The sequence below is a fragment of the Pristis pectinata genome, chromosome 2 (assembly GCF_009764475.1).
Source record: "Pristis pectinata isolate sPriPec2 chromosome 2, sPriPec2.1.pri, whole genome shotgun sequence".
NCBI classification, from domain to species: Eukaryota; Metazoa; Chordata; class Chondrichthyes; order Rhinopristiformes; family Pristidae; genus Pristis; species Pristis pectinata.
The window spans coordinates 143,233,278-143,294,225 of record NC_067406.1 but is presented as its reverse complement, the minus strand read 5'-3'; the positions used below and the strand labels follow the sequence as shown (position 1 = coordinate 143,294,225).

Here is a 60,948-nt window from a genome sequence, read left to right as displayed (position 1 = left end):
CTGTCCATTTCCCCCCACAGATGCTGCCCGACCCGCTGAGTCTCCAGCACCTCGGCTGTTACCCCCTGCCTTGCTTTGCTGGTGTGCTGTGGCAGAGCCAGGCTGGCAGCCCTGTCCTGCAGGGCTCGGTCAGTGGCACCTTTCCAAGCCATTCCTGGTGATGGCCATGGGCTCCATTCCATGCCCTTGCTGCCCTCACCATGACGACAATCAGCTGACGGGGCCCAGCTCTCAGGGATTGGCTGCCCCAGGGAGGCGACCATGGTCTTGGGCGCAGGGCCGAGCAGCGAGGCCAGGGGACTGGATACAGGGTGACACCGGCCATCGGGGACCGCTTACACCGTGACACCCGGTGCTGGGAACGGATAGGAGGGGACCCCACGCAGCCCGGACCGTTTTCGCGGGGACTCCGGCCGGACCCTTTTGGTGACGCACACGGCAACGGCGGCCTCCCGGAGCGGCTCTCGGTCGGTCGGTCAGTCGGTCGGATCGCGCAGGTACCCGAGGCCGGGGATGGGAGGTCGGCGGCGGGCCGGGCCGGGCCTGGCCGCGCCCACCGGGAGGGCGCGCTCCGCGCCCGCCGCCCCGCCGAGGCCCGGGCCCCGCGGCGTGTGGGTGCGGAGGGCCGGGGAGACGGGCCGGGGCCGGGGGCTGGGGGCCGGGCTCGGACGGCGCCGCGGTGCCCAGCTGGCGGGAGGCCGGCTCGGGCTGGGCGGCGCCGGGGGCGGGCGGTGGTCGCTGGCGGCCTCCAGTCTCGATGCCGGGCGGCCATGAGGCGGGAGCGTGGCCGGGCCCGGGCTCCACGCAGCCTGCTCCCTCGGTGCGCCCCACCCGGCGCCCCGGCTGCCGAGCCCGGGCTCCTCGCAGCCTGCTCCCTCGGTGCGCCCCACCCGGCGCCCCGGCTGCCGAGCCCGGGCTCCTCGCAGCCTGCTCCCTCGGTGCGGTGCACCCCGCCCGGCCTGGCCCAGCCCAGCGCCCCGGCTCCCCCCGCTGCCGGGCCCGGGCTCCACGCAGCCTGCTCCCTCGGTGCGGTGCGCCCCACCCGGTCCGGCCTAGCGCCCTGGCTCCCCCCCCGCTACCGAGCCCCGGCCAGCGGTGGGTTGGGCGGGAACTCCCCGGATCGGAGGCCGGTCCAGCTCCGGCTCTCTCCCCCGACAGGGCGGCCCCCGAAGCCCCCTCCCCGGCAGGGAGCCTTGCAGAGACCGAACACGCGGATACTCCCCCTCCTCCGATTGTGGGACCGGCTCCCGGACCGGGAGACTGGGGCGAACGGCTGAAAGGATGGTGGACAAACACACGAGGGAGATGGTGCTGGGGGTTGGTGGCGTGGGGAGGAGGCAGAGAGAAGACTCGCATGGAGCAGGGTCGGCTCTTTCTGTGCTACAAATACTTGAATCCATTACTTGCACTTGCCTATGTAGGACTTGAGTTGAACGGACTAGAAAATTTTAAAAAAACAGGTATCCTTAGGTCATTGAAGGTTAAGGAGAGATTTAACAAATCTTTACCAAATATAGGGCTTTGATCTTTTGTTGGGTGGAAGTATTTCTTATACTATACAGGCACGGTTGAAAGTAACAGAGACTTACAAATTGTTTTAAGGTAGTGCATTAAGATCTGGAATGTGGTGTCTGAAAGAATGATGGAAGCAGATTTGATGATGTTTGAAAAGGCATTGAATAATTTTGTGAAAACATAATTTTGCCCAATTGTGGGAAACCATGTGGAACGGAATGTAGCTGGACCCAGCATGATGGGCTGAATAGCTGATTCTTTGCAGATTTGTTTTGTTAAAGGCTGGTGTCAAATACACAGGTCATGTACGTGCCTTATATTAAATTTTAGTTCTTCACCACCCCCACAAACGTGTTGATGTAAATTGAATTAAAATTTCACATTGTTTGGAGGCAGCTATTTTTTTTAAATGCAAAGAGTAAACTACATTTTTGTGGACCCTGATTGGTTCCTGTGTCCAGTTTTGTAAACTGTAGTTTTTATATCAAGTTCAATTATCCACAAGGCTATACTTTTGCACCTCTTTCAGCGTGCTGGTTTATTTCTTTTCTTGGTCATGCAGTAAAACTTTAATGACTGTGCTTTGTTAAGGAATGTTCCTTGGGCCAGCAACAGTAGGTGTCAAGACTCGAGAGGGACTTTCAATGCTATTTTCACAAATTCCTCCAAATCCACTGGCAGGACAAGCAAATTAGCACCAAAGTCCTCAGCACTGAGACCCTAGTTATATTGTGTTGGCTCTTTTGAGTGGCCACATAATTTGCTTGCCAGGCACTAGACTCCTGAAGACACTCTGTTCTAAGCTCTGTCACAGTAAAAGATTATTAGGCAGACAGAGGAAAAGATTACCAATACCAATTCAATGATGTGCTTGAAGCCTCTTTGAAAAATGCAACATTGTACAGTCATAGGCCAGAAACAGTGACAAAGTGAAGAAGGAGCATTTGAGTTGGTTCTAAGAACCTCAAGTCCAAGCACCCAGAAGTCTAGTGTAAAAGACAGATGGAGTGCGCCATCTCCCAAGCTATCAGCCCACTCATCTCACCAAGCACCTGGCTTATCTGTAGGTTCCACATTAGGTTCCACATTAGGTTCATCTTTCACCTTGGAACCCACAGAACTGGGATCAAAACAAGTCATCCTTGATAGTAAAGCACTGCCTAACAAGAACAGACACATTCCAGCATCACATAGTTCAGTTTTATGTAATCTCCTGGCCTTGGCAATTAATTTGACAATGATTTATCTTAACTGCTGGCAAATTGCTATCTGTTTGAAGAGTGAGCTCATCAATGGTTATGGAGTTCAGTTTGAAAAGAAACGTGCACTGACTGTGATGCTCTTAACATTCCATGGCATGGAGCAACTTGTCCAGTGCACACTATATTTCAGGTAGTATAATTCAAATGGTTAAACGTGTAGCATGTACAGTATTCAAATTAGATCATCTTTGAAATGAAAAGTAAATATCAGCCATATTTACAATATGTTGCTGTTTGAGAGATTTGTTTCCTGCAGTCTCTTGTACTTGGTTCACAAGAGACCCTGACTCAGCGTAGATTTCTGTTCAGCAAGGCTGCATCATCATTAGTACTTCCTCCATTCCTCTGGCTGCAACACTGTACCCCTTCAACATGTTTGCTGAAAGATTGGATCTAATCTATGGGACAAATGGGAAACTGTTCAAACTACAACATCTCTACTCCTGGATCAAGATTACCCCAACCCAACTGAGCTGCTGTGTGCAAGTTACTGTTGTGCATGTGCAAGCTCAGAGGCCAAGCTTCAAGTCATCGTCAATGTATTCACTAAAGCATGCAAGAGATGAGCCGTGCACTTAACATTTGCAAAACAAACCCTCTTTGTTGTATAGCACCACCCTTCAACACTGTGATCCTGAACAAGATGCAATATTTCTCAGTCTCAATCAAGATTGGCTGAGGGTCGCTCCCCCTCAATTGCAGCAAATGTTGGTGATGAAAATCGCTATTACCTTCAGGGCACCAGAACAGCCTTTGACTGAGAAAGGGTCTTTGAAGATCAAGGTCAGGTACAAAACTTGTAATCTATAAGGCTGCATTGATTTCTGCCATCCAATATGCTTTTAAGAAATGGAATAACTACACCAGGTATCTTAAAAGACCAAGGAGGTACCATTAATAAAGTTTCCATTAAATCCTCTAAATCCGCTGATGGGATAAATGAAACAAAGTCCGCGCCCTCTTCCAGGCCAAATTATACTCAGATGTCCAGCCTGTCTTTCACATGCCTGACACTGAACTCTCAAAGCAGAAACAACTCTAATCTGAGCTGTTTCCCAGCAAACACTTGCCAGTGACAGAGGAAATGGGTCAAGGATGTTCCCCAAGCTTTCTTGACAATGTATAACAAACGTATCCCTGGCCATGACCATGGCAAATGGAGAAAGAGCATTTGGGCTGGCACTGAAAACCATGAGTCTATTTGTTGGGAGCGCAGAGCAGCGCAGTGTAAATGGTGGTAGTAATGTACCAACTACCCACTTGCCTGCCATCCTAAGTACTTCCAGCCCACCTATGTCTGTGGGTCCCATGCAGACCTTATCAATCACCTCAGGAACCAAGGAATTGGAGTAGAAACAATTTGTCCTCAACTCAAAGGGACTGCCTGAGCAGATTGTGCACCGTGGATTAGTATTCGTATTTTATAACTGCTTCCCATTTGTTGCATGCAGTTTTCTGAATATGCTTTTATCAGGGGCTGTTTCAGTTGTTTGTTTCCTCTACTCTTTAAACACTCTTTCGAGTAAATTGAATTTGTTTGCTTTACAATCGATTGCTTATGTTGACTCCATGCTTCCATTTTGGTTGACATATTGTTAATAAATATTCTGTTCAAAATAAAGGTGGTTTCAGATTGGAGCATTTTGCATTTGTGAGGCCATGTTTTCTTTATCGCTAATAGATGTCAGGGCACGTAGAATGGGAAAATGTGGTGATAATCATGCTCACTTGTTGCAAATTTACAGAGGAGGAAGTAAACAATTAACACCTTTCTGCCTCTCCTACAGTAAGCGTCATTGTGTACCAAAGAAATGGTGATGGAGAAGCCAAGTCCCCTGCTTGTCGGGCGGGAGTTTGTGAGGCAGTACTATACCTTGCTGAACAAGGCACCGGACTTCTTGCACAGGTATTCATTTTTGTACCCTTTAATCACTCTTCCTATCTGAATTATTGCAAAAGATATTTTGTATAATGCTGAATGCTACACAGTCCAGGCAAAGATGTTTTCAGCTTCATTATTGATGGTGAAACAATGTTTAACGTGGATGGATGAGGTACCTGAATGCTACAAATAACTTGCATTAGGTTGTGTCCAGTTTGAACTGCAGTCCAAGATGAATATATTTCTTCATATTGATGCATTGGTAATCAGGACTAGATTCTGTTTTAATTGAAATATATCCCACTATGTGATGTAAAGTGACTTTTCCAGAATCTAAATTTATTTCTGGTGATATATCACATTTGTCCTAAAATTTGATATTTTAACCTGACTGGATTTACTTTTTCCTATAGAAAAAAACTTGGATTTCTATTGCAACTTCTACCACTTTTGTGTTTTATACCAGTGAGGTATTTTCCAAGATCAAATAAAAACAGCAGATGCTAGAAATCTGAAATAAAAACTGACAATGCTAAAAACATTCAGCAGTTGGGTAACATCTGTGGAAAGAAACAGAGTTAGGATGTCGGTTCAGAAACCCTTCCTTCGAACTGGAAAAGAGAAACCAAGTGTTAAGTTGCAGAGAAGACGGGGGAGGGATGGGCAGAATAAAGAGCATGTCTGTGATCATGTGAGGCCAGGGTTGCTGTGGTAATAAGTTGTAAATCTTAAAAAGTTACAGCTCCAAGCAAAGTGGGTTAATAGAGAAGTTGGGGGGTGATTATACAAACAATGTGTTGCAAATAGTCGTGGGACATGTGCAGTGGGTCAGGGTGTGCTGATGGAGAGAGAAAGATTAAGGATGGATGGGTTGCAGCAGAAAAGGCCATTTCTGATACGGACAAAGCAAGCAGCTTACTTGAAGTTGGACACTTTTATATTGGCCTCCTTATCTTGAAAAGGATATGCCTGTCAAAGAGTGCAAGAAAGATTCACCAGACTGCTTCCTGGAGTGGTGCATCTGGAAAGATTGATTAGGATAGTCCAGTATTTTCTAGAGTTTAGAACAATGACATGCCTTCTCATTGAAACTGCAAAAAAAATCTTACAGGGCTTGGCAGAGAGGATGCAGGGAAGATGTTTCCACTGCTGAGAAGTCATAGCCTCGGGATAATGGATAGATGATTTGGGTCCGAGATGAGAAATTTGGAATCCTCTACTCTGGAAGTCTCTGGAGCTCAGCCATTGAGTTAACTCCAAACAGAGGTTGATAAATTTCTGGGTATTAAGGGAATAAAGGGATGCAAAGATAATGTGGGAAAATGGAACTGCGATAGAACATAGAACAATTACAGCACAATTCAGGCCCTTCGGCCCACAAAGCTGTGCTGAACATGTCCCTACCCTAGAAATTACTAGGCTTACCCATAGCCCTCTATTTTACTCAGCTCCATGTACCTAACAGTCTCTTGAAAGACCCTATTGTATCTGCCTCCACCACCATTTCCGGCAGCCCATTCCACACACTCACCACTCTCTGAGTTTAAAAAAAAACTTACCCCTGACATCTCCTCTATACCTACTCCCCAGCACCTTAAACCTATGTCCTCTTATGGCCACCATTTCAGCCCTGGGGAAAAGCCTCTGACTATCTACCCTATCAATACCTCTCATCACCTTATACACCTCTATCAGGTCCCTCCTCATCCTCCGTCTCTTCAAGGAGAAAAGGCTGAGTTCCCTCAACCTGCTTTCTGAAGGCATGCTCTGCATCCCAGACAGCATCCTTATAAATCTCCTCTGCACCCTCTCTATGGCTTCCACATCTTTCCTGCAGTGAGGTGACCAGAACTGAGCACAGTACTCCCAAGTGGGGTCTGACCAGGGACCTATATATCTGCAACAATACCTCACGGCTCCTAAATTCAATTCCCCGATTGATGAAGGACAATACACCATATGCCGCCTTAACCACAGAGTCAACCTGCGCAGCTGCTTTGAGCGTCCTATGGACTCTGACCCCAAGATCCCTCTGATCCTCCACACTGCCAAGAGTCCTACCGTTAAGACTACATTCCACCAACATATTTGACCTACCAAAATGAACCACTTCACACTTATCTGGGTTGAACTGCATCTGCCACTTCTCAGCCCAACTCTGCATCCTATCTATATCCCTCTGTAACCTCTGACAGCCCTCCAAACTATCCACAACACCCCCAACCTTTGTATCATCCGCAAACTTACTAACCCACCCCTCCACTTCCTCATCCAAGTCATTTATAAAAATCACAAATAGTAAGGGTCCCATTACAGATCCCTGAGGTACACCACTGGTCACCGACCTCCACTCAGAATACGTCCCCTCAACAACCACTCTTTGCCTTCTGTGGGCCAGCCAGTTCTGGATCCACACTGCAATGTCCCCTTGGATCCCATGCCTCCTCACCTTCTCCATAAGCCTCGCATGAGGTACCTTATCAAATGCCTTGCTGAAATCCATATACACTACATCTACTGCTCTCCCTTCATTGATGTGCTTAGTCACATCCTCAAAAAAATTCAATCAGGCTCGTAAGGCAGGACCTACCCTTAACAAAGCCATGCTGACTATTCCTAATCATATTATACCTCTCCAAATGTTCATAAATCCTGCCTCTCAGGATCTTCTCCATCAGCTTACCAACCACTGAGGTAAGACTCACCGGTCTATAATTTCCTGGACTATCCCTACTCCCCTTCTTGAATAAGGGAACAACATCCGCGACCCTCCAATCTTCTGGAACCTCTCCCGTCTCCATGGACGACACAAAGGTCATCGTCAGAGGTTCCGTAATCTCCTCCCTCGCCTCCCACAGCAACCTGGGGTACATCTCATCCGGTCCCGGTGACTTATCCAGCTTGATGCTTTCCAAAAGTTTCAGCACCACCTCTTTTCTAATATCTACATGCTCAAGCTTTTCAGGCCGCTGCAAGTCCCCACTACAATCCCCCAGATCTTTTTCTGTGGTGAATACTGATGTAAAGTATTCATTAAGTACCTCCGCTATTTCTTCCGGATCCATACACAGTTTCCCACTGCTGCACTTGATAGGCCCTATCCTTTTGCATCTCATCCTCTTACTCTTCACATACTTGTAGAACGCCTTGGGGTTTTCCTTGCCTGCCAAGGCCTTCTCATGTCCCCTTCTGGCTCTCCTAATCTCTTTCTTAAGTTCCTTCCTTTTAGTCTTGTACTCCTCCAGATCTCTGACATTACCTAGTTCTCTGTACCTTTTGTATGCGTTTCTTTTCCTTTTGACTAGATTTATTATAGCCTTCATACACCACGGTTCCTGTACCCCATCACGACTCCACTGTCTCATCGGAACATGTCCGTTCAGAGCTCCACACAAATATCCCCTGAATATTTGCCACATATCTTCTGTACTTTTCCCAGAGAACATCTGTTCCCAATTTAATCTTCCAATTTCCTGCCTGAGAGCCTCCTAACTCCCTTTACTCCAAAAGTAAACACCTTTCTAGCCTGTCTGTTCCTATCCCCCTCTAGTGCTAACGTAAAGGAGATAAAATTATGATCACTGTCACCAAAATGTTCACCCACTGAGAGATCTGACACCTGACCAGGTTCATTTCCCAATATCAAATCAAGCAGAACCTCTCATCTTGTAGGTCTATCTACATACTGTGTCAAGAACCCTTCCTGAACACACCTAACAAACTCCACCCCATCTTAAACCCCTCACTGTCTGGAGATGCCAATCGATGTTTGGGAAATTAAAATCCCCCATCACAACAACTGTTATTCTCACACCTTTCCAGGATCTGCTTCCCTATCTGCTCCTCAATAACCCTGTCACTATTGGGCGGCCTATAAAAAAAACACCCAGCACCGTTACCGACCCCTTCCTGTTCCTAACCTCCACCCACAGAGACTTCGTAGACAATCTCTCCACAATGTCCACCTTTTCCACAGCCATGACACTATCTCTGATCAACAGTGCCACTCCCCCACCTCTCTTGCCTCCCTCCCTGTCCTTCCTGAAACATCTAAAACCCGGCACTTGAATCAACTGTTCCAGCCCTGGAGCCATCCAAGTCTCCGTAATGGCTACCACATCATATAGCTCCAAGTATCGATCCAAGCTCTAAGCTTATCCGCCTTGTTCACAACACTCCTTGCGTTAAAATAGACACATCTCAAGCCTGTCTGAACATGTCCCTTCTCTTATCACCTGCCCACGGCACCCACTACTAGCCTCCTCCCCAGTCTCTCCGATACGGATCCCACCCTCCCCCAACAATTCTAGTTTAAATTCTCCCCAGTAGCCTTAGCAAACTTCCCTGCCAGTATGTTGGTCCCCCTGGGATTCAAGTGCAACCCGTCCTCTGAGCAGGTCATACCTGCCCCAAAAGAGGCCCCAATGATCCAGAAAACTGAATCCCTGCTCCTTACTCCAATCCCTCAATGACCTGTGGTCTGATTGAAAAGCAAAGCAGGCTTGAGGGGCCAGGTGGCCTACTAATTTTATTTTACTGTCAGCATGGTTAATGAAAAAGATCTGAAGATTTGGAATGTGCTGCTTGTTGCATTTTCTTAATATTCATCAGTTGATTGTCCCTTGGAGAGGTAACCGTGTCCAATCTCATTTACGTTCAGTTGAGTGTTTAATAGAGGCACGACTTAGGTTGACACCAGCTTGAGAAATGTCCATTTACTTCAGCCAGTTTAGCTAGTGCAGTACTCGGCTCTACCAGACTGGGATGATTTAGCAAATGTGGACTGGAAACAGTTATTTCAATAGGCACATACTTCCTGCCCTGGGTGCCCCTGGTATGAAAGTCATTTCTGACTTGATCATTTTGATCTGTGTTCTAAATTTACTGATCAAGTAACTATCAATGCTAGTATAAATGTGAAGAGCCAACTGGGCTTTGCTGTTAAGCTGCCTTGATTCTGCTAAGTGTTGTGTTGGAAGCTGTTAGTGGGAACCTCAATGAGATGGATTTTATGTGGGGGTGGGGGCGTGGGAGAGAAATCCACATTCAGAGAGGCAGCTCTCAATTCATGAAGTCTGAATAGGATATAGTTTATGTAGAAGGTGTACAGTGCACAGAATTAAGCCATACACAACTTGACTTGGGGGTTTTTGGTGGGGAGGATGGTGGGCAGCTTATGAGTGCACAGTTCTAGATTTGGTGTTTGGGAAAGAAGCTGGGCTGGTGGAAGGTGTATCAGTGGGAGAGCACTTTTGTGGGAGTGATCATAATTAAGTTAGAATTGGTACCATGAAAAAGGGCAAAGATAAAATAGGAGTAAGGGTTATAAAATTGGGACAAGGCCAATATTAGTAAAATAGAGAGCTGATTTAGCAACAATGGACTGGAAGCATCTACTTGAAGGTAAATTGATCTTTGAGCCATGGGAAACATATTTATGGAGGTTAATTCAAGGGGTTCAGGGTTAACATATTTCCACAAAGAATGTGACTGCCAAATCTAGAGCCCCTGGTGGACAAGTTAATGGGATAATTTCTAAGGGACATTACACCTCTTGCTTTCGAAAGGTACAGATACATTGAGTGAAGGAAAACAAAACTGAAGAGGCTGGAATCTGAAACTAAAGCAGAAATGGTGGAAGAATTCAGCCAGTCAAATAGTATCTACAGAAAGAATGTAGTTAATGTTTCATGTTCAGAACAGTTCTGATGAAAGGTCCCTTGCCCAAAACATTTCCACAGCTGCTATTTGACTGGCTGAGTTCTTCCAGCATTTTTGTTTTGGTTATGTTAAGGAAAGCTAGTGTCTGACTAACTCGATTAAGTTGTTTGAGGAAGTAACTAGGGTTGATGAGGGCATTCCATTCAAAGTAATCTACGTGGACTTTTGTTAAGCTTTTTGACAAGATTGTGCGTAGCAAGCTGGTCTAAAAAGTAAAAGCCAGTGGGAAATTGGGCACAAATTGGCTCAGTGGCTGGAGTGAAAGGGTAGTTGCTAGTGTGTGTTTTTGTGGCTGGAAGGCTGTTACCAATGGGGTTCCACAAGGCTCAGTACTCAGCTTTTTTTATATAATATTTATGATTCAGGCAAATTTATGGGGAATGATAAAAAGTGTGTAGATGACAGAAGAATTGACCATGTGGTTGATCGTGAGAAGGGAAGATTTAGACTGCAGAAATGTATAGGTGGTCTGATAGATGGGTGACATGGCAAATGGAAATTAATCCCAAGTGCAAGGTAATGCATTTGGGAAAATGTAACAAGACAAGCAAATAGAGAATGAATTGGAGGATATTGAGCGATTTAGAGAAACACAGGAGTTTTGGAATGCATGCCCACAGATGCTTAAAGGTTAGGAAAGCATTTGAAATGCTGCTTGTAATAGCTGAAGTGTAGACTACAAACCATCCCTGCATTACAGCAGTTCAGGTAATGGAAATTTGCCCTTATGGAGTTCACAAATCACTACCAAAATATCTGAGATACAGAATAAAAGTTTGTTCTCATGGAACTTCCAAGGGAAAAGAACCTACTACCAAAGCTGGTGCCTTTGTGTTGGTGCAACAGTTCACTGTTGTTTGTAATTATCAAATGTGTAGGTCCTAACAGAATCACAGAAAATTACAGCACAGCCAGGGCCGTTTGGTCTTTCATGTCTGTGCTAGATGTTTAGAAGTCATTCTGTTACTCTTTCTCTGCAATCACACATTTTGACTTTCTTTGAAGTACTTCTCTTATTCACCTTTTGAATGTCACATCAGAGGCTGCTCCCATCCTGCCAGGCAATGTGCATAAGAAACTGCAAAAAAAAGTCACACAATATTTTTCTAGAGATAAGATCTTTATTAGTCACACGTACATTGAAACACACAGTGAAATACATCTTTTTGTGTAGAGTGTTTTGCGGGCAGCCCGCAAGTGTCGCCATGTTTCCGGCGCCAACATAGCATGTCCACAACTTCCTAACCCGTACGTCTTTGGAATGTGGGAGGAAACCGGAGCACCCGGAGGAAACCCACACAGACATGGAGAACGTACAAACCCCTTACAGACAGTGGCCGGATTTGAACCTGGGTCACTGGCGCTGTAAAGCATTACGCTAACCGCTACACTACTGTGCCTACACACTACTGTGCCTGCCATTTAAAGAAGAAATGGCCATTGAAAGTCTTCTTTAATAATTCTTAAGCTATGAATTTTAGATTGCTAAATTCAAATGTTGTTGCAGGTCTCAAGCACAAGGAAAAATGCTATAAAATATTTGACATTATTGGCCCAATATTATCTGTTTGCTCCAATTTTCTTTAATTCATGCTGTAGTAGATACGTAAAACCAATATCTCATACTAGTTTGTTTTGCTTTTTTAACTTAATTGCCTTATGTTTCTATTGCTAAGACATCATTGATTCAAATGGGAGTATTTTATGAAAGAGATTGTATGTGGGCAGAGTTCAAATGTTTTAAATTGTTTGAGAACATTGACTGCCAAAGTCAGCTTCATTGTTACAATGCAGGATGTTTCATGGACTGTGCCTCAGTGTATGAGGCAGCGAATTGAATCTCACCTTTTTGCTATTGCCATCAGTCTGCCCCTCTGACAGTACCTGATTTGAGTAATAGTGCTTGAAAGCTGCAAGTTTTCAGAACTTTGGCTTGTGTTTGAGTGCCAAATTAATGTCCATGTAAGACAGACTCTTTCTGAAGTATAACAGGTGCCTTTGTTGATCAGGCTCTGGTTACTAATGGCCTTTGTGCTTTCTCCTCCTTTTCTATTTACACTGTGGACTTCACCTGGTCTAGAACCTCTGTCTCTCAAACATCTGGTATGTGGATAAGCTTGACTTGCAAAACTCAGGAAGTGTCTGTGAGTGTAAATGAGATCACAGATATGCAATTCATGAGAGTCCATTATTCTCTTCATCCATGAGGATTTGTTTTGGGGCTGAATTATTGTGTAGTTCCTTGGTGTAAATCAACTGGAAAATTTATTGTGACTGAATTAGGCTTTTCCTGACTGAGCAAAATTTAGATGAAAAAGCAATTTTGTTGCCAGGAGTTTGGATTGATGGTGGTGGGAGAGGGTTGTTACTTGGATAGCTCCAAGTTTGCGTGGTGTACAATTCAGTGATATAATTTAATGACAAAGTTATACCATCAGCTTACTGGAGAGAGGGCAGTTCTGAAAATTGGAATCCTATCTTCCTTCTGATTGCATTGATCCTAGCTATCCTTGCAATTAGTGTTACTGACTTTAGCTGTCTTCCTAGTGTAGGAATTCCATTTCACATCGATGGAATATTTAGAAAGAGTATACTGCTGAAGTTGCTGCATCTTTGCAATGAATCACAACTATTGTTCTGTAATATTTCTGTAACTTCAGTGAACCAGCATTAAGTTTGTCTAGGCTAGTAGTATTGTTGAGTATAAACTTTCTGGTTATTCTCCATAGCTGCTCTCATTTGAGTCTTCTGTTGAAGTTAACTGGAATGTCTCTGCATTAAAATGTGATTTGTAACAATGTTGAACTGCTCAACATCAACTCTGTCCGTTTCAGTAAAGACGCTCAGATAAAATAGACTGGAATGTGCTGTGCTTAAAACCATTGCTTCACTACCTCCAAAGGGAGGAAAAGTATTTTGTTCCACAAATGAGATTTTTGATGTTGCTCTCAATTTTTGTTTGTTTGATTTGTGAGTGGCAGTTAATATTTGCCAAGCCTGTCTCTGCTTTGTCTCCTGTGCCAACATTAATTCTGCTCTCAGTACGTGGTTGGTTGATTCTGTGCTACCCTTGTTATTTGGAATTTATTGCACATGTTGCAATCCATGTGAGACAAAATGCACATTTATAACCTTTTTTTTTTGGATACGTGGTTTCAAATATCCTGTACTGCTGGCAGGGATTATGCAAGTTTACTGCACTCCTTGAATGAATGTCCAGCAATCTTTTCAGCATGAAATGAACAGAAAATCCCTGTAGCTGCAATTTCAAATTGATTTAAGTACCTTCGGAAAATACCCCTATAATGAGCGCCATGCCTGGATTGTGATGTCCATCTTATGGACACCCCTACGTACAAATGAGCTCCCAGAATATTATTAAATTCAAAAATCTGATATACATATGTTTGTTCCTACAAAGAGTAGAGCTCGTTTCCTCTCTCCACTTTTAATAATTGTTCTTACCAGTCTTGTATGCTTTTGATGCCATTCATTACAATTCTGTGGAGGTACAGTTACCATATTGAGTGAGTTTTGTGTATTTTCTGACTTGTGGACAAAATCGACTTGTAGATGTCTGTAAAAACGGAGCCCATTTGTTACCCGGGGAAGCCTGTAATCAGACACAATTGGAGCTGATCCTTGAGTGCTGTTCATTGTAACAACTGGTTGTTGTCCTTTTATTAACTTCCAATACCGTTTGTTCATCTGCTTTGTGCAAGTTGCTGCCTGATCGAGTGGTATGAGCTGTTGTTCTTTACTTCTCTTCTGCTTGCTTCATGTTTTTCTGAAGCAAAAGAGGATTTTTCTGAGCAATCCATTTTAACTCCCCTTTGCCTTGGCTTCTCTCCAGCTGAAGTGTTAGATCATACCACATTCTAGTTTTGGAATGCACATCATCAACTTCCCTATCTTGCACTGTCCTTAAATGAGATCAGCGACAATTGTGCCATGTAGATTCCAGGAAAAAGGTCGATTTTGGATATTAAAGGAATCAGTGGCGCTGAGTGAAAAAATCAGCAATGCTGAAGTAGATCCGAAGGGCTAAATGGCCTACTCTTCCAGTGCATCTTCTCATCCCAGTTTTCAATCCCTCAAATCTTGCTCTCCTTTTCCCTACAATGTATCCCAGCCCTATAACCTCTGAGAACTCAACGTTCATTCAATTCTGACCTTGCACTGCACCATTTGCAGATGTGCTTCAGCGACTGTGATCTGCAAGCTTTGGGATTTCTCCCTGAGCTTCTACAGGCTATTCCTCATTATCTGCCTCTGATGTTGAGGGATACTAATCTTGTGTGTCTCTGTCAAATTTTATTTGCTGATGCTCCTTTAAAGCACCTTGGGTACTACACAAATCCGAGTTGCTGTTAGGAAGAGGCTGAGTTGTGCAGGAGAGGTACAAAAACACAATCCTGTAAGCACAGCAGGTCGAACAGCATCAGTGAGGAGAGAAGCAGAGTTGATGTTTTGGGCCATGAACCTTTCATCAAATGGAAAAGTGAGAAAATGCTTTTTCTCGCTACCATTTCTGATGAAGGGTCTTTGGCCTGAAATGTTGACTCTGCTTCTCACCCCGGTGATGCTGCTTGATATGTTGAATGGTTCTAACCCCTTCTGTTTTTTCAGTTTGGATTTCTAGCATTTGAAATCTTTTGCTCCTTGTTCCGAAGAGGTGATCTGTTCAAACACCAAACCAGTTGCCATCAGTTGTGATCTACACCAGTAACAACTTTGTCACTTGCATAAACAGCTGGAACCAGGCATTATGGCCAGGAGTTCAAATAATTCTAGAAGCATACTGGCATGGGCACCCAGCTCTCTATGTATCATAAACATCTCATAGAGTTATACAGCATAGAAAGTGGCTCTTTGGCCAACAATATCTATGCTGACCAGGTCCCATTTATGAGCACTTGGTATGTAGACTCTTATGCCTTGGCAACTCAAGCATTTGTCCAGATGCTTAAATCTGTGGGAGTCTTTGCCTTCTCTACCTTCTCAGGCAGTGTGTTCCAGAATGCAACCAGCATCCATGAAAATATTCTTCCTCAACCTCTTTCCTCACCTTGGATCATGGATACAAATGCCATGAGGAAAAGTTTCTTATTATCTACCTTATCTGTGCTTCTCATAATTTTGTACATCAGGTGCTCATCCAGCCTCCTCTGCTGCAAGGAAAACAAAGCCAGTCTCTCCTCATAACTGAAACATTCCATCCCAGGCAACATCCTCGTGAATCTCCTCTGCACGCCCTTCCTATAGTGTGCCAACCAGAACTGCACATAATATTACAGCTGTGGCCTAACCAGTGTTTTATAAAGTTGTACCATGACCTCCCTGTACTTGCCTTCATTAGCCAGGACATAGAATACAAATATCCAAGCTGCTTTCTTCAGCACCCTATCTACCTACGCTGCCACCTTCAAGATCATTGCACTTGTCCACCAAGGTCCCTTTGTCCTACTGCTGATCCCTGTAGTACACTAGTCACAGCCTTCCAATCACAAAAACAACTCTCCACCATCATCCTCTGTCTCTTATCACCAAACCAATCTTTGATCCAGTTTGCCAACTTGCCTTGATTTCCATGAGCTCTAACCTTTTTGGATCAGCCTTCCACATGGACCTTGTCAAAGCCCTAGCTGAAGCCTGTGCAAACTACATCAACCACACATCAATACCTTTAGTTACCTCTCCAAAGAAACTCAATTAAATTAGTCAGACAGGATCTCCCACCAACAAAGCTGTGCTGATCAATCACTGCCTTTCCAAGTGTAGATTAATCCTTTCCCTCGTAATTTTTTCAAATCTACTTTTACTGCCACTGATACTAGGTTCACGGGCTTTAATTACCGGACTGCTCTTGGAGATACCATATTTGCTGTCTTCCAGTAATCTGGCACCTTGCCTGTGGCCAGCAAATATATAAATATCTCCGTCAATGCCTCAGCAATCTCCTCCCTTGGCAGTCTGGGATACATCTCGACAGGCCCTGGAGATTTATTCGCCTTCATGCCCACAAAGACGTCCAATAGTTCCTTCTTAATCTTAACGTGTTCTAAAGTTTCACCATCCCAACTGAAGTCTCCAACTATGATTTCTTTCTCCTTGCTGAATGCAGATAAATATTATTAAGACATTGCCTGCATCCTCTGGCTTCATGCACATGTTTCTCCCTTTGTCCCTAGTGGGCCCTACTCTTTCCCTTGATACAGTTACAAAATACCATGGAATTTTCCTTAATTTTATTTGCCACTGATATTTCATGGTCCCTTTTTGCTCTCATTCTTTCTTGTTTAAACACCACCCACCCTCTCTGTACTTCTGAAAGGCCTCGCCCTTTCTTTTAGTGTTAGAAACCTATCATATGCTTCCTTTCTTTTCCTTAGCAACCCTCAATAGCTCTGTTACCATGAACTAAGTTACCAAGAAATTAAGTGTTTATGTGGTTATAAATGAAGTGTTTGATTGGACTCTTGTATGGACCAAAGCAACCAGTGCATGGTTGACTACCCTGATTGTTTTGTGAGATTAGCTGAAGAGTTGCATCTGATTTAGTGTCAGAAGGATAAATGTATATCCAAACCAGTATGTGATTGGCACTGGTTTCAATGAAGAGCTAAAAGAACAAAATATTGCTGGAAACATTCATGTTTGTTTCCACAGATGCTGCTGTGGGTTTCCAGCATTTTGTTCTGCCTCACAGACTTGCAGCATCTGCAGTATGTTGAAGAAGGTGTTGTTAGGCTAGTGAGAGTTTAAGGGAGATGAACAGTCCCTGTGGAGTTAGGGTGGCTCCAAGATGAAATCCCTGGCAGTAGAAGCCCCATAGCCTAAACTGGACAGTTTGTATAGGATGCAGGATTATCGAAGATTGATAGTGGAGGGAGAGGACTTGGATATCACTTGATTCCATATAAATTAGAGTGGACACAACGGAACAAGCAACAAAAAGATATAGGTGCTATTTGTTGATTGGATCTCAACTGCCCAAAGCCCTGAAACATGGTTCTGCCAAACTGCACTTCGGCTCTGTGCATTCAAATAAGAGCTGAAGGAATGTATGAGCCACCTCCTGTTTGAGCTCAAATTTGGTTAAATTCCAGAGTTAATGTAGTTTTCATTGAAATTGTACCTTAAATTTGTTCTCTGAAGGATTGTTACTTTTGGTTTGTTTACTTGCAATAATTCTGCCTCCAGGTTTTATGGTAGAACCTCCTCTTATGTTCATGGTGGATTGGATGGCAGTGGAAAACCCACAGAAGCAGTTTATGGCCAGGCTGTAAGTATTTGTATATATTTTTTTGAAATATTATTAAAATAATGTAATTATGCGATAGTTTGTGATTTGTTGATTTAAAACACTGGTGCACTGAGCACGTTTGCTTTCAGTCCCATTGTGGTGTGACTTAGTTTTGCATCACATAAGGAGATGTGCCTTTGTAAATATTAAAAGTGGAACATAATTCATTTTTACTTCTGTATGTGTCATTATGGATCCATTTCCCTTACAAATGTTCTTATTCTTGGTACATCTTTCCTTTAACTCAGTCAATTTTCTTTTCCTCTTTCAAAAGGAATTGCTAAAAAATGTTAATGAATCATGAAACTGGATCCCCAATTTGAACCTCCAGTGCCTCTGGCTTTTCATCACTTCTAAAGTCAGGTTCTATCAGTTTTTAGATCCAAAGTGGATGTCTCACATTGCCTAATGGAAGTCCATTTGCCTCACTTTTACTCATTTTAATTTAGATTTCTGAAACTTGCTGCTTGTGTGTATACTGACTGTGGAACTGTCCACCTTTATGTAAGCAAGCTTAGGTATGTGACTTTCTCTTCCATCTAAGTTTTTCATAAATATGGTGAACAGTGTCAACCCCAACACAGATCCTTGTGCAACCCCAGTAGTCACAGCCACTGCTTTGAGTGTTTGTCTATTATCTATAGTGTCCATTTCTTGCTGTTTAGACAATTTCTTGGACAGATCAATAATTAGCTTTCATATTTTAAGTTTATCAAATACTTTGAGGGTTAGGGTATTCTATCTGGTACGGCAACTTAAATGTGCAGGAATGCAAGAAGCTGCTGAGAGTAGTGGACTTAGCCCAATACATCCCTCCCCACTGTTGCTAGTATCTATATGAGGCGCTGCCTCAAGAAGGCAACATCCATCATCAAAGATCCCCACCATCCGGGCCGTGCCATCTTTTCGTGGCTCCCATCGGGCAGGAGGTACAGAAGCCTGAAGTCCCCTCACCACCAGGTTCGGGAACAGCTATATCCCTTCAACCATTCGGTTCTTAATCCAACCGGTACAACCCTAATCACTACTTCAGTATAGCAATACTATAACCACTTGGCGTTTTTTATGTTCTAGTTGTGTTCTTTCTTGTATAATGTTGTATAATTTATGTTTAATTTAAGTTTTTCTTGTGAATGTTGTGTCTCTGATGCTGCTGCAATTTAGCTTCTCATTGCACCTGTGCACACATGTACTGTGCACATGTCAATAAACTCGACTTTGGCTTTGGACATTCTCCTGTACACTTCAGTCAATGCTTTAAAAAAAAGTCAGCTTCTTCAGGCTCTACTGACAAATGCTGATCGTAGATATTGGGATAATTGTCCTTGCTTACCTTTTCAGTACCTTTTAAGTAGCTGAGTAGTATGTGATTTTATAGTTTAATGGAAACATTCCCAGATTGTTTAAATTGTGGATGATTGTAGTCAGGATACCTGCAGTGCTCTTGCTTGCCTTTCAAACCCAGGGATGCATCCCAACTGGTTTTGGAGAAATGTTACTGCCAGTACCATTATATGATTTCCATTACTGTAACTTTGCTTATATTGGTTTGAGTGAGTCCATGCTCTTGATTCAATATTGATTTCCTTACAATGTGCAGTGTGCTATCCTAATAGGATGAAAGATAATTCAACTTATCTGATGTTACTTTATTTCATTTATGGTGTCTCCGTTATCAGTTTTCAAGGAACCTACATTGTTCCTAACAATTCTATTTTTCCTAGTCATTGTGTGTTAATTTTGACGACCTTAGAAGTTCCTTTTCACATTTTCTTGTTTAGCTCTTGCCATCTGTTTTGTCCACATTTACTACTTTATATCTCTTTCCAGTCACCAGGATTTATGCCAGCTTTTGTATTCTTTTGCCTTGTTTTATCTTCTCCCTTCTGTGGCTTTTTTTTGGGCAGTTAATGTTATTGCGTTTTGAGGATATAAACTAGTTAGTTTTTTTAAATACCTTTCATTTTCTGTTACCTTACCCGTAAATTTACTTCGAGCAGCATCTGCCCCATTGCATTTGAGTCAAACCTAAATCTAAGATCCTAATTCTTCTCCCTTTTGGATTACTTGCATTGAACTCAATCATATTATGATCACTTTTGGGTAACTATTAAGGTGCCATTAAGCTAACTAAATCTGGTTATTGTTCTCACTAAATCTAACATAGCTGCCACTTTGCTGGTTTTAGAATGTGTTGTTGCAGAAATTTGCTGTCTTTCTAACATGAGGTAGTTGCTTGTTCCAATCTGTGATTAAAATCCTGTAAAGCCACTCCATCTTTGCTGTGTGCTTGTCCGTTTTCTTCCCTTGGACATGCTGTGACCAGAGCTACAAAACACACTTCCCATTCGACTTATGTATCCTTCTCTATTTATTAGTGCTTTGGCAAACAGGCCATTACATATATTTGTTTTGTTCCTTGGAGTCCTCGTACATTCCTCTGAAAACTTCAAAATTTGCAGTCTAAGTTTTCATTTACTAAATAAAATTATTTTAGTTTGCTAATTTGAGCAAACCAGCAACTGTATTTCTACATCCTCGAGTTTAGTGATAGATCTAAACTGTGCTTGCTCTCTTACAGGAGATCCACAAGAAAGTTATGTCCCTTCAGTTCAGTGACTGTCATACCAAGATTCGCCATGTGGATGCACATGCCACTCTAAGTGATGGAGTGGTTGTACAGGTGATGGGGGAGTTGTCAAACAATGGTCAACCAATGAGGAAATTCATGCAGACATTTGTCTTGGCACCAGAGGTATGCTGTGTTTCAAAACTTCACTTGCCTTTGACAATTCTTTTGTTACATTGCAGTCAAGATTGGTGCTGCACTCCCTCTGCTGCAGTCAATACAGATAAAGAACACTTATGAAATTCAGCCTCTCATTAACAGCAATGTCAATGACTAGATTTAAGTTTGTCTATTATTTTTAGTTTCTTAAGATAGATTTAATCTATGGTTAATATTTTGATTTTGTTTGCATTGTTGATGGCTTCATTTGAACGGATGGGTATTTGTTTTAGCTGGAAAGTCAAGTTGGCACTAGATGAAAAGTGGGTTGTATATGTGTGGTGGACTTTATTAACATTACTCAAAGTTGTTCAGAGGTTAACTTTTATTCTTTTAAAAAAACACAGGGTTCTGTTCCAAACAAATTCTATGTCCACAATGACATATTCCGCTATCAGGATGAAGTGTTTGATTCTGATGCAGAACTGGAAGAAGGTGAGAAGTTCAAATGTCGGAGGTAGCAACTTTAGTAAAGTAACTTAAGTTGCAGGTTGAAATATTTTCATTTTGACATTTTAAAAAAAACCCAGAATGATATTGATTTCTACACTGGAATGTCAGCTGCAAACAGGAACTGCAAACAAAGTGTTTGTTACTTAGAAGTTGGCAATGGGTCAATTTACAGCTCTGTTCATTTGTCATGGCTTATGTAGAATCCTGGGGTAGATTGTTTGTCTGGTTTTGGGCAGGGCCAGTTGCAATATGCAGATCAAAGTTGGTGCCACTTCCTGTAATGCTGAAGGTACAATCGGAGTGCACCTTGGGCTTGTACCATTCAAAGTAGTGGTCAACCAGCCTAACTACATTTCCTAGAACTGCTGATTCCAGGTTATGATAGCTTTCTTTTAATGAAGCACATTAGAGTTCTGTCAGGGACCACTTGAGAGATTTAGGAACCATACTGCTTCCAAGCTGCAGCCCCATTTGCTGTTCAAGAGCCAGAGCCACAGCCACTGGCAGCTGATATCTGAGGTGTAGTCACTCAGTGATTTCGGCACATCACTCCCGGCCCATGTATTGCCCAGTTTGTACAGCAGTGTACTTGGGTTCAGTGGTTAGGAAGTAAAGCTTGTCTGCTCTGCCGTCTGTCATTAGAAAATTTAGCTCTGCATACCTTCAAAATATTTTACAACCTCTGCATCAATTGTTCAGACAGTTTCCTGGATCAATCCTTGGAGCTCCTGGATTCAGTGAACTGGACACTGATGAGGTTTCATCCCTGCATGCTCAACCTGACAGTTTCTTGTGTGACTGCCATGGCTGGCTGGCTGCCTCCCACACCTCTAGCCCCAGGCCTGCTTCCTTCCTTTGCAGCCTGTCTTTTACTTTGACCCTCTCGTGCATTATCAAACCTTTGCTCTGCTTTGTGCTTGCTTCCCTCCTTGGAACCTATCCCTTTCTGTCTGCTGCCTCTGTCTTTGTCTTCACTTCCTCCCTCCCTCTCACTCCTTTGTCCTCTTGCCCTCCAATTTCTCCCACCCCCGGCTCCTAGAAGGCATCCAACCACCTACCGTGTGTGACCCACTTCCTCAGCGGCATAGTTAGTACAGCAAACTATTGTGCTTTTAACATACACTCCCATGAAGCATCATGTTTGGCTATTCAACAAGGTTTGATCCCAAGCCACAAGGAGATATGAATGCAGGTAACCCAGTGTCTTAAAAAAAGACTAGATGCGTTTGGTGGAGAGGATTCCAGATCTTCCTCTTGTGGCAGTTGAAGACACAGCTGTCAGTGAAGGAAAAACAATAGGTCTGGAAAGGAGTTGGAGCCTAATGTGTTAGACACATGGATATCAATGAGGAATTACAGAAATAGAGAAGGCAGGTCCACAGGAGGATTTGAAAATAAGAATGAGAATATTAAAATCAAGGCTTTATTTAATTGGGAACTGAAATAGGTCCGTGAAGACATGGGAGATGGGTTGACAGAACTGTGCATAAATAGGCTGTAGAGTTCTACATGACCTCAGATTTACAGAGTGTTTGAAGCTGATCAGAAGTACGGTGGAATAATTGAATGTTGAGGTAACAAGGACACTGATGAAGACTTTAGCAGTGGTTGAGCTGAGGCTGGTTGATAAGGAAGTGGAAATGGGTGACCTTAGTGATGGCTTGGAATGTAGTCTAAAGTTCACCTGTATCATAATGACATTAAGGTTGTCAATGGCCTCATTCAGTTTCAGATGGTTCACAGGGAGAGATGGAGTTGATGGCAAGAGATTGGAGGCCCCAGCAAGGGTGAAGTGTTATGATAACTACAGATATACAGTACTGCTCAGTGCTGGAAAAGGGCAGTGTTCCACAGTGAGGAATAAATACGGATGAGCATCCACAACTGCCTGGTGTAGAGAATTCTGAAGATTTATAAGCCCCCTGAATGAAGAAGTTCCTTAAGTGGCTGACCTCTTATCCTGAGACTATCCTTTGACTGTGTTCTAAAGCAAATTTTTGAAAATTAGTTGCAGTTTAGTTTTTGTTGAATTCTTAAGACTTCTGAATGTTACTTCTCAACGCAAAATATTGAGATTTTATCTCTTGACAGTGTTGACTTTGTCTAAATTAGTTCATCCCTTCAAATCTCTCTGCACTTTATAGAATCTGAAGAGGAAGTTGAGGAAGAACCGGAAGAGCCACAGCTCTCTCCCGAACCTGTGCAGGAAAACACAAGCAACACTTACTATGAGGCTCATACTGTCAGGTAAACACCTTGAACATAGGAAGTCACAACAGAAGGAAAGTTATTACATTTGAAAGCAATAATAACAATTAAATCACTTTTTAAACTTCATTCTTGACTGGCCATTGTTGGCTACATTCCCTTTTATAGCAGAACATAGAGAACAGGCGTAATGGGTTGGCAGGATTCTGCATATAAGCAGGCTGCAGGTTTTCACAGAGCAGAATGAGGTGATTATTGGTGGAGAGGAGGATGTTTAAAGTTGTCCTCTTTGAATGCCACGATGGTCAGCATCAGCCAATAATGTTGCAAATCACGGCCTACAATGAGTCATGAAAACCTACCACTTGTGCATTTCTGGCTGGTGATTCAGTGTACGGCATCCTTGCTTTGTGTTGGGCTACATTCCCTGTACTGGCATGAGGGACTGGGTTATGAATTATCTTTGTACTAAAGGACATGCTAAATGTGCAGCTGCAACATGGGTCACTTTGTTGCAGTTGCTGGAACCACTTTTTCCATAACAATTCTTTAAATGGGGATTAGTACTGTTAGTGAATTAGAAATTTACTACAGAATGTTGTCAATCTATTGTAACCAAGTTGACTAAAAAAAATGTTTAAACCAAGATAGCCTATAATAGCAAGGCTACAGTGGACGAAGTGAACATGCTTGGGTAATTTCCCTATTGGTTGAGCTTAGTGACCTATTGATTTTATGCACGTACTTTAGCTACATTCACTGTAGTATTTTGGAGGCTTTATCCTATCCTGTTTTTGTTGGGTGAAGTGCGTTTCTCTTTAAATAGAATCTGTATTTTGAGTAAATTGACTTTGTTTTTGTTTGCCATACATCGAGTAAATGGACTGTCTGCTGTGACTTGTAGCTTGCCCCACCTCAATTCATTGGCTTATTGGTCTTCTGAAATTCTGTTGGATTAATCCCACTCTCCAATTTTCAGTCCTTAGACTGGAAGATTACTGCACCTCAGGTTCTCAATCAAGTACTCTTTTCAAAAAAAAAATGCTGGGTGTTTCTGCCTCCATGCTCTTTAAGACAGTAGGTTCTAGATGTCCACCACTCTGGCTGAAATTTTCTTTCCCTCATAATTTTCTACCGTTTAATCTTAAATTCCTTCCCCAAAGTTATTGATCCCTCTGCCTGTTCACCTGTCAGGGTCTCGATCTTGTTTCTAATACTGTTTATGGAACAGAGTTGGGAGGTGGTATGCTAAGTGAAAACTAATGTCGACAGCAGAGTTACTGTGGAAAGAGTACCAATGTGATTTTGTGTTTCTGTTTTATGTACTCTGCAACTTCCAGTGCTTGCAATTGGCTTTATGCTGATTTGACACTACTACCACACACAATGAACTGATCTTTTGTGTACATTTACCTCTCCTATTTGTATGCATTATTGCTGCTGTGCGTTGAGGTCAGGGCATGCGTATACAGGATTTTGTTAAAATCTTGCCAGTCCTGATGTTTTTTTTCCTTTTTTTGCTTCTGTACAAAGTAATGGTGTAGAGGAAGCCCTGGAGGAGACGGCTGCTGAGCCCGAGCCTGAGCCCGAGTCAAAACCTGAGGAGGTAAAGCCTGAACCTGAGCTGCTGGAGAAGACTGTGGAAGAGTTGGAGGAGAAGGCTCCATCACCTACTCCAGTGGAACCCGCTTCTCAACCTCAGGAGCCACCCAAGGTTAATACCAGTGTTTTTCTTTGTATAGGTTTCTTAGTGCCAGGCATTACATTCTGGCTTTATCTTTGTAGATCATTGCCCAGTTTAAAAATAGAAGTGCACTTGTAGTAAAATGTAGACAGGGCTCCAAAAAATACATACACAACATGAATGGGTTGGTCAACTTTTATTAATGAAACATAGTTACTCAAGGTGAAAACTGGTAAGTTGTAGTTTGAATCTGACCGTTACATCTTTGAGTAGAAATGTTAAATGCAATTGCCCTACATAATTGTCACCAATATGGTGCCAGACTAAAGCTTACCCTAATCGTAGGCTCAGGATTTTTTGTATTTGAGGGAATGCTTTATTTCTTGATAGTAGCATAGGTATGTGTTGCATTCTCTGCAGGCTTTCTCCTGGGCCTCAGTGACAAGTAAAAATCTGCCTCCTAGTGGTACAGTTGCTTCCTCTGGAATTCCTGCCCATGTTGTTAAAGCGCCAGCCTCACAGGTAATCTGTGAATGGACCTGCTTATTAATATATATTTATTGCTTTTCTTCAAAAGAAAAGCTTAGAAATTCTGTCTGTTTATCAATTTGGGTTAGGTAATTATATTTAAAAAGAAAATGACAAGCATAGATGTTTGTATTAGTTATTGCTAGCTCATAGCACAAACCCTCGATAAAGTAATATTGTCAGTCAGCAAAAACAGGGCGATGGCTTCTGTTAGCTAGGTAGAGAAAACTGTTAAACGTTCTCCATCACTGAACTAAGATATAAAAGGGATGTATACTCTGAAATTGTATGTAATTATTGCATTGAGCCATTGTAGCAACTTCACTCTCTCTTTGTTCTCTCTCCACCACCCCTTCCCCCAAATAACATTCCAGCCAAGAGCTGAAGCGAAAAGTGAGACCCAGTCTCAGCCCCCTCGGCCGAGAGACCAGCGTCCTCGGGAACGGCTGGGCTTTATGCCCCGTGGGCCCAGAACTGGTGAGTGTATTTGTTTTCTGGTCAAAAATGAGTAAAGTGGAGAGGCTATCATAAAACGATTTGTAGAACTGAGAGGTTTTCTCTGGAGCTCAGCAGACCAGGTGAAATCGAAGCACAAGGAGAACTGAAGCAGTGCTAGTTTGGTGCTGGCATGGATCAGTTGGCTAAGATTTCATCGCAGTTTAATACACGATGACCACTTCCCATCTGCTGGCTCTGTGAACCCGAGTTTCTGATGTTTCTAAGGGAGAAGCACCTCTGATTTTTGTTAGTAAATTGTTGATTTTGCTTTAGGAAAGGTGTTGATATAAATGAAGCTGTTTTGATTTAGGGGCAGAGGGGTCAGCACTGGTCCTGTGGTTGTTCCATCCTAGTACTTAGGGAAACAGGAATGGTAATTGATTTATTATTGTCGCAGGTACTGAGATACAGTGAAAAGCTTTTGTGTGCATGTCATTCCATACATGAGTACATCGAGGTGGTACAACAGAATATAGAATGGTGTTACAGTTACGGAGAAAGTACAGTGCAGGCAGACAATAAGGTGCAAGGTCCTGGTGAGGTCTCAAAGAGTCACCACACTCCTGCACTGTTTTGGAATGATGGAAGTGTACTTGTATGTTCTTTGATATTGATATTCCACAAATGAAGAGGGCATAATTCAGATTAATGCTGGAAATTGGAACTGGAATTTGGGTCCCAGAGGGCATTTGGGTGATGATCAGCTGTGGAGGACGGGGATAGGCCTTTAGCATCACCTGTTATAATATTCAAAAGATTGAAGCCAGCACAACATACACAACCTTTAGATGTCATTTCATTGCTTACTCTGTCTTAATGAATATGTAGAAAAGCACCTACTGCGTCATAGTAATTGCTGCAGGAACTGGAGGCCTAGTTGGTCTCCATTCTGGTTGTCATTCTTTTGGAAACATTTGCTTTGAGGCACTGAGGTTTTGTGTGATTTGGATCTGCAATTGCAGCCGTTTTTTGCAATATTTTTAACAAATTCCCCTTTGGAATGTGGGTGCTTGGCACAAGCAGTATTCCATGAAATAACAATTAGCTTTGGTTGCTCTGAGCTTCCTTATGAAGCAGCCATTGGCTGTGCAGGCATCATTTTAATGTGGTTACCTTGCCTTTCCTTAATTCTGATCCAGGAGGGCGTTCAGATGAAAATTTGTGGCATTTAAAGCTGTGGTGAGCAGTGTCTTAGAGATAAGACACTGCATTTTGCTGCCTTCGACAGTGACTGCAAAATCTTCCATCATTCTGGCTTAGTTGCTCTTTCTTCAATACATGTGTTTCTTACAATACGATGCCATTGACATCCCCGCAAGAACATAGTAGCAGGAGTAGGCCACTCGCCCCCTCAAGCCTGCCCCACCATATGATTATGGCTATCTGCCTAACTCTTTCTCTGTGCCAGTTCCCCATCGCCCTCAACCCTCTGATCTTTCAGATGTATCTACCTCCCCTCATGAGCTAGTCTCCACCACTGTCTGGGGCAGACAATTCCAGAGATTCACATCTTATGTGTGAAGAAATTTCGAAGTACCACTGTTTTAAATGACCATCTCATTATCTTGAAACCATGCCCTCTTGTCTGAGGCACTCTCACTAGTGAAAACATCTTGAGACCCTCACTGCCATGCCCCCTTAGGATCTTGCATGTTTCAAAATGAATAGTGGGACAATGACACTTCATTTTGAATTATAGTACGCAAACACTATATTCTGCAGGGAGATCGTAAGTATACCAAGAGTTTTCATCACAATGGCTGACAGTTATCTGATGCTGCTTGCAGTGCAGAAACTCACAATGAGCTGGACATCATAAGCCCCTGCTACACATCTGCGGAAGTCACACAGTGCAGTCTTTAGTGGTGAATCTGAGAGCTGCATTTGAACATAAGATGGCAGTATTGTCATGGTTTGACCACCCCTGGTATAGAGGTGGTTGAGGTGGGTATGGGGTGCAAGGCAGAGGGTCTGAGCAGTAGCCAGGTTGGCACAGAGGAAATAGGAAAATGAAATCAAACGTAATGAGGAGATTACATTGTATGAGTCGTTGGCCAGGGATGGTAATCTCTGGAATTGTCTGCCCCAGGCAATGGTGGAGGCTAGCTCATTAGGGGAGGTAGGTACATCTGAAAAATCAGTGGCAAGGAGGTAAAGATGATATCTTCTGTTTACCTGAAGGAAGACAATGGCCTATTTAACATTGGTTGCTAGTGTGACAGGACTGAGATGGCAGGGGGGCCAAACTGTTGGAGTGCTGAAGCAGGGCACCATTGGCCTCTATGGGAACCAACCCCATTAGCTCTGGCTGGTGTAGATGGGAATAGAGCTGAGGGTGGGGACTTCCAGGTTGGAAACTGCCCAACTTTGGGTTTGTGGTGTTTGAACATCCAGAGAATCCAGAGTGCCAAGGTAATGGCTAATTAATATAGCAGCCTTCAAGCCTGTGATATCCAAATGTGCTTTGCAGCCACTGAGATGCTTTTAAAGTCTATTCATTGTTATAATGATGAAGGCATGGAAATGTGGTAGGGTACGTTGTGGGAAGACACAAGTGGATGAGAGAGTGATACTTGTTGCATTACCTTTTTAAATATTTCTTTCTCTCACTCTGCACTGTTTGTCGGTGATCCCAAAATGTGAGACTAGTTTTAAAATTGCTCTGAGAGACCATTTTTATGTTACAGGTCGAGGAGATCTGGATGCAAATGAGGTTGAGAATCGGCGAATCATTCGTTACCCAGATAGTCACCAGCTCTTTGTTGGCAACTTGCCTCATGACATTGATGAAAATGAATTGAAAGATTTCTTCATGAGTGAGTACTTCATGAATTAGCCGGGTTTCCAGCAGGAAACTTTTAGTCTTAACTGGACAGAGAACTAAGCCCAAGGCTAACTCATGCCCCAGCTCACCTGGAAATGTGAGTTTACTGACCTTTGATGTGCTGCACCTTCATTTATTTTTATCCACTTGGTCATCTGCTTCCTTTAATTTTTTCTTTTTTAATCCCAGTCCCAAAATTCTCAAAATTCTGATCCTCACAGGTCACCTAATGAGTGTGCAGTGCAGTGCAGTGCAATCCCACCAGTGATCCGTGCATTCATTTTGTAGAGGTGACAGGAAACCAGTACTGAAGATGGGTGTAAACTGTCCAGGCTGTATCATAGTTACAGCAGTCCAAAAATGACAACCATTTGCTTGTTCAGAGTGAGGCAATTAATGTACTTGCTGTTGGTGTGTAGCTGAGGGAGCCCAAACTGATTTTTGTCTCTTGCCTGTCTGGTAATCAAAATCATTGTACAGCACTTATCAACTACTAGCTATTTCTTGGGCCTACTAAAGTAGACTGGTTGCTGTGTTTGATGTTTTAAATTTGTTCATTGTTTTTCCTGGGTAGGTTTTGGCAATGTGGTTGAGCTTCGTATCAATACGAAGAGCAGTGGAGGGAAGCTGCCCAACTTTGGGTTTGTGGTGTTTGATGACCCAGATCCTGTCCAGAGAATCCTGAGTGCCAAGGTAATGACTAACTTATCTAGTGGCCTCCAAGCTTGTGATATATACAAATGTGCTTTGCAGCCGCTGAGATGTTTTTGAAGTCTGGTCTCTGATGTAGTGGTGAAGGAATGGAGAGGTGGTAGAGTGGTTAAATTACTCGTCCAGCTAGCAGTGACCCAGGCAGTTCATCTGGAACCATGAATTACAATCCCATCACAGATGCTAGGGAATTTAAATTTGAGTGTTTAAGTAAATTATAATAAAGAAATCTAATACTGGTAATGGTGACCATGAAACTAATGGATCATTGTGAAAACCCATCTACTTTACTGATCTGTTGGCCTCCCTGCAATTCTTAACTGCCAGTTAGGGATGGACAACAAATTGTCACCTTGGCAACAGGGCCTGAATCCAGCAAATGAATAACTTCTTTAAAAAAAAGCCAATATGCAAGCAATAGGCCTCCACGAGCCTGTGTGACATGATTCGAACATGTTGTGATGTTAGTGAGGGGGAGTGGAACTGTTAGCGTTGGAGCAATTGGGATTATTTTCTCGGTCTTGTGTCCACCCAGGAGGGAAGGTTGGTGCCTTTGTTCGATTATCTCATTGGCAAGATGGCACATGTGGCGCTGCAGCTGCCCCTCGATACCATCCCAGTGAATATTAGCTTGGATAACAGGCTTGTCTATGGGGTGGGAGTGGGGAGAAAGGATCTGGTTAAGAAGGTGTCTGGCGTGCTGGCCTTCATTAGTCAGGGGATCGAGTTCAAGAGCTGCCAGGTAACGTTGCAGCTCTATAAACCTCTGGTCGGACCACACTTGGAGCATTGTGTTCCGTTCTGGTCACCTATCATAGGAAGGATGTGGAAGCTTTAGAGGGTGCAGAGGAGATTTACCAGGATGCTGCCAGGATTGGAGAACATCCATTATGATTGAGTGAGCTAGAGCTTTTCTCTTTGGAGCGGCGCAGGATGAGAGGCGATGATAGAGGTGTATAAGATTGAGGGGCATCGATAGAGTGGACAGCCAGCACCTTTTCCCCAGGACGGCAATGGCCAATACCAGAGGACATTGGTTGAAAGTGAGAGGAGGGAAGTTTAGGGGAGATGTCAGAGGTAGGTTTTTTTAAACACTGAGAGTGTTGGGTGCCTGGAACACACTGCTGGGGTGGTGGTAGAGGCTGATGCATAGAACATATAACATTACAGCACAGTACAGGCCCTTTGGCCCATGATGTTGTGCTGACATTTTATCCTGCTCTAAGATCTATCTAACCCTTCCCTCCCACATAGCCCTCCATTTCTCTATCATTCATGTGTCTATCTAAGAGTCTCTTAAATGTCCCTCATGTATCTGTCCCCACAACCTCTGAACCTCTGCCGGCAGTGCATTCCATGCACCCACCACTCTCTGTGTAAAACAACAACAACTTACCCCTGACATTCCCCTAATAACTTCCTCCAATCACCTTAAAATTATGTCCCCTCTTGTTAGCCATTGTCGCTCTGGGGAAAAAGTCTCTGACTGTCCACTTGATCTATGCCTCTTATCATCTTGTACGCCTCTATCAAGTCACCTCTCATCCTCCTCCTCCTCTCCAAAGAGAAAAGCCCGAGCTCACTCAACCCAGGGCCCGTACTGTGCTGTACTGTTCTATGTTCTAAACCCATGACTCTGAGGCTGGTGGGACACCCACTGAGCCCACATTGGTGCTTTTTGAGAAAGCCCGAAGCTGAAGGAAAGGGCATGAGAGTCTTTATCCGGCAGCCCACTAACCCCGAGATCTCTGTCTGCAGCCGGTCATGTTCCGAGGCGAGGTCCGCCTGAACGTGGAGGAGAAGAAAACGCGAGCTTTCCGTGAGGGAGAGCGGCGAGGCGGCGATGATCGCAGGGACTCCCGCCGCAGTGACAGGGGCTCTGGACGTGGCATGATTGGCAGTGGGATGATGCGAGACCGTGATTCCCGGGGCCCCCCACCCAGAGGTGGCATGGCACTGAAGTCGGGCCCTGGCGCCGGGAGAGGGGGCTTGTCTGGTGAAGGCCGTTTTGCTGGACCCCGTCGCTAAGGCTCCACCGTTCCTGATATCTTGCTGGTGACACCATACTCTTCGTTTTTTTGGCATTTTTGTTAATTTTGGCTTTGGAATGTGACACGGCCTGTTTTTTTTTTCTCATTTCTTTGTGAAAACAGCCTCCTTTTTACCGGTTGATCATTTTCCCTATTTTTGGAACAGGATTTAAGCAAAAAAAAAGCAAAAACCATTGTCTAAAGACTTGGAAAATAGAGCAAAAGGCTTCAATTTAATTGGAACCCATTTTAAAGGTCTGAAGATCCGCCCATTTATATGTTTAAAAAAGAAACAACCTTGGGCCTTTGCAACTTGGCTGCTTTATTTCATAAATGTGTCAAGTTTATGCCCAGTTCTGTTGAGGAAAACAAATTGGTGCAATTGGAGAAGCTTGCCTTGATATTTTTCCTTTTAGAAATACTTGGCTCAAGAACTTGCGTTCATGCACTCGTCATAATGCACTAATAGGTACTCTTAGAGCATCATTTGCCATGGCAACTGCAGGAGGAGACGGGTGAAAATCCAGTGCTGTCCGCTTCGACAGGGAAGGATGATTGACCAGATGTGGGCTTTGAATCTTATACCTGCTGTGACCGCTGTTTTCCCACATCTGTTATCGGTAATGGACAATGTTTGAAACAGTTTCTGGTGGAGATGGATTTTTTTTTCTTGAACTAAAAATTGATATACAAATGCAATTGTGAACTCGGATTAACAGCCCTGAGCGCAAGAGTTTGGTGGCTTACTCTCTTTTTCTATCTACCCCACTGCAATACAGGGATGCCTCGCTGCTTGACACCAGTTTCCTTCCCCCTCAATCTGTGCAGTTGTGAATGTGCAGCGGAAAATCATAGCTAACCGTTACTGTTTTTCGTTCTTTCAAAGTGTAAAGAGCATGATGGTGCCTTCTATCGATACGTCATTCCAGACTTGCTGGCAACTCTTGTATGGATTGTACTAACTCAGTACAAAGCCAAACACCTTATGGAATCACTAGTATGTTGATGAAACGCAAAGATGCAAAAAGCTGCAGCATCCTTGCTCTGTGTGTGGGGGTGGGGGAATCAGAAGTATTAAACAGAAAAGTAAATTGCACAATCTCCTGTTCACCTGTTCCTAGCTGTTTTTATACCATTCCTGCAACCACATGGTTGTTTTTGCTTGTGTTTTGTGTTTTACATTGGAAAATTAGGTGTATAAAAAAAAATTAAAAACCATTACTGTTACCTTTATGAGAGATGCAAAAGAGCATGGTTATGGCTATACTTTACCTGCATAAACGGTTATTTAAAGATGCGTGGTCATCTATGTGATTTTTGATCCAGTTTATATAAAGTATAACTTTGAGGGAAAGCTACATTATGCAAAGCTTAACAGTGATAGTTGCAGGTTCTTTTTTGAAAGAAAATAGGTTGGCTGACATCAAGGATACTGCAGCTTTCAACCCAAAATCCACAGCTTCTCGTTCTCCTCGTACCACTAGTTGGCTTAGCCCAGACCCCGTTTTGAGAGGGAACTAAAGTGTAATGATAACGCACGTTAGCTTGGTACGGCTGGAAGCTGTTGGTGAAGAGTGGGAATATCATTAAGTCACAGCTTCTAGCAACAATGCACATTTATCAGTAGCGCAGTGGTTTTTGAAGCAGAAATTTGTTTACATGCACAGCTTGAGGCTGTCACTTGTTGACTGTTGAGCAAAACCAGCAGAGAGACACAGTGAAGTTTACTTGTTTCTAGACGTTGATTGAAAGGATAATTGTGTCTGTTGGTTTTGACTTTGTTTGAAACTTTGAGGTCTTCCTTGTTTGATGGTAGTCTTGCACTATTTCTCAAATTCTGGGATACATTAGCGGTTTTTGTGTTTTCAATCTTGTTTAAACTATTTTTTCCAACTGATGTCTACATCAGATCTATTAATGTGGCCTGGAAATATTGTACTTGAAGTTTCCATCGGGCAAGGAAGAGTTAAACGTCTCCCCCACCCACAGATTTACTTGAAACCCTCGCCCTGGACACAAACTTGGTTTCAGTATCATTTGCACAACTTCATTGCCAAGTAGTTAACCAGAATTCCACACGTTTCTGCTGTGCTGATTGCTTCACCTCACCAGCATTTAACTTCGATTTCATTTCACACCACTTTGGAGACTGGAGACTATTTCCAGAAAGTGTTGGATACAAGTTTACTTAACTTGAGAAAGGCAGATGAGCCATTCTTTGATCTGGCTTGCTTCTCACTGTCGATATACATTGGTAAAACAAACAGAATCTGGTAACATCGGAATGTGGTTACTCACTGGTGATCTGTTCACTGAATTTTATTGTGCGCTGTAGTCCTGGTTCCCTACTTCCTACAATACTCAATACCCCCAAAGCGAAGTTAGTAGACTTTTCCACGGAGAATGTGTATTATTGGGTGGCACTAGCTAATGATATGTTACATATGGAGCAATATCATTCCATTTTTGCCAGTAGGATGGGCTTTACCATCTTGGCTTTTGTGGGTATTGTAGATTATGGTTTGCCATCTTCAGAAGCTGATCTGTGTTTGGCCATCTTATGCTGTTAGAGCACAGTAGTTACACGTGTTGCAGGTGGCAAGTCTTCATATTTGATTTTCTTTTTGAATGTGTTGGACTAAACATACAATAAACTACTGATGTCTGAAGCAGTTAAATTTGTTTTCAGTTTTATAATTCCTGTGTCCTGTTTTAAGAATTTGCATTTATTTAGCACTTACACCTTTTTGGGACTCACCAAACCACTTACTGTGTGAATAAAGTAGTTCCCCTTTGAGGAATATGGTCAATTTAGTACACAGCAAGATCCCAAGGAAGGGAATGACAACATCCTAACGAGGTAAGTGCCAAACTAATGTAAAATGATATTTAAATATTCCTTTCCAGATTCATTCAGTCAAATCTGTGTAGAAATCACCAGTAAAATGTTTAGAGAATGTACATGCTACAATAGTATGGGATGGCGTTTCCAAAAACCTTATGGCCGTAGTTTTGGTACATGTTTACAAATTCGATGTGTTTACAGCAGTTTTTCAAAAATTCTTGCATCGTGCTGCTAGGAAGGGAGCTCTAGGATTGGGATCCAGTGAGAATGAAAGATGTTTGAGTCAGGATTTGCATCTTGGTGAGATCTATAAACACTGGTGTCGTTTCCATATGTCTGCTGATTTCCTATCGTGTCAGCTGTTTGTTTACAAGGTGCTATTGAAGAAAAGTTGAATCCCGTGATGAAGAAAAGTTGAATCCCGTGATGAATAAACTAAGGCAAAAGTTAATTCACAGAATGAAATTTTAAAAAAAACTGGAAACAAAAAAAAACCCCACAGATGTTAGGGTCATGTACCTAATGTACATGGACTTCCTCCTTCAACATAATAGGTAATTTGTAAAGATTACATCAGTGTGTTTGTTTAATCTTTATATTTGAATCGTTAATTCCAACTTTATAGTATTTCTGTTATTAAATTTTTCAAAACAAATAACTTGGTTTCATGTAAATTGTTGCATAGTCATTAATGTTTAATTATTAAGAATTTGGTAACACTTGAGCATGTTTGTTCCAACTTTGTATTTCAGAAGGGCCCAATACTAGTGGTTTCTGTACGTTAGTTCAGTTCCTTGTTTTAACAGTCAATTTTTTTATATTAGTGATTGGCTTAAAAGAATTGGATGCTGTTTCTCATGAAATTAATTGCTAATGTATAGAAAACATTTTGGCCATGTAGTTTTATATCACACGTTTTGCAGTAATCCGAGGCTAGATTGCCCACACCAAGATCCTGGATTCTGGAATTTTCTTTCCTTAATCTCCTAAGACATTCCCTTCGACCAAGCTTTTGGTTACTTGCCTAATATCCCAAATAGCTCATGTTAAGTTTTGGGGGCAGTATTTTGTGTTAACGTGGTTCTATGAAAGCAAATTTTTGATCTTGTATATGTAAAATTAACAAGATATTCCTTTCCATCAATCTCTCCTTTGCTAGTTGCCTAAGACCCAGTCTTGTTTAATTTGTATAGAATACTTCCTGCATGGTCTCGATGTTTTCTACAGTAATGATCATTGACATGGACCATGGAGACATCTATTTACACTTGCCTATTATTCCATATCCAAACCGTGCTTTTAATGTTCATCTTTCACCAGCTCTACCTGTCTTTCTGATGTGCAGTTACTGAGACAACATTCCAGCATGAGGTCACAGACTGGATTCTTGCATTAATGCAGAGATTTTCTTTAAATCAGGAGTTATGCTCTGTTCTTGAACTAATCACCTTCCAAGGAAACCTACAGCATCTGAGGGAATTTTATACCCAGAATGGCTTTCCATCTGTTTACGGTTTGTGCTGTATGATCGGACGGGAAGTGAACTTCTACTCCATGGTTTCTTTAAACAAAGCAACAATAATTTTTGGCTGTTGCCATTTGTACAAGTTTCAAACGGTATTTGTTACTCCCAGCCACTTTATTTCCATCAATGCCGAGGGTAAAGCACTTGCTCTAGTCATATTCTTAACTTCTGGCCTGCGGAGTCTGCTGTTGTGATGCAGTTACTGTGGAACAAGATGGAATTGATTCCCACTCACTGCTGTGTGTAGAGGTGGCCTCCCGACATGCAAATTCCATTAAGTAGATTGGAAGCGGAGGGGATTACAAGGCAAGTTGTATGTTTATGATGTCTCAAAAATAGTCTTCATTGACTGCTCCCCTTGCTCTGGAGTTAAGAACTCAAAGAAATAGTGTTTGGTGACAACACATTCGCACTGGAAATGAAATATAATGAGTGAAATCTTTATCTAGCTGGATAGAGTGGAGGGCCACTTTTATTGCGGTCATTTCTTGGGCTCTCCTTAATGACGTCTAAAGCAGCTGTATGAGGGGAAAGTTCCCCATGTATTTGCTGAACATTGTCTAAATTTATTTTGTTGAAGTGATGGAGCCACCCAGTAAAATCAGTGGCCTCCTGATGCACAAGATGGAATTGATGAAAGGTGGATAATGACTTGATCTTTAATCCAGCAATGAACACCCAGGGTATCGCAAGTATAAATGCAGAACGTGTGGAAAATACTCAGAGCTCTTGGCATCTGTGCAGGAAGGAGCACAGTTAACCTTTCAGTGATGGTTCATTCTGAGGTGAAAGGGACTGATGGGATTGCTTGATAGGAGTTGGTGTGGACCCAAAGAATGGAATGGGCTCCTTCTGTGTCATAGTAAGGAAGGGTGGGGGAAAAGCCCCAGGGTAAAAGGTTGATGTGAGGTATTTTTCTACTCAAAGGACTATATCATTTGGAACTCTGTACCCTGAACTGTGGATGCTCAGCCTGTGAATATATTTAAGTTTGAGATCCAGGAATCAAAGGGATTGCCTGGGAAAGTGGAAGATTGGCAAGGACTGCAAATCAGCTGTGACCTCAGTGAGAAGATGTAGGCTTGAAGAGCTGAATGTCCAAATTCTCCTATTGCTGCATTCTTGTGAAAGTAGGCCCCAGGGAACTAATTACCTTGGTTAGATCAGCTGTAGACCACAAATGGTTCTGGTTTGCATTATTTAAAAAAAAAGGATGTGGAGACAGGATGTGAAAAAAGTTTTCCAAGGATGATACCAGAACTGAGAGGGAAAAATACTATCAGGAACCGTGAGTCTGTTTTGTCTGGAGAAGTGACCTGACACGGCTTGCAGACTATCCAGGGTGGTTGCAAAGAAGGTGGTTCAATGTATGCCGGAGTCCAAAACTAGGCCCATAAATCTAAAATTTTTTTAAAAATCAGTAAATAGTTCAGAAACTGCTTGCCTAGATGGCGGGAACAGTGAGGCGTCTGCTGGGTGAACAGCAGAAGGAGGTTCAAGGAGAAGCTGCATAAACACGGGCAGAGGAATATGGGGAAGGCTGATGAGGCAGAAACACTGACAGGTGGCCGGGTCCAGAGCTCTCACTTCTGTACCATTTCAATGATGCTGCACTAAGGTTAGATTCTGTCATTAAATGAGCTTTGTTCTGCCTAGCAACTCTTCTTAAAAAAAAAACCTCAGTCCATTTGCCTGTCACTTCTTAAAAGCAACGTTAAGCACTTCAGCCACGGGAGGTCTGAGGAAGATGTTTGTGATTTGCTCAGTTGCCAGGCTGCAGCCCTTGGTGAACATCAACAAATACAAACTGGAATCGGGGTTACGGTGGTACACAGCGGTGCGGTGTTCGGGCTGGAACCTTGCAGTAACCTGCAACTAATCCTGGCTGTGTCAGCAACTCTTAAAATCTAATCGTGGGTGATTTTGGGGGAAAAACTGAACTAGAAAGATGGAGGAGCATTGTAAAGATCGCAGTTTTAGGGAGACAGCTCAGCTCACAGCTTGATCAAGCACCACACGCCTCCATCATACCCACATTTAATTGCTGTGCTCAGCTGTCTTTCTCCTGCTTCAAGTCCTCCTTAAAACCTGCACCTTTGACCCACATTCCAGATTTTGTTTAACAAATACGTCTGTGAAGCTCATTTGGATGATTTACTATATTAAAGATGCTTTACAAGTATGAATTGATGGTTAGATGGTGGTTAGACTGGAAGGGAGAACATTCAACAAATGCTGAGCATTTTTTAATTGCCTTTAAGGAAGATTTGATGATTGTTTCAACTGGTCATGTGCAGGTTTCAGTCTCTTGTTAACCCAGATGTCCATTCCACCACAGCAAGCAGAGCCTGGTGCTCCTGGCTGGCTGGGAGATTAAATCCATTAAACGACGACAAAAGCTTGGACTTCCAGTCTGTGGGGGAAGGGAAAGGAGCCAACATTCCAGGACTGACCTTTAGTCTGCAATTCCTGAAGCCTTATCTCCAGGACCCCAGGACCTGCTGCAGGCAGAAGATAATATCAATGGAGCACTCCAATATTATGTTTTCTTTATAAAAAATCTTTTAACACTTTGTAGTTATGGGGTTGGAGTACTCTGCTGTAGGACTTTGGAAGAAGGGATATTTCCTTACAACATAGGAGGTCAGGGTATCCATGTTGGCAATTACATGGCCCCACTTATTTCCCTATAACCTGGTCTGCCTCGTATGCTCATCAACACCCACTGATTCTCCTACCACCCATTTATATGGGGGGTAATTTACAGTAACAAATTAACCTGCCTACCCGCACGTCTTTGGAATGTGGGAGGAAACCAGAGCACCTGGGGGAAACTCCACACAGTCACAGGGAGAATGTGCAAACGCCACAGACAGCACCTGAGATCAGGATTGAACCCGGGTCTCTGGAGCTGTGAGGCAGCAGAACTAACTGCAGAGTCACTGTGCTTTCCCCCCTATTATAGTGTCCAGCATTCAATCCAACCAGAGCACCAGCTAGTTGTTGACAGTGGGATTTGGATGACCGGAAATTGTCGATGAGAAATCGGGTCACGAGGAGGGAGTTGGGAGAGTGTTGTGACTGGAAAAGTTTAGAGGGGTGTACCTTGTCAATTTTATACTTTGTGTGTTTCACAGTGTCTGTGCTACTGAAATATCTTAACCTCTACAGAACCAGGTTTCATTCTAATTCTCTGGTTCCCCACTAATCCAAGGCTGGATACCATCTCATCCCATCCCCGTCTGACCACGGCTAACCTAAGCCTGATGATGTGTAATTTCTCTGTACCTGCCAGGGAGATGCCCACAGAGCAATGGGAAGAAAGAATAGTCTGCTGCATGGTGTTGCTGTTGATAACACCAGAGGACAAGTGGTAGTGCTGCTCTAGTAGAACATTTCTGAGGCAAACTAGGTAGATCCCAAGCAAACTGAAATGTAGATGGCTGACCTATAACCAACATTTGTGGTGGGGTCTGTCTCAGATCAGGTTGCTGGGCTTTGCTTCCTGCTCCTGATGTACTGAGATCTTTTACATCCACCTGCGGGAGCAGCCAGGGCTTTGGTTTAACACCTTTTCTGAAAGATGACACTGCAGTTCTCTCTCCATTGGGAGACCTAAAGTCTGCTCGAGCATGGAGAGGAACTTAATCTCTCATCTTCAGTGAGAGGTGAAAGTGTGACCCATTGAGTGACATGTTAGCCAAGCCTGCAGTCCCTTTGTGTATGTGTGACTCTTGATTTTAAGGTGCACTTTGACCCTTGATGTGTTGGGTACTGAGCAATTAGCAGGGTGGAAGCAGCCAGGCAGGGTTAGCCGAAGGTCCACACACTCCATCGCATTCCTCTTCATCCAAACCACTTCTCCATGCATTGAGCTGCTTCAGTAATGACTTGTATTTACAGAGGGTCTTCAATGTGATAAAACTTCACAGGAACCTATCAGATCAGGTTTAATGTAGAGCCATAAAATAGCAGCACGATAGGTGGGCAAATGTTGGGACACAAGTATTAGGACTGAGGATTATCAGAGACGGCAGAGAGGAAATCTCCATGTAATGAGAGAGGGCTGTTGATGGAAATCTGGGGTGGGCAAAGGGCTAGAATTGGATTGGTGGATTATTCTAAGCAGGTTGTGAGGGAGATGGGGAGGGTGATGTCTTGCAGGCAATTGAATAGAAGAATGAGATTGAGGGGCTGGGATTTAGTGTCACTGTGTGGACAGTGCAAATGATGGGTGAACAGGCGTGAGAAACAAGGGGAGGGAATTGCCCTTAGTTCTACAAATGAAATACTTGTTATTCTTCATCTATATTAACCTATTGAAAATAATGGCTGCTATCTTCATTAAATGGTAGAGAAACAATGTAAATATGACAATTATTTACCCACCATTAGCACTGATGGTTACTTACAACGTGGCATCAAAAGTGTAAAGTACAATGGACAATTCCATTATTGGCAAGGGGAAGGGTAGAGCAGTATCTGAGGGAGATCCTTCAGTCCTGAGTCAGGAACACTGATCAGGCTACACTTGAGAAACATTGGTAAGTTAATGGCCCTGGACATTGCTGGACTGTAACACAGCTTGGGTTATTTGTGTCTGGAAGTGTGCAACTTCTCCTGGATGAGAGCACTGTCAAGTGTTAGAGGTTATCCATCATTAGGTAACACTGTGGGCTTCCTACTTGTTTGGAAATAAGCAGAAAACTTTACATCTCCAGAGTATTGCAGCTGCTGGAACATGGAAAGTAGGACAGAACAGCACAGGAACAGGCCCTTTGGCCCACCATGTCTGCCGACCATCATGCCAATTTAAACTGCACATGGTTTATATCCCTCAATCCCAACATTTGGAATTGTTAAAAATAGCACCTGTGACCATGCACTGGTCACCGTGCACTGACCAGGCACCATTAACTCAGGCTTATTGACCTGGACATCAACACAAGTTGTACTTCGTTACCTGAGTAAAATAAAACCTTATTCTCTTCACTAATTTATCGGTACAATGGTGCACTGTTGCTGCAGCTGCTTCTGCAGGCAGCAGGAGGTCACTTTCTCCTCTGTCTGCCTGTTTTGTGGGAGGGAAGATCTCCTCCTTGGTCCCAGCTCCCTGCTGTGCAACATCAGCCCTTGTGTCCCAGATGTGAACCAGACACCCTGCTGTATCTCATCCAGCCAGCAGGCGGCGCCTACCTGCAAGTTATTGGGGACCAGGCAGTTGTGTGCACAGCAGGAGCCCGTCTGTCCCCGGGTGTCTGGGGCGGCTCTTTGGAGGTTCCCCATTGCCCTGCACGTTTCTCCCCTCACCACCCGCTGTGATGCCCCTGTTGAAGCTCCTCCCACTGCCCCTTCAGCCTGTGTCCCCCACCTCAGACACTCGCTGCGTAGAGATGTTCCCCTCCACTCCCCTCCACCTCTCTGTCCATCAACTCCATCATAGAGTCATACTGCAGGGAAACTGGCCCTTCGGCCCAGCAGGTCTGTGCTGACCATCAAACACCCACTACAATAATCCCATTTTATTCCCCCCACGTTCCTACCAACTCCCCCCAGATCCTGCCCCTCACCCACACTGTTACGGACTCAGTGAAAGTCCCTTTAAGATAGAGAGTGTGTGTGTATGTGTGTGTGGGGCGTGCTTATGTCAATAGAAGATAAAGGACGTAATGACGTTGTTGAAGAGGTTAGAAGAAGAAAGAGAGAGAGAAGGGAGAGAGACACCAGCCTGCTTGTTTTCTCTATCGATGGATGAGAAACAATAACTGTGTTTGCTACTGAAATCCATGTATGGAAGTTGGAAGTAATCCGGTGGAGTTCACTTTGTTGCTGACCTGTAGAAGGAAACAGGTATTTGTGTGTGGACGACCACGGTTCGGATGCTTTTCGGGGTGAGGAAGTCACTACCGAGTAAACACTGGAGTGTCGTTTGGGTTCCATCGTGGAACATTTGGATTTCGTATGTACTCTCTCTATGTTTTTCTACATCTACATCTTATCTTCAGACAACGGTGGTTGTTGAAGAAGCCCTTGCTCATGTTTCACCTTATGGCTTGCGGAACTGAACTTTAAGAACCATTCCGGAACTGGGAGTTTTGGACTTTGTCACACACACACATGAAGAGTTTAGTTTTGGGGTTAACGTTCGAGGTTTGACATTTTTGAATTCTAACATACTAACATTTTTACTTTTATTTTACGTATTATCATAAGTAGTGATTAATAAAATAGTTTTTAACACTGAATCATGCTCAGTGTGTTTTCTTTTGTTGCTGGTTTGTGACAAAATACTGGGGGCAATCTACAGCAGCCGATTAACCTACTGACCCAGACGTCTTTGGGATGGGGGAGGGAACTGGAGCACCCAGGGGAAACCCACAGGGTCACAGGGAGAACGTGCAAACTCCACACAGACAGCGCCGGAGGTCGGGATTGAACCTGGGTCTCTGGAGCTGTGAGTCAGCAGCACCACCTGCTGCATCGCTGTGTTCACTCATCGCGTCACTGCAAGTGGTTTCTTACACTCTATCAAATCCCTCAGCAGTTTAACTGCTTTATTAAATTACCGCTGAGCCTCCTCTGCTGGGAAGAGAGGGCGGCCCAGCAGCACAGTGGTGGAGCTGCTGCCTCACAGCCCCAGAGACCTGGGTTCCATCCTGACCTCTGGCACTGTCTGTGTGGAGTTGGCACGTTCTCCCTGTGACCGTATGGGTTTCCCCCAGGTCCTCTCACATCCCAGAGACATGCGGGTTGGTGTGTTAATTGGCCGCTGTAAATTGCCCCCAGTGTGTGGGTGAGGGGCAGAATCTGGGGGGAGTTGATGGGGAATGTGGGAAAAATTAATGGTGGGATAGGATTGCTCAGATCTGGTGTAGAATCGATGGGCTGAATGGCCTCTTCCCCTGACTATGGTAACGTGGAGGTAGGACAGCCCCATTTTCTCCAGACACTGCCCGGCCAGGATCCCTTGTCCCTGGACCGTTTCAGTCTGAGGTCTGAACACGTGTTCTCTCTCTGTGGCCCCGCCAGTGTTTACCACTTGGGGGGAAGTGCCACACTGCACCCCCGCCTGTTGCTGAGATGCTGTAGTGTGCAGACCAGTGGACTCTGTGGGCACGAGATAGTTGGAGATTACTGGGTAAATGCCGTTACTAATGCCTGCCATCCTGTCCTTCGTCTCAGCTCTAACACCAGAAGGCAGATAGTTCCATCCAGCTCGGAATGTCCGGCGGGAAGAAGTGGGAGGTTCTGAGATCCGAGAAGGAGGGCATCCATCTCCTGGAACTCAACAGCAAGTGTGACATTGCTGATACCAATGCCACAGCAGGTAAAGATCACTCTTACCCTCCCTCAGTGTCACCGTCCCTCAGTACCGCCCCTCCCACAGTGTGACCCTCCCTCAGTACCGTCCCTCCCACAGTGTGACCCTCCCTCAGCACTACCCCTCCCACAGCCCGCCATGACAAGGCACTATGCCGTCAGTAATCACAAAACACTGCTGGTGCGATAAACAGCGACACAACCAGCAGGGCACCAGTAATTAGTCCCGTAAAGGAGCAGTGCAGAGAAAGGAGAGGTGGGAGTCTTCTCCAATTAAGCAGACAGTCTGTGTGATGAAACACCAGCGCTGTCCCTCCCACAGCGCTCAAAACACAGACTCCAACACCTGGCAAAACAGAGTCCTTCCAAGAAGAAAACTGCTCCAGCCCACTGCTCGAGATGAAACCCACACTCCCCCAACGCCCAACGTTCTCCACAACTGCACTTTTGGATTTGTACAATCACAACATAGGTCGACGAGAGAGCGCACTCAGTACTGCCCCTCCCACAGTGTGACCCTCCCTTAGTACCACTGCTCCCACAGCACCATCTGACAGCTGGACATGTGTGTGCTCAGTGAATCTAACGGTGATCTGTCGTCTTTTACAGCCAGAAGTTCAAGGGTGAGGAGGAAGCCCTGGAAACTTCCTGAATCTGGCAACTGTGGAATTAATTCACCCCCCTGACATAACCTCACAGGTAGACGGCACCAGATACAGAGCAGTAGTAACACCTAAACACACTGCATGTACACAAACGCATGCATATGCACACACCCACACACAGAAACATGCACATGCACTACACCAATGCACCCAATGCCACACTACAGATACACAATCACACCCACACACACCCACAAATGCATGGCTCTCTGCACAGAATCCCCACAGACATCCTCACACCTGCTCATTCTCTCTCACAAAAAGCTCGGGCTTATTTTCACGTGCACATGCACAGCCACACACGTTCACTTACAGATGCTAGTACACAGTGACACACTTTACACCTGTACACAACATACTCCCAGATAATGGAGTCATGAATTAATTAAAATCCTGACATTGGGAACAGGGACTGATGGGCAGTCTGTGTCCCGTACACCTTGTAAAGTCACAGTGAAGAGGGAGCGGTGGGAATCAGGGCAGGGGTTTAACCACCGATAATCTTTGTTCTGTCTGCAGGACGCTAAGATATATTTTGGGTTTAATGGGGAGGGGAGAGAGCATTTGCATTAGTACGTTGTGACCTCTCTGGGTCCCATGGGGAGGGTCTGATCCATTGTAGGAACCTTGTTGCTGCACTGATGTGGGAAATGGGGTGGGGTAGGGGGTTGAGGTGGGAATGGGATGGGGGGGTGGGGATTGAGGTAGGCCAACACTCTCAGTCCCAACACTCAGGACCACCACAATGGCCAGTTGTGTTCTGACTCTGGACCAGTGGCACTGAGTTTGTCTGCGGTGATCCCTCTGTCCAGCAGTGGGTTGTGCACCACCACCACCACCACCACACCCCTCCCTCCCCATCCCCCCCCCCCCCCCCCCCTGGCTTAGTCAAAGCGTTGTAGGTTTAAGTCCCACTCCAGAAACTGCAGCCACGATCCTGAGGTGGCAGTGACATCACAGTGCCGTCAATGACACCCCAGTGTGGTCCTGAGGGAGCAGGGTATGGTTCGAGGTTCTCCCATCCATATGGAACCGAGTCTCCAGCTGCCCCGATGGGTGTAATGATCCCTGAACTGTTCCAAATGCAGGGATTGTCCACATGAATGAGGAGTAGGTGTAGGCCACTCCGCCCATCCAGTTTGCTCTTATCCTGAGGTCCCAACTCCATATTCCCGGCTACCTTTGGTAACCGTTCACAGAACATAGAACAGTACAGCACAGGAACTGGCCCTTCGGCCCACAATGTTGTGCTGAACTAATTAAACTAGTCCTTCCTGCCTACACAAGTGACATTTTCTGCACATCCATGAGCCTATCGAAGAGCCTCTTAAACCCCTCTATTGTATCTGCCTCCACCCCCGCCCCGGCAGCACATTCCAGGCACCCACCACTCTCTGTGTGTAAAAAAAAACTGGCCCTCCACATCTCCCTTTCCCTCCCTCTCACCTTAAATGCCTGCCCTCTGGTATCAGACATTCTGGCCCTGGGAAAAAGACTCTGTCCTTTATCTGTGCCTCTCATAATCTTATAGACTTCCATCAGGTCTCCCCTCAGCCTCCGCTGCTCCAGAGAAAACAACCCAAGTGTGTCCAACCTCTCCTTATAGCACATGCCCTCTAATCCAGGCAGCATCCTGGTAAATCTCTGCTGCACCCTCTCCAAAGCCTCCACATCCTTCCTGTAACGGGGTGACCAGAATTGAATGAAATAGTCCAGCTGCAGCCTAACCAGAGGTTAATCCCAGTGATATCAAGAACCTCTCTCCCTCTGCCTGAAAGATATTCAAAGCCTCTGTTTTCACTGCCCTTTGGGAGGAGATTTCCAAACACTCACCACCCTCTGAGAGAAAAAGTTTGAGTCATCTGTGATTTATATGTGTGACCCATTGATTTTGACTCGTATTCTTAGGTTGTCCCACCAGAGGAAATATTCTCTCCACACCCGCCCTGTCAACACACCATGATTTTATGTTTCAGTCAAGTCCCATTGCACTCCAAGTACTTGTCTGGTAAACCTCTGACCTGCTCCCAACAGATGGATGTCCCTTTGGAGGAGCCCAACACTGTACTTGGTGCCCCAGGTGTGGTCTCACTAATACCCTGTGTAACCAAAGCACCACCTCCCTAGTTTGGTCTTTTCCTCAGACAATGAACCATGACACAAGCTTTCCTCAGTACTTGGTTCATCCACGTGCTAGCCCTTTGCAAACCACCTCCTGGCCAATATCAATTCCTCAGTCAACAAGGTTAAGGTGAACTCAGATGATCTTACCACCGTCACACTGCTGTTTGTGGGATCTGGTTGTGCACAGATCAGATGCCCCGTCTACAGCATCACAACAGTGTTGACCCCTCAAGTGTAGCAAGACCTCAGGATAAGGGCTCGGAGATTTAGGAGTGGGAAAAGGAGGAACTCCACCAGGACTAGGTGAATTTGAAATCCTTCCAGGAGTTATTGATGCTCAGCCAGTGGGAATGTTCAAGGCTGGGCTCAATGGGTCGTTCGGGCTCAGTGCTTGTGGGGATTGGGCAGCGAAGGGTTGGTGGAGAACCCCTCTGGCACTGAATGGCCAAACGGGCTGGAAATTCCTGCTCTTATTTAATGGAGTGGCAGAGGCTGAGGGGAGACCTGATAGAAGTGGATAAGGTTATGAGAGGCAGAGATAGAATATTTTTCCCATGGTAGGGACGTCAGAACAAGAGAGTATAGGTTTAAGGTGAGAGGAAGGAGCTTTAAAGGGGATCTGAGGGGTAAGTTTTTTACCCAGAGAGTGGGTGATATCTGGAACGTGCTGCTGGTGGTGGAGTCAGATACAACCATTAGGTTTCAGAGGCAGTTAGACAGACGCTTGAATAGGCAAGGCATAGAAGGGTACAGGATTAGTGTAAGTGGGTAAAAAGGTCAGCACAGATGTGGTGGGCCGAAGGGCCTGTTTCTGTGCTGTCTCATTCTGAGACTCCATGGCTCTAGGACTAGAAGAAGTTTTGGGACAAGCTGAGGTCCCACGAAACGCCACGGAAACGCACGTCTGCCTTCAGTGCTCTGAGCAGCTACATGGTGACAGAAGGATTGGGTGATGCTCTCTAGCCACGCCCACTCATCCCAGCTCAGAGTTTGGATTGAGAAACATGGACAGAGAGACTGGCCACAGGCTGAGCTTTGTTCCAGAGGCCCGAGAGCCTCGGGCCTGGTTTTGGGGTCGGTCTTGTGGCTGCAGTGACGTCGTGTCTGGGGCAGGGAGGGACGGCTGGCCCCCACGCACACTGATGCATTCTCACCCCCCTCTTTTGCGGGCTCCTTTAACTCCTTGGAGGAAGGTGCAGAGGGTAATTCCTCCTGAGTGAGACCATTCCCTGAGGAGCCAGCTACCTGTGGTTTGTGAACTGCAGTTCCTTCAGTAACTGGGGGCAAACACACGGACTGACCCAGAGGTGTCCTCAGCCTCTGGGCTAAAACCAGAGCAATGAGGCCCTGCTGCAAGGGCTGTTGGGGGGTGGGGGGAAGGGGGGAAGGCCCTTATCTTCATGCTGCTCGCAGCCACCTCGGCACCACCTCAGAGCTTCAAGCCAGTGTTGGGCTGTTGGCAAAGCAGTCACTATTGTGATGCAGTCAAAGTACGAAGAGCAAGATCCCACACTTAGCAAATAACCTGTTCTGGGGCTTAGTTTAGGGATAAAGACCCCGGAACACAGGGAGGAACTCCCCTTCTCCTGGGAATAGTGCTTTGCGATATTTCTATCTCCCTGAGGGAACAGATTGGGCCCCTGGTTTAACGTCTCATCTGGAGGTTGATACCTGTCAGGACGACCCTCCAGTATTGGAGTCTGTCTGGGATATTGTCCTCACATCTGTGGAGTGGGGATTGATCCAACCTTCACCGAACCTTGCTGACATCTTGTTGATGAAATATAATGAAACATCTCAGGACAATCCAGGACTAACGTTGGAGACAGAACTCCCATCACCTGGCAACGGCAGGTTGCTTGTGACGACCAACAGGTTAAAACCCAAACCTGGGCGTGTGGTGAGCCAGCAGCAGAGGGACAGGAAGAGGTCATTCAGCCCATGGAGCGTGCTGTTCCATTATCCTTCTGGCCTAGATCCATCTCCTCACCCAATAAAACTCCCTCCCATCATCCATCCAACACCCCACCCAACACATTTCCAGCACCTCCCCCATCTCCTCCCCCTACCGGCCCCCAACCTCCCTGATCTCACCCCAACCTGCACCTACTTAGCCCATGCTCTCCCCCAGTCCAGCTCCTACCTCCTCCACCAACCCCAGCCCCCATCTTCTCCCACAAGCCACCAGCTCCTCCGTCACCAACATCCCTCTGTCAGGTTTGACATTTCCCACTGACCCTGGGGGGGGGAGGGACCCTGGACTTGGACTGCCCTCGGGTGTGAGGGAGAGCCTCTGACATTATCCAAGTGGCCAGGGTCTGAGACTGAGCTCTCCGCCCCACATGAAGTACGTTCCCCTGGGCTCCTCGATCAGGTCTATGTTCACTTAAATCCAGAATGCTCTGTGCAACTCGGACTTTTCATTTAACCCTATCAGTCCTCTACTGTTATGCTAAATGTTCAAAGAGATCACAGAGTTATAGAGCATGGAAACAGCCCAACCGGTCCATGCCAACCAACGTGCCCCATCCAAGGTAGTCCCATTTGCCAGCATTTGGCCCATAACCTTATAAACCTTTCCTATCCATGTACCTGTCCAGCTGTCTTTTAAAAGTTATTGTACCTGCCTCACCCACTTCCTCTGGCAGCTCGTTCCACATACACACCACCCTTTGTGTAAAAAAAACTTGCCTCTCAAGTTCCTTTTAAATCTTTCCCCTCTCACCCTAAACCTGTGCCCTCTAGTTCTTGATTCCCAAACCCTGGGAAAAAGACTGAGTGCATTCACCCTATCGATGCCCCTCATGATTTTATACACCTCAATAAGGTCACCTCTCAGCCTCCTACACTCCAAGGAATAAAGTCCCAGCCTGCCCAACCTCTCCCTATAACTCAAGTCCCTGGAGTCCTGGCAACATCCTCATAAATCTCTTCTGCACTCTTTCCAGTTTAATAACATCTTTCCTATAGCCGGGCGACCAAAACTGAACACAATACTCCCAGTGCGGCCTCACCAGCATCCTGTACAACTGCACCATAACCTTGCAAATTCTATACTCAATGTTATGGCCATACAAAGTAGCAGTGATGCAGCATCAACCGTGATAAGTACAGGAGGTTCAATCATGAGAAATGGAGATATATCTGGGACGTCCTGAATTGTTTGGTATTAGGATTGGTTTATTATTGTCACTTGTAACGAGGTCCAGTGAAAAACTTGTCTTGCATACCGACCGTACAGGTCAATTCATTACACAGTGCAGTTACATTGAGTCAGTACAGAGTGCATTGAGGTAGTACAGGTAAAAACAATAACAGTACAGAGTAAAGTGTCACAGCTACAGAGAAAGTGCAGTGCAATAAGGTGCAAGGTCACAACAAGGTAGATCGTGAGGTCAGAGTCCATCTCATTGTATTAGGGAACCGTTCAATAATCTTATCACAGTGGGGTAGAAGCTGTCCTTAAGTCTGGTGGTACGTGCCCTCAGGCTCCTGTATCCTCTACCCGATGGAAGAGGAGAGAAGAGAGAATGTCCCGGGTGGGTGGGGTCTTTGATTATGCTGGCTGCTTCACCAAGACAACGCGAGGTAAAGAGTCCAAGGAGGTTTGTGCATGTTTGCTTGGACCTCGGGCTGTGTTCGATCCGAGGGCTTGGGCAGAAGGTGAGCTTGTATCATCTCCAGCAAAGGCAGCTGTTGGAGAAACTCAGCGGGTCAGGCGGCATCTGTGGAGGCAGAGGGACGGTCAACGTTTGCGTCGAGACCCTGCATCAGGACCAAGAGTGTAGGGGGGAGGTAGTCAATACAAAGAGGTGAGGGGAGGGGTGAGACGGGAGCTGGTAGGTGATGGGTGGAACCAGGTGAAGAGGGGGCTGATGGGCAGATGGAGCTGGGTGGGAGAGGGGACCAGAGGTGGAGGCCAGGGGTGAAGAAACCCAGGTGGACAGGTGTGTGGGCAGTGGGGAGATGGAAAGGTGATCAGAGACCCTGGTGGGGATGGGGAAGGAGCACCCTGGGGAAGGAGGGTTACTCAAACTGGAAAATCCAACCTTCATACCATTGGGCTGTAGACGAGCCGATTGGAAGGTTCAGTGTGTGGCTTGTTGTTTTGTCTAGGTGCAGGGCCAAGGTGTGAATTCCCTCTGTAGAACTGTTCAGCCCTTCGGCTCATCGTGTCCATGCCTCCCATTGTACCCATCTACACCAAGCCTATTTACCCACATTAGGTGTGTAGCTTTCTATAGAGCAGGATAAAATGTCAGCACAACATTGTGGGCCAAAGAGCCTGTACTGTGCTGTAGTGTTCTATGTTCTATGCCTTGGCGATTCAATGCTTGTCCAGATGCTTCTTTAGAACACAGAATATTTGGCCCACATTGTTGTGCTGACATTTTATCCTGCTCCAAGATCTATCTAACCCTTCCCTCCCACATAGCCCTCCATTTCTCTATCACTCATGTGGCTGTCCAAGAGTCTCCTAAATGTTGTGAGAGTGTGTGCCTCCACCACCTCTCCCGGCAGCAGGTTCCAGACTCCTACCATCCTCTGTGTGTAAACATCCTTCAACCTATGCCCTCTTGATTTGGACTCCCCCACCATGGTAAAATATCCTTACCATCTACCCTTCCAGCCCCCTCGTAGTTTTGTACACCTCCGTCAGATTGCCCCTCAGCCTCCTCCACCCCAGGGAAACAAACGCAACCTCTCCAGTCTCTCCTTGTAACTGAAACACTCCAATCCAGGGACCATCCTGCTGAACCTCCTCCACACCCTCACATCCTTCCTATAGGGTGGTGACCAGAACTGCACACAACCCATCTGTGGCCGAGCCAATCTTCCTTCTCGGGTCGTTCACAGGGTCAGGGGCTCCTGCACAGCCCGAACAATCTCTCACCCTCCTTTCTTTGCAAAGTTGTTCTCTGCATTGTCGAGGAGGTTGGATTTCCTGCTAGTTGTTCATCTCCCTGAGCCGACCTTGCTAATGACAGCCTCTGCCTCCCCACTCCCTGTGACTCACCACAGCCCAGTGAGACACCTCTCCCTCCTGGCAGGGAATACTTGAGGTTAGGCATGAACCCTTCGTAACCAAAAGGAATTTGGGAGATATCCCCACAAGCTGACACTCCCAGGAGCTGATGGCACGTTGTGGAGCCTGTGTGGTGCCTGAGGCTGCGTCCTCTCAGTCCTGGGAGAATAACATCAAGGAACCTACTGACAATCCTCCTCCCTGTCAAAGTACATCTGCACTAAGGCCCTGAAGACAAAAGACACTGCAGATACTGGAATCTGGGGCAAAAATTAGCAGGTGTAGGTCGATATTTTGCGTTGAGACCCGGCATCAGGATGTCCCACCAACTCTTGGTCTGTGTTAGTTCCAGGTCAGTCTGACAGCCTTTCCATCAGTGGCAACTTGTGGTAAGGTTGGACTGGACTTTACTGTGACCCGGTGTTGGAAATGGATAGACCCCAGTAATGAACTGCTGGAGTTGTCGGCTGCAAGCACAGGACTGTCTCCCGGAACGTTCTCTCCTGTTTTCCACTGTAAACCTCTGTGTGGAAAAAATTCCTTGTAACCTAAAGCGAATTCTATCCCAACCCAGGGGACGGACTGTCCCCTGTTCTGGGACAAGGTCCGGGAGGGATGTGACAGTCTGGGAGCAGGGGGAAGGGTGTTCACCGGAACAGCTCCCCCAGGGCTGAGGGCCCATAGACCTGCGGACACCAGGGGAGGTCAGGCTGATCTCCTCCACGTAGGGAAGGTTAGGGTGAGATTGAATAAAGGAGTTCAAAATCACCAAGGGTTCTACTGGGATAAATGGGGAGAGGCTGTTCCCAGGAGGGTGGGTGACCAGAGGATGCTGAGTGAATGGGAACAGTTCAGGAACCTGAGGGGAGAGGAGGAGAGCGCCTACCCAGTGAGGAACAAAGGCGCGGAGGGAGCTGAGGCGAGACGATGAGAGGTTCCGTCAGCCCAGACCCACACAGATGCCTACTCACTGGGGTGCACAGAACCCCGACTGCTCTCGGGACGTGAGCCATCGCATCGCAGAGCGCGGGAACAGGCCCTTTGGCCCACACCCTCCCTGCTGACCGTCGATCACCCATTTACACCAATCCTATTTTATTCTCCCCACATTCCCATCAGATCCCCCCAGATCCTACCCCTCACCAACATGCCAGGGGGCAATTTACAGTGGCCAATTCACCCACCGGCCCCGCATGTCTTTGGGATGTGGGAGGAAACTGGACCACAGGGAGAACATGCAAACTCCACACAGACAGCGCCGGGGGTCGGGTTCGAATCGGGGTCGCTGGGGCTGGGAGGCAGCAGAACTACCCGCTGTGTTTCTCTGAAGTTAGTGGCCCTGACACTGATGGCTGTGCCTTCAGCTAGTTGGGCCCCAGGAATGTCTTGATCTGCCTTGTGATTCTCCTTCAAACCTGCCTCATGGAATCGTCAGTGAGGGAGGACAATCCCACTGTCTCCCTGAAGTACAGTGAGCACAACTCGATGATCCTGCAGGCTCCAGACGTTGTGGTTTCACACCGGCAGATTCTCCACACTGTTAGATCTCATTCCCACCGATGACCCAACCTTTCCATTCACTTCCTCAGGTGTTGCATCGGAGTTTTGTAGGTTTTCCAGTGAACCCAGTCAGTTTCGGGAGGGGGCGGTGCGGGGCTTTGGTGTGTTTCGGGGCACTGTGTGAACAGGGGCTTCAGAGAAGGAGTGGGGAACAAGTGGGAGAGGGGTTGAGGCAGGGGACCAGCCTCGTTCTTCTCCCTGACCGAGCTCGCCACATCTCCCACCTCTCTCCTCCAGACACTCAGAACCCGACAGAACTTGGACAGCTGCATAAATGGGCAAAACAAAGAAAGATAGAATGTGGTCCACTGGGCAAAAGGTGAAGGGAGGGGGCTCTGGGATGGGAGTACAATGGGTGGCCAAAACTAACATGGCTCCCTGACATTTCCTGAGGCTGTGATTGTGCTGGGGAGAGTACAGAGGAGATTCCCCAGGGTGTTGCCTGGACTGGAGGACTTCAGTTCTGGGGAGAGATTGGGCAGGCCGGGCTTGTTGTCCCTGGAGCGAGGGAGGCTGAGGGGAGGCCCGACAGAGGTGTATAAAATAAGAGGTATATATAGGGTAGATAGAATCTCTCTAACTACCCTCTTGCAGGGTCTCAGCCTGAAACATTGACAATTCCTCCCCCCCCCCCCCCCCCACCACAGATGCTGCTCGACCCACTGAGTTCCTCCAGCAGATGGTTTGTTGCTCCAGATTCCAGCAGCTTCAGACTCCTGGGCAGAATCTTCTCCCATGGTAGCATTATCAAACCAGAGGGCGTGGGTGTAAGGTGAGAGGTAGATTTAAAGGGGATCTGGGTGGCAGGTTGTTCACACAAGGCGTGGATGATATCTGGAACTCACTGCCAGAGAGCAACACATTGAAGAGACATTTAAACAGACATGTAAATAGGCAAGCCATAGAAGGATATGGTCCCAATATGGGCAACTGGGATTAGTGTAGGTGGGCAAAAAGGTCGGCATGGATGTGATGGGCCGAAGGGCCTGTTTCTGTGCTGTACCACTGTGAGGGTATGATGCCAGAGTAAAGCACTGGTTCCCCTGGTTGGAAGGTGTGGCACACGGGCAGGGTGCTGCTGTGGGAGGGACAGGGGCAGGGTGAGGACTGGGGGGAAAGCCACAAGGCCACAGCACTGTTGTTACTGAGACAGGGACTGGGGAGGGGAGGGGAGGCTGACGTCTGGGCTGTGGAGTACGTGGGTTACTGGGCTGTCTGACCCTGAGTGTAGCCTCCCTACCCTGGGGCTCGGTTCAAGCAGTCAGATATTTAAAGGAGCCCATCGCTCAACCATTCAGCTTCCATGTCCTCTCCCTCCCTCATTCCCCACCTCCATTCCCCACCTCCCTCATTCCCCCCTCCCTCATTCCCCCCTCCCTCATTCCCACCTCCTTCATTCCCACCTCCCTCATTCCCCCCTCACTCATTCCCACCTCCTTCATTCCCACCTCCCTCATTCCCCCCTCCCTCATTCCCACCTCCTTCATTCCCACCTCCTTCATTCCCACCTCCCTCATTCCCACCTCCCTCATTCCCCACCTCCCTCATTCCCCCCTCCCTCATTCCCCCCTCCCTCATTCCCCCCTCCTTCATTCCCCACCTCCCTCATTCCCCCCTCCCTCATTCCCCCCTCCCTCATTCCCCACCTCCCTCATTCCCCACCTCCCTCATTCCCACCTCCCTCATTCCCACCTCCATTCCCACCTCCCTCATTCCCCACCTCCCTCATTCCCACCTCCCTCATTCCCACCTCCCTCATTCCCACCTCCCTCATTCCCACCTCCCTCATTCCCCACCTCCCTCATTCCCCCCTCCCTCATTACCCACCTCCCTCATTCCCACCTCCCTCATTCCCCACCTCCCTCATTCCCCCCTCCCTCATTCCCCACCTCCCTCATTCCCACCTCCCTCATTCCACCTCCCTCATTCCCCCCTCCCTCATTCCCACCTCCCTCATTCCCCCTCCCTCATTCCCCCTCCCTCATTCCCCCTCCCTCATTCCCCACCTCCCTCATTCCCACCTCCCTCATTCCCCACCCTCATTCCCACCTCCCTCATTCCCACCTCCCTCATTCCCACCTCCCTCATTCCCCACCTCCCTCATTCCCCACCTCCCTCATTCCCCCCTCCCTCATTCCACCTCCCTCATTCCCCACCTCCCTCATTCCCCACCTCCCTCATTCCCACCTCCCTCATTCCCCCCTCCCTCATCCCCACCTCCCTCATTCCCCACCTCCCTCATTCCCCACCTCCCTCATTCCCCCCTCCCTCATTCCCCACCTCCATTCCCCACCTCCCGCATTCCCCCCTCCCTCATTCCCACCTCCTTTATTCCCCCCTCCCTCATTCCCACCTCCCTCATTCCCCACCTCCCTCATTCCCACCTCCCTCATTCCCCACCTCCCTCATTCCCCACCTCCCTCATTCCCACCTCCCTCATTCCCCACCTCCCTCATTCCCCCTCCCTCATTCCCCACCTCCCTCATTCCCCCCTCCCTCATTCCCACCTCCCTCATTCCCCCCTCCCTCATTCCCACCTCCCTCATTCCCACCTCCCTCATTCCCCACCTCCCTCATTCCCCACCTCCCTCATTCCCACCTCCATTCCCCACCTCCCTCATTCCCCACCTCCCTCATTCCCCCCTCCCTCATTCCCACCTCCCTCATTCCCACCTCCCTCATTCCCCACCTCCCTCATTCCCCCTTCCCTCATTCCCACCTCCCTCATTCCCACCTCCCTCATTCCCCACCTCCCTCATTCCCCACCTCCCTCATTCCCACCTCCCTCATTCCCCACCTCCCTCATTCCCACCTCCCTCATTCCCCACCTCGCTCATTCCCACCTCCCTCATTCCCACCTCCCTCATTCCACCTCCCTCATTCCCCACCTCCCTCATTCCACCTCCCTCATTCCCCACCTCCCTCATTCCCCACCTCCCTCATTCCCACCTCCCTCATTCCCCCCTCCCTCATCCCCACCTCCCTCATTCCCCACCTCCCTCATTCCCCACCTCCCTCATTCCCCCCTCCCTCATTCCCCACCTCCATTCCCCACCTCCCGCATTCCCCCCTCCCTCATTCCCACCTCCTTTATTCCCCCCTCCCTCATTCCCACCTCCCTCATTCCCCACCTCCCTCATTCCCCACCTCCCTCATTCCCACCTCCCTCATTCCCCACCTCCCTCATTCCCCACCTCCCTCATTCCCACCTCCCTCATTCCCCACCTCCCTCATTCCCCCTCCCTCATTCCCCACCTCCCTCATTCCCCCCTCCCTCATTCCCACCTCCCTCATTCCCACCTCCCTCATTCCCACCTCCCTCATTCCCCACCTCCCTCATTCCCCACCTCCCTCATTCCCACCTCCATTCCCCACCTCCCTCATTCCCCACCTCCCTCATTCCCCCCTCCCTCATTCCCACCTCCCTCATTCCCACCTCCCTCATTCCCCACCTCCCTCATTCCCCCTTCCCTCATTCCCACCTCCCTCATTCCCACCTCCCTCATTCCCCACCTCCCTCATTCCCCACCTCCCTCATTCCCACCTCCCTCATTCCCCACCTCCCTCATTCCCCACCTCGCTCATTCCCCACCTCGCTCATTCCCACCTCCCTCATTCCCACCTCCCTCATTCCCACCTCCCTCATTCCCCACCTCCCTCATTCCCACCTCCCTTTCCCACCTCCCTCATTCCCCCCTCCCTCTTTCCCACCTCCCTTTCCCACCTCCCTCATTCCCACCTCCCTCATTCCCACCTCCCTCATTCCCCACCTCCCTCATTCCCACCTCCCTCATTCCCACCTCCCTCATTCCACCTCCCTCATTCCCCCCTCCCTCATTCCCACCTCCATTCCCCCCCTCCCTCATTCCCCCCTCCCTCATTCCCCACCTCCCTCATTCCCCCTCCCTCATTCCCCACCTCCCTCATTCCCACCTCCATTCCCCACCTCCCTCATTCCCCACCTCCCTCATTCCCCCCTCCCGCATTCCCCCCTCCCTCATTCCCACCTCCCTCATTCCCACCTCCCTCATTCCCCACCTCCCTCATTCCCCCCTCCCTCATTCCCACCTCCCTCATTCCCCACCTCCCTCATTCCCACCTCCATTCCCCACCTCCCTCATTCCCCACCTCCCTCATTCCCACCTCCCTCATTCCCACCTCCATTCCCCACCTCCCTCATTCCCACCTCCCTCATTCCACCTCCCTCATTCCCACCTCCCTCATTCCCCACCTCCCTCATTCCCACCTCCCTCATTCCCCACCTCCCTCATTCCCACCTCCCTCATTCCTCATTTCCCTCCTCCCTCAAACTTCCCTCCCTCATTCTTTTCCTCTCTCCCTGTACGGGACGGCGTGTCCTACCTTGGGATGACTCCGTAGGGGGTGTGGAACCTCAGGGCTTTGGGGGAAGACCCTGCAGCCCCACCGTCCCCCAGCCGGCCCCTTTACTCTGGGTCGGGTAGCGAGCTGGTAATTAGCACTTGGCACGAGGCAGGCGATTAACACTCTGTGCTGTGTTACCCGTGCGCTGAACCACACATCAGTCTTGTGGTCTCCCTGCTGCCTCTGGATGATGATTGATGTGTGCAAGGGGATCATTAAACATCATTACAGTAATTACCTAAACCAGCAACCCCACTCCCCCTGCAGCCAGATACAGATTTGGCCACAGCTGAATAATCAGAATGCGTCAGGCAGTTTCATCTATTTAATGAAGTCACACAGGAGACGGCGGACGCTGGAATCTGGAGCAAAAAGCAAGGTGCAGGAGGAACTCAGCGGTCCAGGCAGCGTCTGCGGAGGGAGAGGGCTGGTGCCTGACCCGCTGAGTTCCTCCAGCAGTTTTGTTTTTTGCACCTTGGTCTTTTTGTTAGCTCTCCAAAGCAAGAGGGTGAAGGTGTGAAAGAAAGCTCCAGTGAATTCAGTGGGCCAATGTGAGAGAAAGCTCTGGTGAATTCAGTGACCCAGTGTGAGAGAAAGCTCCGGTGAATTCAGTGACCCAGTGTGAGAGAAAGCGCCAGTGAATTCAGTGACCCAGTGTCCTGTAGTAAGTGTGACCTGAGGGTGTTGGCACCTGAGAAATGAACCACAGTGTTTGTTGGAAGGTGATCGATTTGACCAAAACTCCATAAAAAGATTCCCCAACAATTATCAGACAGAGTTACTGAGACAGAGGGAGAGGAGGCAAAGCCAGGGTCATACAGTCATAGCGTCCGAAAGTCACACAGCACGGAAACAGGCCCTTCGGCCCATCTGCTCCATGCCGACCAAGATGCTCCATCCAAGCCAGTCCCATTTGCCCACATTTGGCCCATATCCTTCTAAACCTTTCCTACCCATGGACCTGTCCAACTGTCTTTTAAATGCAATCATTGTACCCACCTCTACCTCTGGCAGCTTGTTCCATACACCCACCACCCTCTGTGTGGAAAAATTGTGGCAAGGTGAGGACACAGGTAAATTATGGAGCTGGAGACACCGGAGACTGCAGATGCTGGAATCTGGAGCAACACACAAAGTGCTGGGAACTCAATGGGTCAGGCAGCGTCCGTGGAGGGAAAGTGACAGTTGATGTTTCAGGTCGAGACCCTTCATCAGGACAGATAGATTATGGGAATCTATAGACGTTGCCTGACCCACTGAGCTCCTCCAGCACTTTGTGTGTAACTTACTGAGCTATGTTGGAAAGATACATCACAGAAACATCCCTTCATCCCACCAAATTCTAAGAAGAAAAGGAATGGAATTGGACTTGGACTTTATTCCTTGGAATGTAGGAGATTGAAGGGTGACATTTCTATGTGTATAAAATCATGAGGGGTGTGGATAGGGTGAATGCACACAGTATTTTTCCCAGAGAAAGGGAACTAAAAACTAGAGGGCATAGGTTGAAAGTGAGAGGGGAAAGATTTAAAAGGGACCTGAGGGGCAAGTTTTTCACACGGAGGGTGGTGGGTGTGTGGAACAAGCTGCCGGAAGATGTGGTAGAGGTGGGTATTTTAACAATATTTAAAAGATATTGGGATAAGTACATGGGTAGGAGGGGTTTAAAGGGATATGGGACTAGCTTGGTGGGCAACATGGTCAGTATGGATGAGTTGGGCTGAAGGGCCTGTTTCTGTGCTGTATTACACTGACACTCCGTACCACTGACTCCCAAATAACCTCAGCAAATAGATTATTATGGAAACTACATATAAATTCACATGTACCAAAATTTAAAGATCCGTAGAGTTATACAGGCCCACTGTGTCCATGCCGACCAAAATGTCTCCCTGAGCCAGTCCCATTTACCCACGTTTGGCCCGTATCCCTCTAAACCTTTCCTATCCATGGACCTGTACAAATGTCTTTTAAACGTTGTAACTGTACCCACTCTCCCACCTCCTCTGGCAGCTCGTTCCACATCCCTGCCACCCTCTGTGTGAAAAAGTTGCCCCTCAGGTTCCCTTTACATCTTTCCCCCCTCACCTTAAGCCCGTGCCCTCGAGATAAGGTCGCCCCTCAGCCTCCTTTGCTCCAGGGAGTACAAGCATACAACCATGCAAGCATAGGTGGAGTGTGCTTCACAGGGTGCTCTCTGGGGGAAGAGTAGTGATCACCAAAGTGTCGATCTGTTCTTCAGATAGCTCAGGTGGGACCTTTTCTCTAAACCTGCTCAGGCAGTTGTGGCCTAACTTTAATATTTCATCAGGAAAACTGTACCTCTGACAGTGCAGCTTCCCCCAAGTACTGGCTCCATATGTGTCAGCCCAGAGAATGCGCTCAGGTCACAATGTAGCTCCTGAATCTCTGATCTACTGATTCTTTGCTTTACAGTCATGAAGTGATCTGGAACCTTTGACACTCAACAATTTTTATGGATGCACCATAGAAAGCATCCTATCCGGATATATCATGGCTTGGTATGGCAACTGCTCTGCCCGGGACTGCAAGAAACTGCAGAAAGTTGTGGACACAGTCCAGCGCATCACAGAAACCAGTCTCCCCTCCAATGGACTCTGTCTACACTTCCTGCTGCCTTGGTAAAGCAGCCAGCATGATCAAAGACCCCACCCACCTGGGTCATTCTCTCTTCTCCCCTCTCCCATCGGGCAGAAGATACAAAAGCCTGAAAGCACAACGCAAATGACCTTGGACCTTATTGTCTACCTGCACTGCACTGCACTTCTCTGTAACTGTGACACTTTACTCTGCACTCTGTTATTGTTTTACAACCTCAATGGAATTGGTATTGGTTTATTATTGTCACTTGTACCGAGGTACAGTGAAAAACTTGTCTTGCAAACCGATTGTACAGATCAATTCATTACACAGTGCATTGAGGTAGTACAGGGTAAAACAATAACAGAATACAGAGCAAGGTGTCACAGCTACAGAGAAAGTGCAGTGCAGGCAGACAATAAAGTGCCAGGTCATAAGAGGTAGATTGTGAGGTCAAGAGTTCATCTTATCGTACTCAGGAACCGTTCAATATGCAAGACCAGTTTTTCACTGTACCTTGGTTAGACCACACTTATAGAATACTGTGTTCAGTTCTGGTCACCTCATTATAGGAAGGATGTGGAAGCTTTAGAAAGGGTGCAGAGGAGATTTACCAGGATGCTGCCTGGATTGGAGAGCATGTCTTATGAGGAAAGGTTGAGCGAGCTCGGGCTTTTCTCTTTGGAGCAACACAGGATGAGAGGTGACTTGATAGGGGTGTATAAGATTATGAGAGGCATAGATAGAGTGGACAGTCAGCACCTTTTCCCCAGGGCGGCAATGGCCAATACTAGAGGATATCAGTTTAAGGTGAGTGGCAGAAAGTTTAGGGGAGATGTCAGAGGTAGGTTTTTACACAGAGTGGTGGGTGCCTGGAACACACTGCTGGGGGTGGTGGTAGAGGCTGATACAATAGGGACATTTAAGAGAGACAAGCACGTGGATGTAAGAAAAATGGAGGGTTATGGGCTATGTAGGAGGGAAGGGTTAGATTGATTGTGGAGTAGGTTACATAGTCAGCACAACATCATGGGCTGAAGGGCCTGTACTGTGCTGTACTGTTCGATGTTCTATGTACAATAATAACCCAATTTAGAGACACGAGATTCTGCAGATGCTGGACTGGAGCAACACACACAAATGCTGGAGGAACTCAGCAGGTCAGGCAGCATCTGTGGAGGGAAATAAACAGTTGACATTTCGGGTCAAGACCCCATCACTCCAGACCTGACCTGACCTGCTGAGTTCCTCCAGCATTTTGTGTGTAATAAACCAATTTACCAATCAAACTAACAACCCTCACTGATTTCCTATAATAACCCAGTTAAAATTGTAGAAATGTTGACTGGTGTCATCCATTGGAACTAGTTAGAGCACTCCAGCATCCTGTAATCAGTACACAAGTAAAAGTAAACATAAGGTGTGGGTGTGGTGCTATGTGACGTGTGGGTGACTCATTATTGATCGTCTTTAGTGAGAACCACATGTT

General features: G+C 46.2%; 1 protein-coding gene and 1 long non-coding RNA gene across 3 annotated transcripts; both read left to right on the top strand.

Moving 5' to 3' along the window:
* Nucleotides 1–250: 250 nt before the first annotated feature.
* On the top strand, nucleotides 251–34,105 carry LOC127586865 (ras GTPase-activating protein-binding protein 2-like). Of its 2 annotated transcripts, XM_052044897.1 has the most exons (12): nucleotides 251–497; nucleotides 4,565–4,683; nucleotides 17,584–17,665; nucleotides 20,268–20,441; nucleotides 20,822–20,909; nucleotides 23,072–23,174; nucleotides 24,669–24,849; nucleotides 25,240–25,341; nucleotides 25,722–25,824; nucleotides 28,533–28,661; nucleotides 29,244–29,362; nucleotides 31,139–34,105. In XM_052044897.1, the coding sequence occupies exons 2-12, from the start codon at nucleotides 4,589–4,591 to the stop codon at nucleotides 31,406–31,408; spliced, it is 1,446 nt and encodes a 481-aa protein (XP_051900857.1). In that variant the 5' UTR covers nucleotides 251–497; nucleotides 4,565–4,588; the 3' UTR covers nucleotides 31,409–34,105. The 2 variants fall into 2 exon arrangements, with proteins under 2 accessions (XP_051900857.1, XP_051900858.1); XM_052044898.1 differs by lacking the exon at nucleotides 25,240–25,341 and having other exon boundaries at nucleotides 294–497.
* Nucleotides 34,106–41,467: 7,362 nt separating this feature from the next.
* LOC127567333 (uncharacterized) lies at nucleotides 41,468–44,124 on the top strand. Its single transcript, XR_007955861.1, has 3 exons — nucleotides 41,468–41,930; nucleotides 42,963–43,107; nucleotides 43,710–44,124. It is a non-coding gene; the product is annotated as an uncharacterized LOC127567333 (long non-coding RNA).
* Nucleotides 44,125–60,948: the final 16,824 nt, after the last annotated feature.

Coding starts and splice junctions, on each gene's coding strand:
- LOC127586865 (XM_052044897.1), top strand. CDS start 4,589: ATGGTGATGGAGAAGCCAAGTCCCCTGCTTGTCGGGCGGGAGTTTGTG. Junction 4,684..17,583: donor GCACCGGACTTCTTGCACAG/GTATTCATTTTT, acceptor TTCTGCCTCCAG/GTTTTATGGTAGAACCTCCT. Junction 23,175..24,668: donor TATGAGGCTCATACTGTCAG/GTAAACACCTTG, acceptor TTCTGTACAAAG/TAATGGTGTAGAGGAAGCCC.